This window comes from Vitis riparia, chromosome 10, assembly GCF_004353265.1.
Source record: "Vitis riparia cultivar Riparia Gloire de Montpellier isolate 1030 chromosome 10, EGFV_Vit.rip_1.0, whole genome shotgun sequence".
In the NCBI taxonomy this organism is placed as follows: Eukaryota; Viridiplantae; Streptophyta; class Magnoliopsida; order Vitales; family Vitaceae; genus Vitis; species Vitis riparia.
The window spans coordinates 13,960,702-14,032,790 of NC_048440.1; the positions used below are offsets into that span (position 1 = coordinate 13,960,702).

Here is a 72,089-nt window from a genome sequence, read left to right on the forward strand (position 1 = left end):
CTAGTTACTTCTTTAGGCCTTTATGGTCATGATCAAGATCAAGTGGATGAAACCTCAATCGAAATCGAATTGCATTAAAGAAGACAAACGAATGGGAATGCATTGAAAGACATTCAAATGATCTCCATGCGACGTTGGAACATCCTCAGTATTTGAAGAGTGCCCCGAGCGACATTCAAATGCTCCACCAACATTCAAATGCTCGATAATTTTTTAATATTTAAATTTCTTTTTTTTTAATTTTAGTAATTTTACACTTTCTGAACCTACTTTGAATATTGAATAAAACTAGGAATGGCAACATGACGGGTTCAGGACAGGTCGCCCCCATCCCAACCCTGTCTCGTTTATTAAAAACAATTCTCATCCTCGTCCCATTTAACTTTTTTTTTTTTTCTAATTTTTTTTACATTTACTTTTAAATTTTTTAATTACATTAAAATAAATATATTTTATAAATAATAAAATTATTATATTTTTATAACTTATTTTATTAAAAAAATTATTATTATTTATATATTAAAAATAGTAAAATTAAATTTTATATTAAATTAATTTTAAAATTTAAATTTAATTTAATTTTAAAATTAATTTTATATATAATCGGAGCGGGGCAGGATGGGGCAATACCCGAATCCACCCCGGGTTTAAAAAAAATCTCATACCCGTCCCAAACCCTTTTATTAAATTTAAACCTCGTCCCATTAGAGGCGGGACGGGTACAAAAAAAAACCCGCCTCGTTACCATCCCTAAATAAAACCTAGCTATTGCTATGTCTGTAAGTAACTCTAAACTCTCAAAAACTTTTTAAGAACTAGTGTTAATGGTTGTTTGGTAAATTACCTTTTAAAATTATTGAGTAAATTAAATATGTTTAGTAAAATAACTTAATGATATGTCATAAAATAATAAACTAACTTTAAGTGATAAGTAAAAATAATTAACTTTTTTCAAGTTTATATCTTTATTTTACCTTTTTATCTTCATTTACTCTAATTATTTTCACGGTTTATTTTGTTATTTCATAAACTTCATTATTATTCAACCTCCTCTGTCCTAATTATAATTTATGAGAATAGACACGTCAATTTGATGATTTTAAATAAATTTTAAGTTAATTTCATCAAACAACCTTATACTTAAAATAAGAATTAAGCAATAAGTTTTAAATGAATAACTTAAATATAATTTAATTTAAAGTTAACTTAAGTAATTAAGTAATAAGTATTAAGTTTTATCAAATACATTCTTAGAAAACCTTTAGACGAAAGAACAAACAATGCATTAATCTAAAATCCTCACTTAAGGTGTTCCTGTGAGGAACGTGAGGTGCTACATCCAAAACATAAAAAAAGTTTATTAGTGCTAACCGATATAAGATTTTTAGACGTAAATGCATTTAGATAAAGTAAAATTATGTACCTTCTTTTCAAAATTAGTGAATTTTTATCTATGATCATTTAACTTGTGTTTTTTTCACATTTGTAGAGTTTTAATTGAGACTTTATAGCTAACTTCTCCACATACATCTTGTGTTCACCATCTATTGTGAATTAAATTTCTTTATATTCCTTATATTTCTTAGATTGACAATCTGATCTTGAATAAGTTGAAATACAAAAGTAGTGAATTTTAAAATTGACATTAAAAAGTTGGAATTACCTATGCATATTCACTCCATTCCCTCCACTCCAAAGTGCAGGAATAAAAAACATACTTTCACTAGGTATTAGAACAAATTAAATTTTAAAAATTAAAATTTTTTACCCTGTTTCTTAAATTCTTGATTGATGGAATCTCAAAGAGTTGGTTTAGCCATTAATTGTCCTTTGTTTTAATTGGAACAATTACCCTTACTAAAAAAGTTAGAATGGATTCTTCATCTAAAAATGAAAAGAGAATTATATTTGAAACTCAATGGAGTTTGAATGGTTAGCTCATGTTCTATTGTGAAAATTTGGAAGATCAATTGGTGAAATTAAATCTATGCAAAAATGAGATAAAATTAATATAAAGATTATATTTTGGATGTTACTCATAAAAATGTTAAGATTAAAACACCATAATCCTATTTTCCAAAAGCAACAAATGAACAAATACAAAAAAAAAATGAAGTATAAGAATATACGATATTTATAGTAGTTTACTCTCAATGTGAGAGTTACCATCCACTTGTAGCATTTTCACTGTGATGAAATGGAAATTACAAGAAAATCACAAATACCTCACACTTTACATTTTCCTCTCTACGTTTATTTTTCTCTCTCAATTGCACCAATCTCTATAAGTTGGCAACCCTAAACATTACATGATTTGGGTAACCAAATTAATGTATAAAATCCTCAAAATACCTCAACTTAAAATACCTTTAGAAAATTTCATGTAATTTGTGTGTTGTCTCTGCGTAGGGTCAATTGCATCAAGGCGAATGCTGTTAGGATAATAATTAGGCTTCATACATATTAACAGATGAAACTTTTTCTATTAAGTTGTCCAAACTTTAAATGTTAACTATCAAATTTGAAAACATTAGAATATAAGAGGATAAATCTTTTTTTTTTAACACTGAATTGAGTGATATTATTCTTATTTCAATCTTAGTAAAAAGATTCTTGAATCTGAGGTATAGTTAGAAGATTCTTAAGATATCTACATGAAAGATTTAAACCTACAGTTATTGTTGAAGAAGAAAGTAAGAATTTAGACATTGTAAAATCACATAAGCTAATATGATCTTTACAAACTTATGAAATATCTTTTCACCCATTAAAGAAGTCTAAAAAGTCACTCCTGAAAGCTCCTTCGAAAGAAAAAGTAGCATTTGAGGATAAAAGTGAACAAAGTTTTCACTTAATCTAAAACATTTGTGTCTCTTAGAAAATGTAAGACTTATATAAAGCTTCAAAAGAAGAAGCTTCAAAAGAAGGCAAACAATAAAGAACGGAGTTATTTATTGGACTAATTTTAGTCAATGAATTTTTATAGTGATTGAGATTTTTTTGAGTTCCAAATTATTTTTTTCAAATAATAGATACATTATGACAGCCAACAAATTAACTATTGCTTTATTTGGAGGCTATTTATCTAATGAGAAAAGTTGAACGATTGTAATTCCACACTGGGATGGCTTTAACATAATTTTTGTCCATACATTTTTTTTTTTACATCAATTAGATCAAAATATTTGAATTTGAAATTGTTTTAAAAAATTACTAGATTTGGTAATGAATTTAGCCTATTAAGTCAGTCTTGCTTAATTTGGAATTTTTTGTTTGGGGAAGAAATTAGAAAAATATGATTATATGTTAAAAAGAATCTAATAAAGTCATTCAAAATAAGTTTTGATTTTTTATTTTTTAATATTAAATGGATCCTTTTTTTTTTTAGTTCTAAAATTTTCTAGTATTAATTAGATCCATTTTTTAGTATCAAATTATTTTCAAAAATTAATAAATCCTAAGTATAAGTGTTAAAAAAAATTAGAAAAACTAATGTAATTCAAAAGGAGATTAGATATTTGAAGAAATATATGTGTAATTCAAAGAGAGATTAAATATTTAAAGATTTTTTTTGTATTGATTGGTGAAGTGAAAATGGAAAATGAAAGAGATTGTGTTCTAATTTATTTACTTTTTTGTTTTAAAAATTTTTTTTTCTATTTTTTTTATATTTAAAAATAAGTAAAAATAATTTCTATTTATTCTTTTAAAAATATTTTCTATTTCACTCTGTTTTTTAAAAAATTACTTCCAAAATACAACTGCCAAACAAACCCATATGGAATTTTTTTTTTGAAATTTATTTCAAAAAAAAAATGTTAAGTTAATGAACAAAAAAAATCATTTTTAGCATTTTTTAAAAATAATGGTGTTTGATAAGTTAGTTTTAAAAACAATTTTCAAGAAATAAAAATGACCGATTTAATGACAAAAGGTCACAAACTCTCATATGCAAAAGTGTACGGATCTAATAGCAGAACTCTAATGGAAAGGTGTATGGATGCAACAGCAAAACCCATATACAAAACGGGGACATTACCATCAGCTAAGGAAAACAGAAAAGATGGCTTGATGTATATGAGATGGTGGACAATGGAGCAAGTAGGGAATGTCTGATTTTCTATTTATGTAATTTGATTCAGAGGGCTGGGGGACTTTTATATGTAGAGTCCTAACAAGACTCTACAGTAAAAGTTGAATATCCAAACCTAATTTATTTAAATAACACGTTCTAGTTACCCATTCTACTCCATTGACACATTCTCAAGACTTGGTTCAAGACTACAATATTCTCAAGACATGGTTTAAGACTCTAACTATGTAAGACCCATTAGAATGGACTTAGGCCTCATGGGCATGCGAGAGGCTCCCACTTCGCTCTCTACAAGACCAAGAGGCTTTATAAGTATGCATGACGTACAAGAGGTTCTCACTTCCCTCTCTACAAGTCTAAGAGACTTCAAAAATAGAGATTACAATAGGTTTCATGACAGATCACCCCATCCCAATCTCCCCTCCCAATTAAAAAAAATTAAATAGGGTACGATGAGTATGTGAATTTCTCATACCCGTCCCACCATATTCTATTTAATTTTTTAAAAAAAAATTGTAACTTTTTTAAAAAAATTGTTTTAAAATTTTTAATTATATTAAAATAAATATATGTTATAAATAATTAAAATACTACCATTTTTTTATAATTGATTTTATTGAAAAGTTATTATTATTATTAAATAGGAAAATAAAAATTAAATTAATTTTATATAGTTAGGGTAGGGTGGAATAGGACAAGGCAATACCCAAACATACATCGAACCCATCCTACAATGTAAAACAATCTCAAACCCGCTCCTAATCCGTTTATTTAAATTTTAAACTTGTCTCATTAAGGATAAGTACTCGAAAAGACCCACCCTATTGTCATCCTTATTAGGAAGTGGTCCACAATATAAAGCACCTGAAGTGCTCAATCCTTTTATGGCACGAGATTGTCTTCTTAAGCTTGTGCAGTCCAACATAGACATCAACATGAACTTTTCCAACAATTCCCCCCACAAAGTGCATGAAAGAAAAAAAAAAAAAAAATATATATATATATATATATATATATATATATATATATATATATATATATATAACTTGAGGAAAACTAGAATCCAATGCATAAGTATTGGTGTTTATAAACTATGAACCAACCTTAAGATAAATAAGTTTTAAGTTATAGAGACCTGATGAAGATAAACTTCTAAAAACCATGCATAGTTTCTTTATGTAATTTAAGGGATTTGTTATTTGCATCGGTTTATCAACTTCAAGTTGTAAAGGTTGGCACAAATAAGTCACGCACCCTACTTGGATACTCATAAGAGTTATAGAGAACCTGTCTTAGTTCTTATAAGAAGTAGCCCCACCTCTACTTTCAAATATGTGAACCCATTAAGTGTATCCTACAACTAAACACATCAATCATATGGAATATGATATTTATTAAGAGAGTAATATTCATCCTCAATCATTGTAGAATGCGTTTTACATGTATAATAGAGCATCTTACAATCAACAATGATTTGTTAATACTCATATGAACCTACTTCATGGGATCCCCATTCTAATGGGTTGGGTTACCATAACTCTTAACTTTTGTGTTAAGCGCTAGCATAAGTTTTATTTGTCTCAATGTTCCTTCTACTAATTTCACATTTAATGGTTTGGTTAGAGAAACTGTCAAATTCAACTCAGACTAAATATGTAGCATATATGCATGTTCTTCCATTAAATATCTTACTTTTAGCATTAGCTCACTATAACAAATGTGAGATTTAGTAACAATTTTTTTTGTCTACAACTAAATTTCGTCACTAATTATAAATTTTACACAAAAGAGAGATTTTGTAATAGGATATTTTATCATTAAGTTTTTCTTTACAAAGCTATTTTTTGTCACTAGAAAATTAGTACCAAAAATTGTCACTCCCTTTTAGAAATATTTTTAATGATGAAATACTTATATTTGTAATGAAAATATTTGTCACTAATTTTAATTTTTAATGAAAAATAATTTTTATTATCAATGACAAAATACACATATTTGTGATTAAATTATTTGTCACTATTTTTTAATTTTTATGAATAGTCATGAGTAGGCCACTCCTCTTAAAATGATGCTACGGTCCTCTCACCCATTTTCTTCTTATTTTACTTGGGGCAACCATTGGAACAGACTAGGAGTCTTGGAATTTGTAAATTAGTGTATGTTTATATTTCATGGTTCTTTCCTTTCATAAGCATCATCCTAATTTATTGTTTTGGTTTTTAGGAAGCTCTTTGGAGGGAGGAAGTAACATATTTTGGATTGTCACTCCCATCGAATTTTATTTTGTTAAAATTACTCTATGGAAGGACTTTAGTTTCTTTTATGATTTTTTTTAAAGAAATTTGTAATTAGTAAATGTAAAAATGGCTTGATTTATGAATGACTATTTTGTAATTATATTTTAATAATTTATTCTATTATTTTAATAAAGCAATTTGAGAATTTCAATAAAAAATTATTTACAAAAAATACATTTATAGCTAGGGCCAAAACTTGTATATATGTAATTATATTATTTTTTTCAACTTTTGGTGGCAAGGAGATGTTGGAATTTTTATGTGTGGACTTACATAATCAATTTGATAATATCATAAATTAGTGTTAATTTAATTTTTGCATTGTGGTCCATAATGTGACTGGACACATATTGTTACTTTATTTTTTATGGACTCACCCTAATTCACTTGATTGGTCATATATATATATATATATATATATATATGTGTGTGTGTGTGCGCGCGCGCATTTGGAGAGTCTCCTCTTTTCTTCTCTTGGAGAGCACTACACGCACACACACTTGCACTTTGGACTGAATTTCTGGGAGGCAAGGGAAGAGCTCATTGATCCCTAATTCTCACACCATCACGCACCTGGAGCAGCTTATTGGATATCAAAGGAGGAAAAAAATGGCTTCCCATGGCATAAACCAAGGTAACCGATTAAATTTTTGCTATTAAATGCATGTTTAAATGTTAACATGTGATCCTATGCTATTTCAATTCTCTTAAGGAGAATCTACCCAACTAATTAAAGACCTTTTATAAGTAGCAACCACTTACCCACCCTCAACCATTAGACTCTTTTAGTTGTGGAATAAATGTGGTTACAACTATAGCCTTTAGAAATATTGGTCACACTTTCTCTTGTGGCCGCAACTATAGGATTTATTTGCACCATCAATAATGACGCTTTGCCACATTCTTTTATATCCACTTTCACATCTTATAGTCATGCTTTTTTGGTCTTTAGCTACGGCCAAAGGCAACGGCTATAAACTTGTTGTCTTGTAGTGACCCCTATAGTTTGAGCACTCAAGAATATGTTTGTTTAAATTATGAATTCTTTAATATTTAATTACTCTTTTTTGGTAATTGTACATTTCTCAAACCTATTTTAAATAAGTTTATTCTAAGATTTCTCTATAAAAACCTAGTTTATGGACTTACAGCTAATGAGACACCCCAAGGATTCTACCCTTCAACTCCAAACTCTCTAAACCTTTTATAAACTTGTCTTAAAAATCTCTTCAATAAAAGGGCAAGCTAATACATCAATCTAGAAGCCTCGATATGGGGCTAAAAAGATCCATTAATGACCTTAAGGTACTACACCAAAGACTTGAACAAAGTGCATAGGTGCTGACCCTTAAGAAGTTCTTTGGCTTATGGTTTTTCTAATTCTATAGAGATTTTGTTGAAATTCTAGGTGGTTTTTCCACGTATATCTCGAGTTCATCATTCTAAATTAATTTTCTCTATATTCCTAATTATTCTTGGTTGACAAATTTTAAATTGTTAAGTAGATAAATTTTAATTGGATAAATTAATTGGAATAAAAAGGAAATCGGATAAATTTAAAATCGGATGTTAAAAAGTTTGGACTAGTTGCATGAATCAACAACACACTTTCAAAATTCGTTAATCATACAATTTTTTTTACCTCCATTTAATAATCCACTCTTCAAGGAATATATAAAGTTTCATACATCTTTAAATTCTTTGCTATCTACATCAAAATGAAATAACCATTAAAAAATGAAAAAAAAAATCATTGAAGTTAAATTTATTTTTATTTTCACATGTTTTATTTTCTTTTTCCCTTATTTTCTGACTTTCTATTATCCAAATGTAAATATTATTCATGTTCTTACTTAATTCTTTAGCTTGGGAGAGTCAACTAATTGCAAGGCTCGATTCAAGGTTCCAAACTTACCCAGAATCTAACTCAACCTAATCCTCCATGGCCATTCTCAATGCTGCATGAAAAAATTGCCTACATAGCTGATAATTCTAACTCCAGTACTAAGATTGCGTTGTGAAGCGATTCTACAAAGCATTTATAGCATTTTTAACACTTGAATGATAAAAAATTTCATGTATTAGAAATATTAAAAGCATTTCTTAAAATCACTACCAAACGGTCGGCTCTAAGTTACTTCTTTAGAAAAATTAAGTCATTGAAAATGTTGATCAATCAGTAATAAATAATAAACTAATGACAGTATCTCATTAGGATAATATTACAATACGTAGCTGATGATGAAGACATGCAGTACACTTAAACTGGCTATTGCAACTACATTTCACCACTAATTGATGGGCTCAATTGTTTTAGTAATCACAATAAAAGAGGAAGACCCAGTGTTTCTTTGACAATAATTGTGAGATTTGAACTTCTAAAATTTCACTTAACAGAGCTAGTAAGATATTTTTACAATAATCTAAAGGAAAAAATGCAAATCATATTCGTACCCATGTTACAAAATCAATCAGATACATCGATATGGTTATGGGTTTAGATGTGCTAATTGATTTAGAAGACAAAAAATGGCCCTCTAACATGGAATGACCCTCAAATAATGGTGCCAACTCCTGAGGAGCAATGAAAATTAAGCAAATGGAGTGTATTATAGAGGAGAGAGAGGTAGAATCTTATACTACAACTATGTATAAATCAGCAAAATAATGTGTCGATATGTGTGTAAAACCTAAAAAGAACTTCGTGGGGAGAGCCAATGCAATGCATGCATGGAGTGTACGCTACGAAAATCTGCAGAACCCATGAAACAAGGACCCACGAACTATGCAAATTCACATGCACTCTTCCTACTTTGCTGCTAAAAGTCCCAAGTAACAATTAATATTGACCTCCAAGTTGGGAATCGTTCCATTTCTAGAATCAAAACAGCAGACATCTCACTAACAATATTTGCCTTGGAACCCAGACCACTCACTGCGTGCCTATTCAAATCTGAACAAAAGCTCAAAGACTAAGATGGGGTGACTTCATACTAGTTTGTGGATCTCCCAACGCAACCTATCATATTAAATCTCAATTTAGATCATGGGTTTCATGATTCTTCTGACTGTATTAGTATTAAGGTTAAGAAATGGAAACAAAAAAAAAGAAAAAAGAAAAATAACTTGGAGATCAATCCATATGATGTTCTAAATACCGATTTAAAAAATAAGGAAATTATTCAATTATTAGAGTAATTATGAATGCACTTAGCCAAAATTACATGTTCCCTTTTATAGCTTTTCAACATAACAACTCTTGTGGGAGGGATCCACTCTGCTGGTTTGATTTTTATGACAACACTGATATGTACAATGACTTGAAGAACTAATTCAAAACAAAATCTTTCTTTTGAAAGGTAACTGGACGTAGAAGAAAAATCTGTCTGTGATATTAATTTCTTGGAAAATGAAACACTATTACAAAGATCAACAAAACTGTACCTTGTTTACAAATTCAGAGCCACTTTTTTTATCAGTAGCTTCAAAGAAGATAAGAAAGATAGCAAGAAAAATCATCAAGAATGACTCAAAGAAAGCGCAGAGGGGGGTAATGAAAAACCAATGTCAGAATCCATCTTCATGATCTGCGTTGTAGGCATGGTTGTCTAGGGTTTCTGGGAGGAGAGGTCGCAGTAGAAGGCGATGGAGTTGGGGTAATCGTTGTGGCACGGAGACGAGCCAGAAGGAGGGACAAAACCCTTGGGGAGCATGGCTGAGAAAGGCCTTGTTCTGAAGCTCTTGGTTGTCTTCTTCCTCCTCCTCCTCTTCTTCTTCTTCTTGTCATTGATTTCTTCGTTCAAGGAAAATGGTGGGGTGTTCTTGATGTAGAACAGTTGGTAGCTTGTGGGCACATTTGAAGGAGTACTGGCTTGGATTTCGTGGGGTGAGGTGGAATTTGCATCAGAGAAGGGGAAGAAGGAGAAGAGCAAGACCAGAAAGACAAGGGTGCAGAAGTACTTCAAGGTTTGATTCAAACCCATGAGACTAGAGAGTTTGGGCTTTGATGCATTTGTGTTGTGATGAAGCCAAAAATGAAAGAGAGTATAGGCTTTATGAAGAGAAGAGGCTATTTATAATCCTCTTCACAAAAACATGCCACCAAAAAATATAAGTAAATTTTTTTTAGATTTTTAAAAAAATAATAATAATAATAATAATAAAAGAATATTTTAAAAGAACTAAGAAGTGGCAAGAAGTCTAACTAGAAAATTTTTAATTAATAATTTAGTAATTTTTGTATCTAAAAAAAATCCAAAAAATTTAAAGAATTTAATAACTCCTCTGATAAAATTTGGGATTTTTTTAGATAATAAAGTATAAAATCAATTAAAAGTGACAAAGTTTTTTATTTAAAAATTATCTATTCTATAGTAACTTAAGAGTCACACAATTACTAAACCATTGCAAATCATTTATACTTAACAAAATTTATCATTCAACTCTTTTGAGCTCAAAATCAAGGTATGTATTCTCATTCCAAATTTTGGATTCTAATTCCCATATGATTTTGAGCTATGACCTCTAATATTCCTTCTCATACTTGTTTGTTGTCCAACTTTCTTCATAACTTTCATTTCTCATCTCTCATTCTATATATTAGTCCATTTTCCTTTGGTTAAGCTCCCATCATGCTTCACAACTGTTAGAGCTCCCTTCAAGCATATTTAGCCCCTTACTCTACAATGATTGAAACAACTATAATTTGTATCTTTTTCATTCTTTAAACTTGAGATTTAAATAAAAATATATGTTAAATCCATTACTAGGGTTTTAATAACCATTTGAGTTCATTTGAATTAATTATTTTATGTTGTAGATTTTAAAGTACAAAAAAGTTCAAACGTGAAATTGCATTTAGAAAATGCGGTTTTGGTTCAAAAGTGAAACCGCATTTGACAAATATGGTTTCAGCTCAAAAATGAAACCGCATTTGCCAAACCCGGTTTCATCCTATTTTTTTTTTTTAAAAAAAAAAGAAAATAAGTTCAGAATCTATGTCAAAACAAGGGTCATTCTAACTAAACATTAGTTTGGAAATGAGGTTTAATGGATTTATTTTCTCCACTACTGGGCTATTTTGGCCCAAAACTCGGCGAAAGGCATTAAAATTGGATCCAGGCAGCAGAGGAAGATTTTTACTCCTGGAAGGTGCAGATGCTGAAAGCTGACGTGCCCAGAAATGGAGAAATGGTTATTAGGTCTGTGTCCCCCAACACACTCTGCATACGCCCTAATTCGCTCGTTGACTTCAAAACCACGCCTAGCCAAACACACATTTTCTTTCAATTTCTCTCCCTCTCCCTCTCCCTCTCCCTCTCCGAATCCAAACCCTAGCCGCTGATTCCATCCAGCATGTCGAAATCTCTGCCCTACTCTATGAAAGATGTTCACTATGACAACGCCAAGTTCCGCCACCGATCATGCTTCAAGGTCTCTGCCTCTCTCTCTCTCTCTCTCTCTCTCTCTCTCTCTCTCTATTTTTCAATTTGGATTTTATCTGAATTTGAATTGCATTAATCTGATTCTCTTTTGGTTGATGGTAGGGAGTGATCTTGTGATCTGTGGGTTTGTTGGTTTTTGAATTGATCTTATTAGTGAAGTGTGAATCTTTGATCGGAACTGAATACTAAACCCTGTGAAACTTCGTTTGCTTGATTTCTAGGTATATAATTGAGATTGATTTTATGAATTTTCAAATTTAACTTGAGCTTGTTTCAATACGATCCAATAGTTGACTTTTAGGTTCCTTTTGGATTGTTGAAGCACCTATTCGCAATTTACATTAAGATTCATACTATAATATTTTGCGTTTTCTAGATTTGATTGTTGTGAATGGAGGATTAGCCAATTTAAGGATTAGGTAGGAGTTGTGTACAGCATATGGTTTATTTTCTGAATCTCTTTACAATTGCTGCCGTTTTTAGGAATTACAGAGAAATTCCTTTCCTGATAGGGGAGGACTGAGGAGAATATAAAAATGTTCATGCCTCAAGGGTGCCATGGGTTCCAAAATTGGGGGCTGGAAAAGGTGCTTTAAGGAATTTGTGCTAGAAAGTCAAGTTGGGTTTAAGGTTGCATGTTCTCTATCACCAAGCAAATGTAGGGTGTTCATGCACAGGGTGAGACTTGACTTCTTGCCTATGGTAAAAAGTTGTGTTGCTGACTAACTTACCAAGCATCATAAAGTTTTAGTGAGATCTGTTTTAGGAGCACCCATTCTTCCAGTATCAGTGTTTCACCTTCCTTGCTTATTGTCAAACTTAGCACTAGGCTCAATACTCATCTTGACTGGTCCAGTAACCAGCATATTGTCTTTCCTAATAAATTATGACATGCTTCCACAATATAAATAAAAAGCATTACATGATCCGGTTGCATCTACAAACTGATCTAGATCTTTCATATGAAAGTGCCAAGATGAGTCACGAATGTTCAAGTCATCAGTACTAAGCCCTCTTTTGGGATAACTTCCCCATTTTGGCTTTATCAGAAAGCTGAAATTGAAACCCAAGGTACAATTTTTAAAGGACAATATTGATATTGTAAAAGTTTTATTAAACAGGAAAGAACTTCCTGCATGAGCTAAAATAGAGCTTAAAAAAACAACATTTTTATTGTTTTTGTATTTGAGTTTTTTTTTAAAAAAAAAATCCATAAGTTCTTTGAATAAAATTAGTTAAACAAATATAAAAGCTTTTATTAAGCTTAAAATTGAGCTTTTGGGTTCTTAAAAGTTGATCCAAACAGAATCTAAGCAGCCACTTCTTGAAACAATAATATTGTTAAGATACGCCAAAGAAAAAATAAAAATGAAACAGAAAATAATGATCATGCCACTTTGCTGATATCCAAATATGTGTATCAAGTCATGCATTGGGAGAGTACTTTAGCCCATAAATTTCTTTTTCTTTTATATTTACTTGATCAGCTCTGTTGAAGAAAGTATTTAAAGAAAAGCATTCTTAGTATTGATTTGGTGAGAAGCAGCACCAACCCCATGCATTCCTAAACAACACACACCTAGCTTGATATAGTTACAACTCACAAAATAGAGCCACGCAAATAGAATTAACTTGGGTTCAACTTCTAGAGAGGTTTCAAAGAAGTCAATTTCAAACATTTGGGTGTACCCAATGCAATGAACCCTCTACTATTTTAATTGGTGCTACTAAAATGATGGTATAGTACTTTATAGCATCTACTTAACAGCTTCCGAATGCATGTTTATTTGGTGGGTAATTTGTTGATTTCCTTTATCATTTTGAATAACGGGTTACCATCCTCAAATCCTTTGTTCATTTCCATCAGGAGGAAGATAATACATGTTGATAAGGCTTTGGTGGTGAAATTGGAAATTGTGTGGGGTGAAATGGCACTAAGAAGTAGATAGATAAAGTTTAGATCATAAAATTGATTATTGGATGCTAAGTAGCTAAGTACAAGAACCTTATATAGAGCAATCTAAAAGCCAATTGGTATTTCATATGTATCTTTTGTGCTTTGAAGTGGCTTCAAGTCTTAGAGTTAAACTAGAGAACAATGAACTTATTCATGTATGCTTTCTAGAGCAGGTGGAGGTTTAATGCTTGTTTCTTGATTTCAGAGTAGACTAGTTCTCATTCATCTAGTTAAGGATCCTGCAAGGTGCTTTTGTTTTTTTAAAGCAGTATGGATTGGATCTATGAAGGGTGGAACATTCAAAAAGGCTTGTCTTCTGGAAAATGGTAGTATCTTTGTAAGGGAAGAAGAGTCACAATTATCAAGAATACCCTTTCTAGATTGCCTATATACTTTGTCTTTTTTATTCCTACGTTATTTTGCATTAGGTGAGAGAGGTTTTTGAAAGGAAATGACATCTGATCAGCTAGTATTTAGCTGAAGATAAGGGTATTACGAGTTCAATGCTTTTAAACAAGGTTTTGTTGGCTACATGCCTTTTTAGGTTTACCATTGATAGAAATAGATTCTAGAGGAAAATCATAGTGGGCAAGTTTGGCACCCTAGGTTAGGTGAGGCTTTCCCTATGCTACTCTCAATAGCTTCCTTCAAAGGTGCATGGGTAGCTGAGCTGTGGGAGCAAATTGGGGAGAGTGGGTGTTGGAACCCTAGGTTTTTGAGACAAATCCATGTCTAGGAACTAGATAAGGTGGTGCAAGCCTTTTTCAAGAAACTACAGGCGTTGTTGATTTGCAGTTGTATAGAGGATAAGATGGTTTATGTTAAGTCTCTCTACTCCTCTATTGAAAATTCTGAGGCATTCCCCACAAGCTTGGTTTGGAATTTATGGGTCCCGGTGAGGGTGAGTTTCTTCACATGGGAACTACTTTGGGGGAGGATTTTGACATTAGAACAACTCAAAAGGAGGTGATGGAGAATTCCATATAGATGCTATATGTGCCAAGGCGATGAAGAAACAGCTAATCATAGCCTCCTTCACTATTGAAAGCAGTCATGTTATGGTTTCTTATTTATTCTCCTTTTAAGGATAGGATGGGTGATGCACTTTTTTGTGAGAGAGCTCCTTTTAAGTTGGAATGATTCTTGTGTCAAGAAGAAGAGGATGAAGGCTTAGAGACTTGCCCCCTTGTGCTTCTTTTGGATAATCTGGAAAGAAAGAAATCAGAAAACTTTTGAAAACATTGAAAAAGGGAATCGGGTAATCAAGTGTACTTTTATGTATATTTTTTTGGAGTGGGTTAGATTGTGCATAGATGATAGCTCTTTGTCCACAATGGACTTCATTGATTGGCTAAGCTCTAAGTGAGGCAGGGGGAGTTGTTTTTTATTTTCCCTTAGCTTTTTTAGCCATTGGGTGCCTTTGTATACACCATGTATACCTTTTCCCGCCTTTTATTAAGCACTTTAATATATCCTTTCTTTACCTATCAAAAATAAAAAATAAAAATAGTGAGAGAGTTTGGCAATAACTATGGAGGTTGGTGTTCCAAGTGGGGGAGGGTAGGGTTGGGTCCAGGAGTTTTTCAAACATTGGGCTGTGGGTTTGGCAGGAACAGGTAATATGAAGAAACGAATCTATAAAATATATAATTCTGTTGTATATTCAAATTATATAACAAAATCTAAGAATTGAGTACTCAACTTGCAACTCCTTGATTGCTTAGAGAATTACATCGAACCGATTTTAAAAAAGATATGTATAAAAATATTCCCCTAAAAAATATAATAATGATAAGTATCTTCATCATACATTTAGCAAAATATGATCTAGTTATGTATGGTGAACAAAAGAATGACAAAAAAAAAAAAAGGAATGACCAAATATCGTGTATCAATGTTCTGCTTGATGATCTTTCAAATAATAAATATTGTCTAGGAGTGATTCTGAACTCAAACTGTCAGAAATTTCTCTTTCAATGGAAACAACCAAGTTATTTGCAATAAACTCACCCTCTGGCTTGTTCTTGTCTTTGGTGCATAGGTGTTACCTCTTTTATACTCCCTGTTTACATAAGGTGCTCCCTTTTTTCAATTGGTGCCTTCCAATGTATCTTTGTGTTTGCCTGTTAAAAAAGAAAAGGAAAAAAAAAAAGGGAAAAGAAAAAGAAACTCATTCTCCACCTTGTTCCAAGGCATGGTTTTAACAAATTTCAAGAAAAAAGAAAAAGTCAAATTCAAGGACATAACACGATATATCAAGTAAAATAAGCAACTAAATAGTGATAGTGCTAGACAACATATATCTATGGTTCCATTTCCCAACAACAAAAAACATCCAGGCATGAAAAAAAGTTAGGAGACTCTAAAATTTCAATCTTTTATTCAAAATTACTGAAAATTCATGCTTCTTTCTAAAATTGATTTTTATAACCATATCATTTTGGGTGTTTGTGAGCCATGCAAGGATTTCTTGGTTCATCATGCTTTGTACTCGGGAAAGGAGAACACAATCTTTTACTTGTTGGGGTTTGTTTTGTTTCTTGGTTAAATCCACACTTATTTGAAGTATGCAGTAATCACATTACTATTCACTGCTGCTCCTATAAATCTCTGTTAGACATGGTGCACTAATCAACTGAGGGAAGGAATTCAACTCTGATCATTGCTAAGGATGAAACCATTCTGATAAGACCATTAGGAAGATGAGTGTTTCTCTCTACCTGGATCCATAGTAATGATTTGGAGCATCCATCGATATTTTTGCTAGTTTATGTTGGGAAATCAACTCTGAATTTTCTCACAGTGATAAGCTCAAGCATGAAGCCAAGGCAAGTTAATACAAAAATAGGAACAAAAGGAAATAGCTTGTATCACTAAATTCACCAAACAATTAGGATGACCTTTCAATATTCCTTTTTTCCTTCTGTAATCTTATCTTTTCATTCTTCTTTTAACTTGTAAGCCATATTTTTTGCTCTCCTCTAGGATTTGATATGCTGCTTTGAATTAACTTTCATTTATCATTTCTTTCTACAGATGATTACTCAGACCGTGCTCACCAGTAACCTGAAACGTGATTGTATAAGTTGTAGTACAGGAAAATTTCTAGTGTTATTGATGATTGGTGGTTTAGCATATTTGATGCTAACAAATACAAGTTCTGGCCATTCAGATTCTAATGGACTTGCAAAAGGTGTTATTTTTAAGGAAGGAGGCATTAAGGAAGGAGATAAGTCCATCATGGATGGTGGCAACAGATTTCGAAGATTTTGGAGAAAACCACCAAGGCTTCCTCCTCGATTATCGCCTGATGAGACAGGTAGTAATAATAGTTTTATCCATGATCCTGTGAAGTTAAATGAAGACTCTAAATGGATAGCTAGGCAACAAAATGTTAAAAAGGCATTTATCCATGCATGGTCTGGCTATAAGAAATATGCAATGGGTTTTGATGAACTTATGCCTCTTAGCCATAGGGGAGTTGATGGCTTAGGAGGTCTAGGTGCTACTATTGTGGATGCACTGGATACTGCCATGATCATGGGTGCTGATGAAGTTGTCACTGAAGCAGGTTCATGGATTGAAACACATCTTTCACATAGGATTAAAGAGAAAGGCCAAGTCAATTTATTTGAAACTACCATACGTGTTTTGGGTGGTCTTCTAAGTGCTTATCATTTAAGTGGTGGAGAACAAGGAATGAACTCAACCCATATGGGGCCTAAATCAATTGTTTATCTAGAAACTGCTAAGCAGCTGGCTGATCTTTTGCTCTCTGCTTTTACTTCCAGTCCAACTCCTATTCCCTTCAGCGATGTTGTTCTACGAGATCACTCAGCACATCCAGCTCCTGGTGGACAGAGTAGTACCTCAGAAGTTTCCACTCTACAGCTTGAATTCAATTACCTGAGCACTGTTTCTGGTGATCCAAAGTATGGTATGGAAGCCATGAAGGTTTTAGAACATTTAAAGACTCTTCCAAAGGTGGAGGGACTGGTTCCAATCTATATAAGGTATTGGCATTTCTTTGTTTATTCTGTAGAAGTGCTAGACTGTTTACCTGTTACATAACTGGATCACATTGCTCATTAAAAATTTTCATAGTCAGCGCTTTAATTGTTATCATCTTTTGGTGATGGTGGGGTTTGGCAAGGACCTGTTCTAGGTGTGAGTTAAGGCCATGGTTGCTGCCGATACTCTTTACTCCCATAACTGTGCAATCTTGCGTAGAACTGCTTGTCACACTGTATGCAACTCAATGAAATAGCTTATGCCTTTGATTATACAATCAAATGCATTAATTTTATCAATAATATGCCAACTTTAGTAGTTGAAGGATATCTTCAAATGATAAAAGAAAGCTTTCAGCCTTTTGTATGTCACTTGGCCTCTGCTTGATGTTTTAAGCTCTTGGGGATTTGTTTGGTTCACAGGTCTCTGAGCTAGATAATGGTTATCTTATTTCAAAGTATAAGATTACCATGTTCAAGGTACACATCTTTGGAAGTTTTACATGACAACCCTATTTTCCAATAGTATTTATAGAAATTGGATTTATTAATAAATAAAGAAATTGCCTATCAAAGATCTAACCTTAACCAAATATCAGAGTGATCTCATGTATATTACATTCTGGGATTTATTTTTATCAATATGATTCCATTCCTAAGTTTAGATGTCAGTGAATATCACATTTTCAAGTATGAGATTACCCTGTTTGATGGGCGCATAACTTTTGGAAATGTTGATTTCCTTGGATATGAGATTTCCACAAAGTTGAGAGGATGCCTTACCTTTGTAAGGATGTGGAAAATCAAATTCTAAAGATTCGGCCTAGATTTCCTTTCCGACGTGAAGCTGAAGCTCCAGCAACTTGAAATTAAAAAGATTCTTAACATTTGTATTTATAAATTTACCTTTTGAGGCTGATTGGCAAATAGACTCTTGAAGAAAGCGATCCCCCGCAGTTGCTGTATCAACAGCTTCACGCTTTCTTTCCTTTGAATCCAAAAAAATCAAGTAGAGCCTTAAGTTCAATTATTTTATTTGTGTCAAACAAGTAGTTATTTTATCAGAATTAAAGTCAAAATCAGAAAAATGGAGTTTTCTTTAGTGACATAAGATCGAATTGTAGAAAGAATCAAAGGTTGTGAATAGTTCTTTTTTATTTTCAATATCAAAATATATGAAATAACTGACCCCATTCCTATCCCTAACTAAAAAAGTGTCATCAGAGATGAAATTCCGAATGTCCCTGATGCCGAATAAATGATCAACATTACTATAACTAGAACTCTTAATTTGACTTTTTTTTCCTCCATTCATAGGATATGAAAATAAAAGAAAATTGGACTGTCCTTTTTTATTCTCTTTTTTACTTATAAGTTTAGTATTAAATTTGCATTAATTGCCAAATAGTTCTAAGATAATGAAATTCTAACATGGGAAAAATTGACGGAAATCTCAAATTCTGGAGTTTAACCAAACATTTGAATAGGAGTTTAAATGCCAGTGGACCAAACACATCCTAATTATATGACTATACTTTTGTACATTTAGGAAAGTATTTTTCAGAATGTGAATTTGCAATATATAAGTCCTCATATTTCAGTATAGAATGTTTTATATTCTTTATTCTGTTGCTAAGCATGGAGCTGGTACATTGTTGTTATTCATATATATGTTTTTATACATTTTTCTCTTGGAAATGTTCTTTTGTAGATTAATGTAATTTATGATCTATCTGGGGATAGTAGGGGTATTAGTGTTTTGATATCATCTTTCTATTAATGCAGCCCTCACTCTGGTGAATTTATTGGAGAAAATATCCGTTTGGGATCACGTGGTGACAGCTACTATGAGTACTTAATTAAAGTGTGGCTTCAGCAGGGAGCTGAACGAGATGGAAATTTCAAGTATTTATATGATATGTATGAGGAAGCAACGAAGGGCATTAGGCACCTTCTTGTTCAGAAATCTATCCCAAAGGGATTGGTTTTTGTTGGGGAATTACCTTCTGGATCTAAAGGTGCTTTTAGTCCAAAAATGGATCACCTGGTATGTGGTTCCTTTTAACTACTTTAAGTTAATCTGTTCAAAGATCAATCTAGGTTATGGCTACTTAATTTGTTTTTGAGATCAGGAGATTAAGAAACAGTTGGCTAACTGGAGATAATTACTGTTTCTACAGTTGGTTGATGTGAACTTTTTTTTGGATCAGAAACAAACAAATGTATTAATAGAAAAAAACATAAGAAGGATGAGAGGTCCTCCTCATGAAGTACAAACCTGATCAAAAGTAACTAAGTAAACCTCCACAAAACAAGGAAGGCTATACAATTGGTTGATGTGATATAACTGCTCCAATTTTTTAATCAAATCAACAAGTTCCTGGAAGTATTGATTAAGATGTAGTTACATGGGACAATTGCATTGGGATTTTAAGAGGAATAAGATGCATGAGTTATTGGCTCATTTTTTGTGACCAAATATTCTATCACCGGCAACTTAAATGACTGTATGTTAGTACAGGAATGCTCTTGCTAGATTTTAGTAAGCTTTTCGTTTTTGTAAAAATTTGTCCTCGTCATGCTATAGAAAGTTTCAGATCATTTGTAACCTAAGCTGCTGCAATTTTGTTCTAGATGTCTAAGACCTAGGTTTCATGCTCTATCTTTCTTTTTCTTTTTCTTTTTTTCCCTTTTATTTATTTATTTATTTTGAAAAGGTAAAATAAAAGAAAAAATAGCTTTTTATACTCTGGAGCATGATTTTTGATACTTATCTTGTTCTGCCTGGTGAGTCCTTTTCTAAACCCTCTTTCCTATATGAGTCAATACCAGTGTACTGCTACTATATCAAGTGAAATAAGCATTTGATCTCCTTAACTCCTGCTTTATAAATTTTTTAAAATTTATGTCCTTTCTTATTCACCTGCACTCATTCCTGAAAATAACCACCCCACTTACTCTTTCTTCTCTTATTTGAGACAAAATTCTGCACCTGTAGCATGTCTTACCCCCCCCCCCCCCCCCCCCCCCCCCCCTAAGTTTTATCTGATGATTTACTAGGTGATACATGAGCATCTCGCTGCCGGGTAGTTTTTTTAATTAATGAAATTAAAGGGAAAGAGAAATTCAGTTTGAGAAAGGAATGGGGTTCTTTCCTCTGTAAATGCTTTGGGTAACAAATCATTGAGCAAAATAGTTACCAGAGTTGTACCATATCCATTGATCTGACTCCAAAGAGATTGGAGCTCGCTTTTGAGGACTATGAAATGAGTGGTTCCATCTATCCTTACCTTATAACTGCATAAATTTACATCTGTCCAACTACATAATAGAGCTCTCTTAGTAAAAATAAATCCCACTCTTTTACCTCAAAGTCCCTTTATTTTTGTGTGATTTTCTTGAAACTATAAGATCAATGAATTAAAGTAGCATTTCAGTTGGTGTAGCGTCTGTGTGTGCATGTGTGTGTGTGTGTGTGTGTGTGTGTTTTCTGTTTTTGTTTTCCCTTTTTTAAGTATACTGCATGTATGGAGTTCCAACTGTTTAATACTATTGCACAAAATGCTTGATGGGATTATGTTCATTGGAATGTTACGATGGTAAAAGAAATCATGTCTCATTGGAAAGAATGCCACCATGCTTAATCATAACCTTCTTTTTGCATCCTGTTCTAATAGTGTATAACTGCCCTGTTTAGGTCTGTTTCCTGCCTGGTACTCTTGCACTTGGTGCCACTAAAGGTATTACAAAGGAAAAAGCTATGAAAGACAATTTGCTTACCTTTGAAGACCTGGAAAATTTGAAGCTTGCAGAAGATTTAGCTAAGACATGCTTTGAGATGTATTCAGTGACTTCTACTGGGCTTGCTCCAGAAATTGCTTACTTCCACACAGAGGTTGGTTGGACATATCAAAACACTATTACATTATTACATACAGTAAACATATGAATGGTGCTGAAATGGATCATTATATACCATTTTATTTTGCTGCCACTAAAAACTGTTAAAGAGATTTGACATCTGGTTCCAATTGACGCAGGATTATTTTGAACAAGGTCTTGATGGTGGGAACAAGAGTTCAGAATACATGAATGACATAATCATCAAATATGCTGATCGTCACAATCTTCTTCGCCCTGAAACTGTTGAATCTTTATTTGTCCTTTATCGTATAACAGAAAACCCAAAGTATGTTTTTAAGGTTTTGCAGGCATTACATTGTTTTCTTATACAATCTTCATTGTCCATATTATACATAGTTTTTCTGCATTTTTTTGTACTTCTTTAGTTCTATGACCAACTATTATTGTCTATTTGTGCAGATATCGTGAATGGGGCTGGCAGATCTTTGAAGCATTTGAAAAACACACAAAGGTTGATTCTGGAGGATACAGTTCTCTGGATGATGTCACCAGGCTTCCTCCTCAAAGGAGAGACAAAATGGAAACCTTCTTCTTAGGAGAGACACTGAAGTACTTATACTTGCTGTTTGCGGACAGCACTGTTCTTCCATTGGATAAGTTTGTCTTTAATACAGAAGCTCATCCTTTTCCAATTAAAGGCATGAGTAAGAGTGAATGATGCATTGCAATTGAACGAAAGCATGAAGGAACTCCAAATCAATTTGTAGAGCACACAGGTACAACGGGTCTCTTTGCACCAACTGTTGTATCAATTGCATTGGTTTTTCATTTTATCCGGCACCACAGAGAGTTAATGGGCAAGCTATCAAGATTAGAGGTGGACCAATTGTTTCCCATCTTATGATGCATAATTGATGTCGCAATCAGAAAACCTACCAAAAGGAATCCTTGGGCTTCTCTCTCTGTTTGGCCCTCTAGATTATGACAATTTTGTAATATGTATTTGCTTTAATGGTGGCTTTGAACGATGCATACGGATGGAGTGATGAGATAAGTTAAACAGCCTGTAATTGACTTCCCAGTTTTGTAGTATTATTGCTGGTCTTGGTGGGCAATTTGATAAAACTGATGTAGTGACTTTTCACTACTACCTCATTATACAATGCTATGCCTATAAGTTACAAGCTAATATTTGTCTCTACATTATAGTGTTTCAGTAACCATTAGGTAACATTGTAATTGTAGTTTCATTCTCATTTTGAAGTAGAAACAGATGATCCCCATCTCGGATGACGCTTATGTCATCTATTTCTGCATTCCCTGCACTAACGACTTTGGTGGGATTGTAGCCTCCAAACTTTTGACCTGCAGTTCCACAACGTGTTGGGATGACAAGTGGATAAAGCATAAGAAAGAAAGATGCTTTTCTCTAAAATAGTTTTTCTGGTCCCATTCAAGGTTTGAATCTCCTATTCCAAGTTCGCTTTCATTTTCTTTTGCACTTGCATCTATCTAAATTGCCTAGTTAGAATAATAATTATGATTAAGAAAATTCAGGTCTATCTTGAAGAATTTTTTCGAGGTCAAACAAAGCTTACCAGCAATTTGCAGTAGCTCTTCTATTGAATCAGGTAGAATAATCAACTTCCCAAGCTGCCCCTGTGGTGTACTTGCATTTTGAAACTGTCTGTGGATAGTGACTCTCCTCTTGGTCGATGTCATAACATCTTTGTTGCTGGGATGGCTAGGACTGCCTGAATTGGAATTTGTGGATACCTTTTTAAATTGAGAGTTGTGAAAATTGGGCCCCCCCGTTCTTGTTTGTAGACCTTGACTAGTACAACAGTCAGCTGCGTCTGACCCAATAAAATGAATTTTGTGTTCATCTAATAACCTTCTATTTTCATAACTTAGTAAGAGGTCATATATGCTTTTTTTTCCTTCTTGTTCCGCTAAAGCTTTTGGGGTCCACCCTCTAGCATCCTTTTTGTTCACATTTGCTCCTCTTTCTAGCAGAATTCTAACCATTTCAAGATGCCCGTTGCAGACAGCAACATGAAGAGCTGTTTGGCCATCCACAGCTGCTGAATTTGCATCGATCCCGCATCCAGTCGACTCATGAGCTTTGTCTGCTTTACTCTTCTTTGTAGCTTCTGATCCCAGTAAATCTATGTCCCTTGCTTCTTGTATTGATGGATCTCCATGTGGTGATTGATCATGACATCCAGCATGGGAAAGGCTTCCTCCTGCTGGTACTCCATCAATCCATTCTCTGAGGATGGACTCTGGGTCCATATGTGGGTCTGTAAAGCCTGAGCTTTCTAGCCCTTTCAGTTTCTGTAAAAAAAAATACGGCAGAAAGTGAGCTCAAAATAGGGATAAAACTAATAAAAGCACTTTCCTGCTCTATAGACTGTTATTATTTATCATCTACCTTGAAAAGATTGTTCATAATAATATGTCCATCTTCCATATTTGCTTGGATTGCGTTCATCAGTGAAGTTCTGCTTAATCTTAGTATCTGAGAAAGCTCAGAGGTCCGGACTGTTAACGATTGTGGCCTATAACATAAAACCCCAATCTCTCCAAACACATCCCCTGCAACAGCCTTTCCGAGAATCTGTATGGTGAAAGTGGGCAGTCAAGTTAGGATCTTCTTTGTCTTCTTTGTTTAGTCTGTAGTTGCAAATTTTAAGAGTCACATACCTGATCATCTCCGTCAATGTATGCTATCAAATCCTGCAATTAAATCAGATTGATATTAGAAGTATGTATATTTTATTATTATTATTATTATTATAAGCAGATATTGCATGAAAAGAAAATGAGCCCGCTCACCACCGCTCCCGAGACAAGAATATATATATCTGTTGGAGCCTCCTTCTGTAGAATCACATCTTCTCTAGGTGGGAAATACTCAGCCTCCACTTCAGAAACCTTTTTTAAGAGATTGATTGCATTAGTATCCTTCGAAATTTCAGGAAATTATTTATGGGCCATTGCTTTTTAGCCTATCTTCAACCGTTAGATACATTCTGGCTTATGAACCGGAAAGCGGAAAAGAGAAAAAAGGTGAAGGAGGAAGTTCCAATGAGCCAAGAGCCATACCAGTTGGAAAAGGAAGTCCTGAGAAACACCCTGGAAAAGATAGACATTTTGAGCGATAGGGAAGAAGAGGTAGTGTGCAATGCTGGAGCGAATGGCTCTTGGCAGGCCATTCAAAGTGTCTTGTTGTTTCAATCCTTCTGTTTTGAACTTGAGACATATGTGCGACAGCATCTGATCCTGAATGCGTGGGGGCAATTGATTCCTTGTTGCAAACTCTGAAGCAGACCTGACTGTATCCCTCTGCACCACCCAATACAAAGTTCTCAGCATTACCACTAGCAGACTAAAGAGTTGTCCATTACTTGGAAAACAAAAGGAAAAATATTCTAAGATCTGAGGCACTAGTATTACTAGAAAGTCGCAATGCACAAGGTAACTTCTATGGAAAAATAACCTTAAATGTTGTTCTCTTGATATTTAATATTGAGTTGGTAAGGTGTTCCATATAGAAATGTCAAATATAGGAAAGATGGGGGTGCCTTAAGGAACAATTTGGTAGCTTTGTCTCAAGCCTTGTCGACTTTTTACTAGTAACTGTTGATTGAGACTTGAGGCTTATTCTGGTTAATTCAGAGTCTATGGAATTTTGCAGGTGAAAAAATCAGTAAGGAGCAGTGGGAGGTTACAAGTGAAAGAGAACTTACAAAATTTCTGGTCCGGCTGGTCCAGTGAACAACAAGATTGGTCATGTTCCCAATGAGGTAAGATGTTAATCCCAAGTTGAATAGCATGTAAAAAATATCAAACAGCATCTCTCTTGGGTTCTCAGCATGCAAGTCTCCATAACCAGTAGTAGTTAGTGTAGTAATAGACCAGTAAATTGAAGTTACATATCTGTCCCAGAGGTTCTCTTCTTTGAAATTTGGATAGACTGCACCAATCCAGGTTCGTTCTGGATCCGGGTATCTATCTGCAATCAGATAGTTAAAGCATCCTGCACAGTGTACTGCAAACAGAGTTACCTGAAATCAAGCAGTAAGGAAAGCAACCCAAATTTTAATGGCTAAGTTGTAAGTTGACCCAGGTATCATCTCTAGGAAAGAGGGAGAAAGAAGTCCTGAATGGCTTACAGAAGTGAGCTTTATGCATCGAATCCAGAAGTAGTTGAACCGGATGTCCTTCTCTAGTCTGAATGAAAGCAAACCGGCATAGTGAGTATTGTGGCTCTCCCATAACAATTTGAAATTTTGAAGATAACCTAAGACATAGGTTTGAATTTGGTGATGAACCTTGCAAACAGGGAGCTGACTCGTCTCAATCGCCAGAGCCTGAGCATGTTGAGTGCTTTATAGCCGAGTCCACTGTTATGCTTTGTGAACAGGAGGCTGAAAGCTTCAAATGGCGCTGTCGAACAGACATCGAAGATAAACCAGGTAGATATGTACCTGTGAGTGGCCTTGGGTTATATTCACAAAACTGAATGATTGTTCTGAATTGGTTACTGTCAGCAGCTGAAATGAAGGGTGTGATTCAAGGGCTGCACACTGACCTGATAGCAATTTTCTTGGCATCATCAACAAGAAGGTAAGTTTCTGTGTCGAGATATGCTACAAAGAAAGTGAGAACGATATCAATGGCGAAGAAGCCATTGACAATGTTGTCGAAGATGAAAAGCGCGTCTTGCTTGTAGGGCAGAAATCCAAACTCAAATGGGCAGATCCAGGCAGAGTAGATGACCAGAATAATCAGCAACATTTCCCAAGCCCTGAAATGATGAACATGAAACGTGAGAGAAGCCGTAAATGTGGAAGGCAATCCAGCAACAAACCAAGACAAGGATCATAACCTGTAACGGGGACTGAAAGGAGAAATTATGTGTTTTTGAAGCTTTGTTGCCTGGTTGATTCTGGCCCCAAGAGATGGGAGGAGATGACTAGAGAAGACGGAACCTAGGCTAGTTCTCTCCATTTGGAACTCTTCAACACAAAACCGTTGGAAGAAGGCTTTTGCACAAGAAAACGACATCTTTTTGTATTTGAATTCCTCAAAGGCTACAGTAGAGGCTGTTAAACTTCACAGGGTTATAAATAGGGAAACCGGTGCGTGCTGACACAGGCACTTTGTATTTTCTCCTCTCTCCTCTTCTCTTCTCTGTTCTGCTTTTATACATAATCCTTGTGACTATGCAGTTAGTGGGTCATCAAGGATAAAGGAGAAAGAAGATGTAGAAAAAGGAAAAAGGTGAAAAAGAGAATCTAGTGTTCTGTTTCAAGGAGCAGGGTAAACGGGAAATGAAACAGTAGAGACAAAGGCCAAGGAGTCGAGCTAGAAATAGAACATAACATTGGAGGGGGGAGGCAATGGAAGTGGCAGACATCAGGCTTCCTGTAATGCAGTTGCAGAGGAGGAGACAGAGAGAGAGAGAGAGAGAGAGAGTGAAAGAGGGGAGAAGGGTGCATAAGATGTAATGGGAAATGGGATTATGGTATAATGGTGGTGGTAGTAGTGGTGGGAGCTCCATCATCAATAAATGTGGAGACTTATGCAGGACAGATTGGAGTATATTTTATTGTGTTTTCACTTCATAATCCAGATATGGACCAGACAGCCGTAGTAGATTTGAAGAGAAGCTCCCAGTTACAGACGACACGTGGACCAATGGAAGCTCCTTTTAGAGGCACGTCATCTTACAAAACCATCTCAACAAACTCAAGCTTAACTCATGTTTCTTTCTTGGTAGGACTAAGGAGCCGAGGTTGTTTCTTTATGCAACCAACCAGAACCATAAGTGTGAAATGGATTCCCTCCATATATCCAACCACCTCTCTCTCATAGACCCACTTCCAATCAGCCGACGCCCTATGCTTATCAGTTTTCACCGACCACTGGCCCATCATCTGATCTTCATACTGCTTATGCTTACTCATGATTTCTCACCTTTTTTGGTTCCACCTATCTCTTACAGAAAGTCGGATGCTTTGGATTACTCATGATATTTTGTTTAACAGTAGTTAAAGAAATAATTTATTAAACAAAAATAGTGAATATTCCTTCTGGGACATAATGGGCGTTGTTATCTGCAGCGGGTTGTAGATGGAACAAAACTTCATAAAAGCTCTCTCATTGAGAAGAAAAAAAGGCCCAATGAGGCCCCAGAGGATTTCCTTGAAGATTTCATCCAGAGGGATCTATGATTCCCAAATTTTAGCCCACTTGCATCTTTCCGATATTTACTTTGTCCACCCATCTCAACCCATTTAATTCTTCTAACGTGTCGTGTTCCTTCTTCTACATATCAACCAAAAATATTAGGGGTTGCAGCCTTGCAGGTCTAACCCTCATTATCAGAGACTCCAGATCATATACCGGTTACGGATAAGTGGCAGATGTAAATTAATAAACAAAAACAAAAATTAAATTTAAAAGAAAAAAAAAACCATAACCCTAAGATCAATATGGTTTTTCTTTAATGGTGGGTGTTGCAGGAAGAGAAAGAGAGTTGAGAAGCGAGGTAGCAGCCCAGAAAAGCACATGGATCACATGGGTCTTGGGGGTGCTGCCTGCTGAGGTTGGGTCAGGGACTCAGGGTTAGGTGGGGTGAACCCTCTCCAATCATTCCAGGGAAGTAGGTCAACATTAGAGGTCTAAGAAGTGGGCATGCAAGTTCAAAAGGCAGGTCTACTCATGAGGCCCGTGAGACAGTCCTACATTTTGGGAGAGATGAGTGACGTGGACAATGCGACGCTCCTAGTTTAGTTAAAAGTAATGGTTAAGAAGAGGCTTCGTTAGTGTGCCATCTAGAAGCCACACGGGTGAAGGCCTGGCAGTGTATGATGAAAGGCGTGAAGTTCAAAAAGGCGCACACTTGGGGAGGTGACTGAAAGTGAACCTGAACCACCCCCCACCTCCCCCACCACCTTTTATGAATATTCAAGAAAGTTATATATAAAAAAATACTGAAAGAATTACAGTTAAACCGTCGGTTAGGACAGTTGTGGGGGCCCCTACTTTTCCCTAACAGGTGTGTTTGTTACAGAGAAGTGGAATGTTTTTATGACTTTGAACTCTAAGGCTATGTTTGGTTCTCGAAAAATTTGAGGGAAAATGTGAGGGAAAGAAAATACAAAGGAAAAGTAGAAGGAAAGAAAAAGCGAAGGAAAATAAAAAAATAGATTAAAAGTTGATAAATTATTTTTTTTGTTACTTCAAACTCATTTTATTTATTTTAACTCATCAATATAAAGATTAAATAATTTAAAAATACATAAGTTTTTAATTAGTTTTAATTATATTTGATTTTCTTTTATATTTTTCATAAAACAACCAAACATAAGAAAATAATTTTCCTTAACATTTTTTTTCTTTCCTTTGTACTTTCCGGAACCAAACATAGCCTAAATTTCAGTATTACATCTTCTTGGGAGATTAAGGTCATTGATCAGGAGTTATTCTTTCACTCACTAAAACAAAAAGAAAAGAACAAATATTCTGTATGGCGTGGGGGCAATCTAGCATATGATACGGTGATGGGAGGGAAGAGCAGGAGAACCACGAATGCAGGGTGCAGGAGGGGGTGGTCCTATAATATGGTGGTCCAAAATGAAACCTTCCTGCCTTCGCCTACTGCTTTCAAATTTCATCATCTTGGTGGGGTGAGCCTGAAGCGCATTTACCAAATGTAGGTGCCTTACAGCGGTGGATCTAAACAACTTCTTCTGGGGGGCTACCCAGGATGCCATCTAGAGCATCTTCACATGGCTTATACGTTGTGTGTTCCCTTCATTTTCATTTTAATTATTATTCAGCAGCTGCCTCATTGCTTCTCTATCTACATATATATTTAATATTTAATAGTTAATAGAAGTTGGGGATCAAGTAAATTTTTTGAATCTAGTGGTTTACGTACTTGTGTATGTGCCCCCACATGACATGCACGTGATTTGTAAAACTGGCTTTTGACTCTCGGAAGAGGCCCCTAACATTGGTCAAGTTGCAAAGAGAACCAAGGGATCGAAAAAAGGAAGCCTGTATAATTGTTGGGGGGTACATAGGCTTAGCGGGTGGGTCATGCTCTGCCACACTCAAATCAGAAGCTCAAGATTTGTGTTATTTTTGTGGTGTTTTGTGGTGTACCAGCTCATACACTTGGGTTTCAGTTGCAGCCCCAACCAGTCCCACTTTTCCTTTCTTCCCCACCATCATCAGCTCCTCTCTCGTACATGCATTATCGGTAGGGATATATTTCAAATTTTGTCAAAATTTTGAATTGATTTCCAGCCTATCTCGCTTCAGCTCTCCATCGTGAGTTGGTTGAGTTGTTTTCGGGTGTGATCAATGTGGCATCACCCTTTATTATTCACTCACTCATACGTGAATGGAATTAATAATGACTGTTTAGTGGGGATATTTGAAACTTAATCTATATATGGTATGGTTTTAGGACTGGAGTATCTTGATTTTCAAGGATCCGCCCCCCATTGATGAATCCAAAGAGAAAATTCCCATGTGAGAAAATTTTTTCTTCTTGGATCAAATCTAGAGTCACCTTCAATAGATTAAAGGGGGCCTCTTTTGGTACCCATATTCTCGTCTCTAGGCGTGCCCATTTAGGGCTACCTATGCAAATCATTTTCCCCGTTGTGCTTGGTTTACCCTATTAGCTCATATAAATATATATTGCTCTAAATCATTAAAATAACTTATACTAATTGGGAAAGTTGAGTAAAACCCGTCACCATTGATATTCATTCACTATTTTCATCATTACTATAACTTATAATTTGTTATTATACTCTTAAATTTGTTTCTTTTACAAACTTTGACGCAAAACAAAAGTTGAACAGAAACCCGTCACTATGTATATCCATCTTATATATTTTCTTTTTCAATCATTATCATAATCCTAATTAAGTTTCTTTCTTTCGGGGACTTTGATTAAAAACAAAGGTTGAATAGCATATGCAGAAGTTCTTAAGATATAAGATTGTCCCTTGAAGGTAATTTAATTTAGAGGTGTGGTGGAATTAGTTTTCAGCCATCCAACAACAACATACGCACATGTAACTTCATTTTTTTTTTTTCAAATAAAATAATAAAATAGACAACCTCAAAAAAATAAAATCGTGAAAAACGTTACTAGGAAATTGGCACAACCCCATCTATAATTTGGGACGACATGGACTGTGACATAACGTAACCATACCGCGTGAACGTTCCAAATATCTCATGGGCATTATTATTGAATGCAGGAAGAGCAAGAAAGAGCCAATTTTGGCAAGTTGTTGGGAAATCATTGTTGATCAAATAGTGGCCGGGGTTAAGAGTTGGATACTTGAATCTCTCTCAAAAGAATAGAAGAGATAAATGCATGGGGGTGGGGTGGACTGAGGAGGGCGAGATGTTCATATGCCCACCTTTGAAGTGATTGGCCAGCGAAGATCCAATAAGTGTAGGAGGAACACCGGGGACCAAGTTTACTCTCCATTGCCGTGAAGAAGGGGTCATCTGCCCACGTTTTACCATTTAGTGTGGCCTTTTTTCAGTCATTTCATGTGATGAGGCCTTTCATGGTCCACACTTTTATTTAGTGGCTGCCACTCGCACTTATCCTCTTCCTCAGATAAGATACATCAAACCCCAACATATTGCCCTAATGTCCTCACCTTATTCTTGTTTTTCTTCCTTCTTTTTCTTGTTTTTTTCCAAAGCTTCTAGGGTTGATCATAGCCAATTGGGTGCTGCCAAATGGACATGGTTAGTGACATGGGGTGATGTGATTCGTCTTTGATGAGGTTTTGGTAAATTCAGCCGTCCCCTGCTAATTACTTAGGGGAAATGGCATGCGGGCAGGTGAGATAAAGAGGTGGGAACTGCCTTTTTGACCTTGAGAAATATGAATGCATTTGGTGTAACGAAGATGGAGTTTTGCTTTGAATTTAAAATAGCTTGTCATCTTTTTCGTATCTGAGATTGGCCGAACTGAGATGAGACAAAATAATTCATGCCATAGGCCTCCTCCGATCTTTGGTTATGGACTTTGGAGAGTCGTGTAGTCCTTCTCAGCATTCTGTGGTCCTTTTCTTCCACTCTTGATGGTTTTCAATAACATGACTCAAAAGGTTTAAACTGCGAGAAATAATAAATTAATCAACGACGGAAAATGAATCTTTTTATATTATTTTAAATGCTATTCTAAACAAATAAGCTTTAAAGCATCCAAATATTATTGATCATGATAGAAATCTTCTACTATTTATGATTGAAAGCTCAACTTTAATGACTCGATACCAATTAACCAAACATAGATAATTTCATCATGTTTCATATATTGCTATGAAGATCAAGAAATTTAATTTATAGTACAAGGGGATCTCACAAAGATAAATGTCTAGTGATCATGTCGATAATCACGACGATAATTATGTGAAGACTGTCGTATATGAATTGATTGCCACTAAAATGACCTATAGAAGATGCTAATCATTTATCTATCAAGCTTAATAAGAATATGGAGTTGGTGGTGCCCATTTTCCCATGCGTCCAATCCAAACACACCCCAATGATTGCAACCCTTAAAAGAAAAAATATTCAAGGATTAATTTTGGGAGGAGCTAAGGCATTGAGGTGTGTCAATGGGCAATTGGTGGAGAAAGAAAAGGTAAAAGTAGTGTTCTATTTGGCCTAGACTTTCCCTTTTTGAACCAACTTTGGACAAGTTAAAAAGCTAATAGGAGACTTGAGCTTTGAGTTTATAAATTACTCACTTTTTTAATAGATGGGTATCATAAAGTGTGTATGAGAAAGTAAGAAAGTGTAGTGCGTGGTCATCATGAAGTTGGAAGTAATAATCGAGTATGTGTAAGGTTACTTCAACATTTTGCCTTATAATACCCAAATAATATCTTTTAGTTGTATACTTCATCAACAATTACACATCTTTATCATGCATGCTAAAATTTTGAGCTACTTTTCTTATATGTAAAATAAGTGATAAAAAAACCCGAGAAATAATTCAAATTTTATAAACTTTTAAGATAAAATTATAACTCATTTAAGTTAAAATGGGTATTTATATCATTATAACGTAATATCAGATACTGTCTTTATTTAAAGGTGTATAAAACAACAAATATTTTGAAATAAGATGATATAATTTAAGATAAAATAAAAAAATAAAAAAAAAGATGGATTTTCAATTTATATATCTTTTCAAATACATAAGAATACGAAAAGACTCATTTTTTCTTTAAAAAATGATCATATAAATTTGTAATCAGCAATATGTGAATATTTTAATGATTAAAAGAGATACCATTAAATAAAATTAAAACAAAATTGGGCTATTTGACTACAAAAAATAGTATTATATATGTGTAAATTTAATGGAGATTCCCATGATTCCACCTGAGAAATTTGCAGTTGCTGACATGGAAGTGCCACTCATATTGATGATATATATTACTGAAATCAACACTTCCAGAATTTAGAAAGGATACTTGGATGGTTCCACTTTGAGAATTGAGATTGCCCCACCACAAGGGGCAAATATGTTGGACCAAAAGTATATCCTCTCTAAAGTCTGGACAAGGCAATAGGAAATATGGTAGGACTAGTATTGATGAGTCCCATGACTTTGAACCAAAAGTAATATCTCCATGTGCTTCCACTTGGGTTTTAATTCAATGTCAAGCAACCATTCCCCTTAGTTGAAGATTTTGTGGAAAACATTCATGTGAAGTGTTTTTACTAATAATTCATTTTAAGTTGACTCTATCCTTTTAATAATTCTTAAGTCATGACTCATCAAGAAGTACTCCTCTCACTATTAATGGGCATGAAGGCTTGTGTTAAATACTATAAAATTCATTAATTTTTTTTTTTTTTTAGAAGCAAAAGAAATAATATTTGACAACTAATGGGAATTACTGGGGGAACATGAATCATCTTTTGATTTTTCTTGTCAACTAGGAAAAAATCGTCAGCAATAAAAAGTACTAAAATGATAGTGATGTTTTTTATTTTATCTTAAATCTAAATTAATTTTAATTTAACTTGAAGTCTAAATAATATTAAGTATTAAATGATTTATTTTTATATATGTATTCTTACTTAATTTTTTAAAGCAATCATTTAACTTATCACTCATTTTAAGACAATCTTGTCTTAATGAAAAAAACAAAATTTAATTATTTTTATTTTATATCTTAAAGTAACTTGCTTGAAGAATTTAAAACAAAAAACAAAAACATTATTTTAGAGATGTTTTTTATCAATCATGAAAATTGGAATGAATTAATAGCAATTGAATTTACTAAAAATGTATTTGACAAAATAATGAGTGAGAGTATGGACAACTGAAAAGAAAGATGTGGAATCAAGCGTATGGTTTTCAAATTCATTCATCATGTCGTCATTCAACCAATATGAGGATTATACAATGAATGTAGGAGTAAATGCAATACAACCACACACATACATTCTATTTATTTATCTATTCGTGTGTGTGTATATAGACTCAATAATGGTTGATCATGAAATATCAAATTTAATAAATAAATAAAAATTCAATAAAGGCTCCGATCATGGAATATCAAATTTAACTAAAAAAGAAAAGAAAGAAAATCGATAAAAATGATAAATGAATTTAGCTTAGAAAAATTGTGGATTGGTCTATGTAATGTTATGAGTATAAGGGACAAACTTCACATCTCACATTGTAGATGATTCCAAAAGATATACTGGGAGTGGAAATTGGAAAAGAAGTAGGCACTTGGTAATGATGGTTGGGGTTCAAACTTCTCATGAACTATATCATACCATGCGCAATACTGGAAGAATAATTACTTCATGGTTGTACGACATGTAATTTCCTCAATCATTCCCCTTTGTGGTGACAATTCCCTATCAAGATTTTCCACCAATGGTGGTGGTGGTGGCGACTGGTGCAGAACACACTTTGGGTAGGCAGCGACTCAAATGGGTACGAATGAAGTATATCCTATCCTATGTTCTATTTATTACCTAGATCTATCAATCACCTATAATGGAGGGGCCAATGAAACTAGGGATTTTTTTTGTTTTTTGTTTTTTTTTTGGGTTTTCTTCTTGTTAAATTTGATTTTTATAATAATAATGAGACGTATGGAATAAGGTAAAACCGAAAGAAATCAATCAAGATTTGTTATCAAACATTCTCAATTTAAGATTTTATGCCCACTTTGAGATGACATGAATCTTAGATAGATGTTCAAAACTTTTAATGCTCATCTACACAAGAACAATACATGTGTAAAATTATATTCTTGAGATGATTAAATTTTATATATTTTACATTATAATTGGACTCGTTGTCATTTTATTGTGACAAGATCTCTCATGTAGATATTCTCAGCTTTTTTTTGTGATTATTTGTTTTGTATACATATCATTATATTTTACATATTTTATATTAGAATTTGACTCATTGTCATTTTATTGTAACAAAATCTCCCATATAGATATTCTCAACTTTAATATATATATATATTGTGATTATTTGGTTTATATACGGATAATTAAATTTTACATATTTTATGTTATAAATGGGCACGTTGTCGTTTTACTGTGACAAGATCTCTCATGTAAATATTCTCAGCTTTATAATATTATTATTTTTTGTGAATATTTGCTTTGTATACAAATATTTAAATTTTGCATATTTTATATTAGAAATAGACTCATTTTTATTTTGTTGTAAGACATTCTCCCATGTAGATATTCGCAACTTTTTAATATTTTTTTGTGTAATTATTTGCTTTGAGTATAGAACAAATAATTTTTTACATGAAAAAATACGTGTCTTTACACACTCAACTATTTAGTTGTATTATTGAAACATCCATGTTAACCATTTAAGATCTAATCAATATAATTAACATAATTGAAACTTGAAAGACTACAACTTTATCAACTAAGGGAAGGGCTCAAATTTTAGCATATAGTTTAAAAAAAAAAACAAAAAAACAAAAAACCTAGGTTATGTTTGACTCCCAAAAAAATAGAAAAAGATAAAAAATTAAGAAAAATATATATTTTTTTTCATATCTAGTATTACTAAAAATATATATATATATATATAAAATAAATATAATTAAAATTATTAAAAATTTTATATATTTTAAATTATTTAATCTTTATATGGAAGAGTTAAATAAGTAAAAATAAATTAAATAATTTATTAACTTCAAGTTTATTTTTTATTTTTCTTCAATTTTTTTTTAACTTTTTATTTCAATTTTTTTTTTTTTCTTTCAAATTTTGTGGAAGCCAACATACCAAAATATCCATCTTTAGAACAATTACCCAAAAAAGAAAAAAAAAAAGCCCACAAAGTATAAAATTATAAATATGGTTTTATTTGGTTTACGTTATTAGCCTTACCCTTACATGTCGGAAAAACAAAGCGACAAGGTACTCAAACGTGCAACGAAATTTGTAATTGTAGAATAAGATGGCCACGATGTGTGTAGGTTGAGTAAGCTACATTCCAAAATCCTAACCACAATTTCCGGTAGACATTTTAAGAGAAATTAAGAAAACAAGAAGGAGAAAAAGAAAGGAAAATTTTGGAGGAGCATGCAAGATGTTCCATTAAGTGAGGACACACCAGAGTGCGGTACCCCATTAGATTCATTCATCCTCTCCAAAACCAAAAGAGTGCATGACTCCACCTCTCCAACTGAACATGTCAACCAAGGAGAAGGAGACTAATACAAAATCTACTGGCTAGCTAGCTTCTCCAATGGTGATCAGGTGGCATGTTTTCTTCTTCCGTAATCATGATCATCCTATGAGCTTTCTAGTGCCATTTGTAATTGTACCCCCCTTTTTTTCTTGTCTCTTAATTCCTTATATTCGCCGGACACTAGGGCTCTTCATGTGCCCACCTAGGTGGCCGTTACGCGCTAGTGAAGTCTGCCGTGTAATTACATACAATCCGTAGGAACCGCGTGCTCTAATACGCCCAGTGGTGGCCGCAGCGCTAGCCTTCTTCTACACCTTACAAAGATCCCCATGCTTCTGCTAATGCCTAATGGGATTCATCATAGAATTTCTCCCAAGCCTTTTTTTTTTTTTTTTTCTCTCTCTCTCTAATGATATCTACCCAATATTAAAAATTTAGACTATTAATATTATATTATATTATATTATATTATTGGCCGTGTCTATCCCAAAAAAAATACACTTTAATACTGTAATTGGATCCTCTTTTATATATTCTTATAGATATAAATATTGAAAGGAGTGACTTGTGGCTTCTACTTGCCATTTTTTGGGGCATGAAAATTGGAAAGTATTTTAATAAAAATTTTTTTCTTCATATTCTCATTAGAACTAGTAAATTAGCTCCTATACGGGCTATACAGGGGTTGGGCAGATGCATGAAAGGAAAAAATAGCATCAGATGGGTGGGGGTGGTTTATGAGTGGGAAGGTAATGAAATTATTTTCAAAAAGATTTTGAGATGAGAATGATGGTGGTGGGCTGATATGAGACCACGTGAAGAATATGTGGGGTTAAACTGAGAAAGAATATGTGGGGTTCCTACTTTCACTCAGTGTCTTTGTGCTTGGAGCATTTTTTTAATGATGCAACCCCTCTCCAACTTCGTCCATCCACTCCTCCTCCTCCTCCTCCTCTCTATTTTTAATTTCAATCTCCTTCTCTTCTGTCTCCACCAAAAATGAAAAAGGTGGGGCGCAAAACCGGGCACTTCTTTTGTTTGTTTCTATTTTTTTTTTTCCTTATAAAATTTCCTTTGACTTTATACCATGGAATATGCCATGCCCACACAACCCAAAAACTCAATTTTTGTCATAGCTATCCTTGATTCTACGAAAAAACTAGGAAGGAGAAATAAAATTAAAAAATAGAAAATAAAATCAATAAAGTATTTTATTTATTATTTTAAAATTATTTCATTTATTTTTTATAATTTTTTATTTAAAAACTAAATAATTAAAAAATACATAAAGTTTTAATTTATTTTAAATATCTTATTTTTTATTTTTATGATAATTATAATAAGAAAAAAAATTAAATTTTTTTATATTATTTTCCTGCAACTGAATATCAGGCTGATCTACGGACACTAGTTGATAGGTCCTTATCTAGGGAGTAGGGCCTTGGATTTGTGATGTCTTTTCCATCAGGTTATAGATTCAGTGGGGTACGGATATGATAAGGATGCCCAAGTTATTCTATGCACTCAAAAAAAAAAAAGCAAAAATGGACAACATGAATCTTATGAATTTAATATTTATTTTCTTTTTATCACTATATAGATGCCTAAGTCGGAAAGGAAATCCGAAATCGGAAATCTAATGATCATGCAAATAGTTAAAAAGAAAATGATAAAAAAGAGAGAGCAGGGGCAGCATTCTGTTGGTGTAGGCTCCTAAAGAAGAGCTTGAGATCTGAGTTCAAAATTCCTATTCTGGATGCTGTGATTTAGTGGGGACTTCAAAGGCCGATTCACAGAGCAAAGGGTATTATCAAAGTAAAAAGGGTGGTCCAGCTAAATGCCCAAGTGTTTTAAATGCCTACCAGTAGTACCCACAATATCATAATATTGAATGTTGACCATATTCCCTAATACACACCTGCTAGAACTATCAACATAAAATGAAATGATACTTTTGATAGACTTAGAATACTAGTGTATTAAATTATTAATCAATGCTAGTGCCAGTTTTGAGTTGATTGACTCCCACTATTTCATGCCAATATCAACAGTGTGTCTTCAGAGGAAGTACAAATTGTACTGGCAAAGCGTGTTGTGTCCAAGTTTTCTATTTTGGTGCCGACTGGCATGTTAGAAAACCCACCGCAGGTTACTGTTGTTGTGGTGTTAATTTCCCTATTTGGATAAATCAATTATTAATGGGTATATTCTATTAGTGTCCCATCCAAATCATCAGTTTTGGGCTCACAGAAAGTAAGCTCAAAGGCCTGCTAAGGCAAAAGAAGAAAGATTGAGGAGGCTCATTCAGTTTCAATTTTGGGCTCAAGAAAACTCATCCCAACCAAGCTCAACTAATTTTTACCAGTTAGGTTCTCACCTCAGGTCTCCATTTATAACCTTCCCTTCAGCTTCAGATTCAATGGCAGCTCATGTTTTTCTAATGACTATGAATATAAAAACCCAAAATTAATAAAAAGTAAAAAACCCTTGGCATCATAGGTTCATTGATCAGTTTAATAAACCTGTCTGTATTAAGTAAAGTTGTGGCCAGATACAAACAAAAAAAAAAAAAAAAAAAAAAAGGAGACCATATTTTTCATAAAAAAAACAGCCCACAAAAGCAGAGTGACAACAGCCAGGATTTGTAATGTGCACTACAGTTTCAACTAGAGACAAGCAGGAGAGAAGCTAAATATTCAAACATCTAAAAGATAAAAAAATGACTGCCCTTAAAATGTGCACATAATGGATATTATGCTTTGGCTTTTCCAGGCTGTAGAGCTTGAATCTTTTGTTGTAATTTAAAAACCTGCAAAATTAAACCAACAGAAGCAATAAATGCAACCGTACGAGATAATAGTAGATATGATTCCAATGCAAGCAATATGACTAAGGGAGTCTCTATTTCCAAGCAAAACAGAAAGTGCATAAAAATGATTCAACTGTGAATCATTGTCTTATCATCCTCAATGTTCAACAAAATTGTACCAAAGGATATATGCCACAAAACAAAGGGTATCAAATTAAGACTCCAAGTGGCCATTTCTTAGCCACCAAGTATTTGCTACAGATTAAATACCAACTCAGGGACAGGGTTCTGCCTCTGCCCCTCCCAATAAGACAATACAAAAAAAGAAAAAATTAGAGCATGACAAAAAGGGAAAGACACTAAAACTAGAAGGGATGAAAATCAGCCGAGTTAGCAAACAATAGATTATGCAAAACAAGTCATCACCCTCTGAGTTGATGCATCGGAGGACAGCCAATCTAGTCAGAACACAGAATTCCAGGATAGAAAAGTAAAAGGAATATATTTCAGCAAAGTTGCAAGCAACAGATAATGCGGAACATGTCATCATCATCTTTCAAATTGATCACTTGGAGTAGCCCAAGTGTAGTCGGCATTCCATAATTAGCAAGATACAACCATTAAAGTTAACCCAACCACCATCCACCATAGAACCAGACAACCCCACACAACCAAGGAAAGATGGAGAGGAGGAGCACCTAAAAACTAAATTAAGCAGAGAAGCACAGGCTGCCTTAGTACAAGTGATCCCAAAGATTATCTGGATACCCAAGGCAATGCCTAGGGAACAACCCACTCTGGCAGAGACTAGAACAAACTCTACATGAGCATCAGAAGGCATAAACCTCAATCATTTATCTTATGAAAATGAATAAATAATTCATTAAAGCACCAGACGAAGCGCAAATTGGATGAAGCAATTATGAAACTAAAATCTATTATTATCTTTTAAGTGGAGAAACATTCAGAATAGGGGATCCATAAAATTAGCTTTTAAGTGTTGCAGATTTACTAAGCATTGTGACCAAAACCCAAGAGTTGTGTCCTAGTAAACTTAGCTTATTTTGAGTAAAGGAATTCCTACTTTGATGAGTAATATATTTCATGGATCCTGTTCTCTAAATTTTGGCTCAAGCTGCATTATCTAGGATAAGATAGCAAGTATTGCCTTAACTTCTATCAAACTAGCTAGGCCGAAATGGAAAAGAAAGGAGTTCATGGCTAAGATACACCTGAAACTATGAAAAATGGCAGAACAACTGTTCTTCTTTGCCCTATATGATTAACCAGTTCCCGGCTGAGTCCTAGTCCTTTGTGTAGTGAAATGTCCAAGAGGGTAAGGGTGGTCTTTGTTAATTCTGAGTCCTTTGAGTTTCACTCTAGATGGGTAAAGGGGTGAGTGAGGTACACCAGAAAGAGGCAAAGGCTATAAGAGATGGACCAAGTTGAGCAGAGGAATGCTGGCATGGCTCCTAGAGACCCTTGACCATTGTTGTAAACGGAAGGGGGAAAGTTGTTCAAGGGAGAAATGGACCATGGTAGATGGTTCAAGATAGAAATGCATCAAAAGGAATTGGAAGATACATTTGATCTTCTTTTTTATCTTTTTCTTTTTTTTTCCTTTTATAGGTAAAAATGCAATTATATTAAAAATTTATGGAAGAGGCACACCAAAGTACGCACAAAGTATACACATAGCATCGAAAGGTAAGCAAAAGGAAAGAGCAACAAACCACCACCCAAACAAAACCGAAGCCTTAAAGACCTAGGAACCCAACATGCTCTTAGCCAATCTTGCCTTCATTGTTCCCATATACTAGATCTTCCCCTTGAACCTTTGGAGAAGAATTTATCAAACAGATTAAGCTGGAACCCCCACTGCTCCTCCCCTACACTAATCTAATATAGGGCAACTTTTGAAATTAACCAAGTATTCTAGATTTCGAATCCCCCTCTCGAAACGAGATGTCTAGTTTGCTTTCTCTTCCCCCTTTAAGTGGAAACATTATGCCCTCTCCTCACCTCCATCTTCCTCAAAAGGAGATAATCTCCTTTTCAAAACCCACAACTAGCATCCCCACGAAATTATTGAAACTTGTCAGCTTATGACAGATCCTGTCACTAAGATGCTCCTCCCCCATCAAACAACTAGAATTCTCCCCAGAAGACTCGAGATCCTCTAACCTATCCATAGTTTCCTTAAACTCGGGTCCTTTCAAAGCCTTCTCCTAGAATTCCAACAACAAGCCATTTTGAAGCACCATACTAGGCAGCCCATTTCTAACTGCCACAGGACCCAATAGAAAGACCCATCTTCGGTTGTGACCCATCTTCGGTTGTGACCCATTCTCTCCACCTGGATAAGAATCCTTGGGCTGATACAATAGTGCACTGCCGTCACCAAACAACCCAACTGTAGAAACAGAAAGATTAGAGAGAGGAGAAAAGCCTACCCTAAGGTGGAGGAGGAGCAATAGAAAAACACCTACCTTTGAAACATGTTACTTTTGCCAAAAGAGTATTGACTCCTGATCTCCTCACCTCTAAACCCTAGGTCATCACCAACACAAGAGGGTTGATGAAGGATTCTAAGTTGCTCATTTGCTTTCTATCAAAAGAAGATATCTAGAAGCCCTCTTGAGCCTTCTTCTTCTTACTTATTACCCCACTATCACTAACTATCTTGAAGTCTATGGGTGGGCTACTAGGAATAACCACATGCCAACCCTTGACAGGCCCACCAAAGCACCCTTCCTCCGACTTGCTTTTCTTTGCCATGAACTAGCCCAATTGAGACTTGCTAAGGAGAAGATAGAACATGCTTCATTACTATTCTTGAGGGGTTCAACCTTCTAGGATGGGTTATCATGGGTCGTAGGTTAAAAGAGTTGGGTATGGTTTTGACAATAAGAATGGATAAGAGGGCAAGTATAAGGTCCAAAGAAGTTCGAAGAAGACCTCCTTAGTAATGGAAGGAGTTAGCCATGTGAAAGTTGCTAAAAAAAAAAACCCTGAGAAGAGTAGGAGAAGCAAAGTGGCTCCAAGTTCCTGATGCTATGTAATTTTCAAAGATGGAAGCCCTTAGATTTTGTTTGGTAGATAAGTAAGAAATTATCTATCACCACGTTCCAAGTTTCAAGAAGTGAAAAAAGGGGCTAACATTTAGTAGAAGCTCCATGGTCTAGTGAAAGTGGCTCTATAGAATGATGCTTTGGATTGGTGGGTGCCAATAGTAGGTTGCTCTCATTTGGACGTTTAGAGGGATGTATCTTGGGTTATATTGCCAAGTTTACCTCTACAATTATGGGGCATGGAATTCTCTAAGAGGGTATAGGATGCTTATAAGGGCTTCATAACAATCGATGAAGAGACCAAACAGCTTCACAAGCTAAAATGGGCAAGAATCTTGGTAAAAAACAACAGAAAGGAAGTGCCAAGAAAATTAAAGGTGGTTGTAGGCTTTACTTCTTTTTCAATCCCACTATGGTGGGAAACTCAATTTATGACTTAGCTTTGCAAGTTGCAACTACGGTTAGATCCCCAACCAAAGATTCAAAAGTGAACAACAAGAGCCTCATGCAAGAAGAAGAAATGGTGTCAAAGTCACGTGCTTTGGTGCTCATAGGCAAGGGGAAACGGAGGTAGGGAGGATTTGGGAGCTGTCAAAATGGATTTGTTTAATAGAGGAGGGGTGGTGCTAGCAGCCTCCCATGGGCCTGAGATGGATGATAGAAACCTTCGCTCTCTCAACGTGCTCCCTTTTAAAAATGGTGCAAAAGAAAAGCAAAAAGGCAATCAAACATCTTTTAAGGGCTTCAATAAGGCTGCTAGGGGAATTGTCGAATGCATATATATCGCTTGTGAAGCTACCGGACTGAATCTTGGGGAATCTAGTGGGGATTTTAGGGCTATAGGCTTTGAGCCAAATGGGCGAAGTAGAAAGGAGCTTAGGGATGAGTTTGATGAGGTCAAGTTAAATTCACAAAGACTAGGCTCAAAGGGAGGGGTATATCATTTGAGATGGGCTAAGAGTTAGTTGGCAGGCCTTTTAATGAGAGGTCCAAAGAGCATGGGCTAGTCACAAAGAAAGGGCAAGAGTGGGGCACCAATTTCCACATAAGAGTCCTAACAATGGTTTAAAGGAGGCTCAGAAGACCCATTCACACAATTAAAATCTCTTTGTCAATCAGAAGAGGATCATTGGGAAGAAGCAGTGGCCCAAGTCCCGATTTCAAAGAGCCTCATGAGAAAATGTTGCAGAAGTATCCTTGATGAGAATCAACATCTAATCCAAGATCTATTCAATAAATGGATGAAATTATTTAAATAAATAAAAAATCTTAAATTACTTAATGAAAGTTATTTAGGTAATTTTGCAATTTTTTAGGTGCCATTCTTCAATAGTAATTGGTATTTGAGTTTTATTTAGAAATTAGGAAGTTTTTTAATTCTCTTTAAAAGAACTTTTAAACTTTCTATTTTCTAAAATAAAATTTTTATTTTGAAGTCTATATTTTGAATCCTTAGAATCTAAAGGTTTTTTTTATTAAAAACTTTATAAAGTAAGCTTCTAATTCTAAAAAGAGAGTTTTTTTTTTATTTCTTTTAAACTTTTTAGAAGATTTAATAGCTTTAGGAAAGTAATAGGAGTCCTACCTAGTTACCATATAGGTTAGATTTATTTTTTTATAGTTTTATTCAAATTCTAGTACTTTCGAAAATCTATAAATAAGGTTTATTGATGTAAAACATGATTTAAGTATTGATGATCAATAATATTAAGTTTTTCTTTGCATACCTTGCAATTTTCAAATGTGAGACTCCATTAATTATCTTCCAAGTGAAACTTATAGAAAAGCCTTAGTGAGATTTTAATGTTCTTTCTCATCTTCTTTATCTTTCTAATAGCATTCTAGATCTACTTGGTATCCCAAAACATGATTAGAACTTACATTTATCTCCATACATTTAATTGGCTTTGAGATGAGAGGAGGTAAGAGTTGGTTTGCCATGGAGGTGAAATCCTTTGAGATCTCTATTGAGGAGGCTACAAGTAAGCTAAGAGGAGTTCTTCTAGAGAGGGGAAGAGGTTGCTCCAACTGGATTAGGTTTGGGGAAGTGAGTTTAAGTTGCTTGCTTGAAGGCGTAGAGGGTTGTCGCAAGGAGGAGGGAGGAGGGGTCAAAGGTTTGCAACAAAGTGTGGAAGCTTAAAAGGGTGCAAAATGGGGTGGGAAGGTTCATTCTCTGCTCAATATGTAATATGGAGGCTAAAAGGTTTACTTTGATCTTCCCTAAAGGTATAGGGTTTTGCAGGCGGTTGGTCCACTCTAGCCAATAAGCTTCATCTCTTGGGGATGACTTCATCGCCTCACTAAGATTAAGTATTGGTAATCAATAATATTAATTTTTTTCTTTGCAGCATACACACCTCTAGGTGGTGATAGTTTCACTTGGTATGGTGAGCATGAAGGTTCCTTCAAAAGTCGGTTGGGTAGTAGCTTTCTTTTTTCCTAAGACTAGGAGGAGCATTTCTTAGGCATTCTCCAAGAATTGCTTCCAAGGTTAATGTTTGACCACTCTCCTATTTTTCAAGACCGTGGAAGGGAGAGGAAAGGCAAAGCTCCATTTAGATTTAAAAATATGTGGCTAACAATGAAAGATTTTTAGGGATCTTATCAAAGAGTGATGGCAAATGTATCAAGGGTTGTCCAAGTTTTGTACCCGTTAAGAAGCTACAAGTACTGAAAAAAAAATATTGAAGAAATGAAATAAAGAGGTGATCAATAATGTATCAATCAAGAAGGAAGTTGCATTAGAGATGATAAGTTATTGGATTAATTGATTAAAAAGGATGAAAACATCCTGAATTTGTAAAACTAACCTTCCCCATTTTTGAACTTGAAGAGTAACCCATTTTTGACATAAATACCCTTCAACATTTTCATCATTTACATGTGTGTTTTAAAATAAAGGGTTGCTTTTGCAAGAAAAAAATGAGGGCATTTTTGTCAAAAATAGGTATTTTTTAGGTTGAAAAAAGGTGAAGGATTAGTTTTCCAAAGTGGGGAAGATTTCATCCCTTTTAATAGGTCATCCCTAACTTATTGCAACAACATAGAAAGGGTAAGACCTCTCCTAGAGGAGGACAAGAGATATCAGAAGTTAGCAAAAGATAAGTATAGTCATTTAGCCGTATTAGACTTATGGAGATAGAAATCAAGGACTCTTTGGTTAAAGAAGGTGATAACAACACAAAAAAATTTCAGCACATAGTTGATGCAAGGCGAAATGGTAATTTCATCAGTAGTCTCAAAATCAATGGATTTGGTTGGAAGAGGAGGAGCATAATGTCACGGACTTAGTCGTTTCCTAAGCTTGTGCGGCACTTAGACAAGTCAAGGTGCTTGATCTTACTAAGTCAGCCTTACTCCCAACGCTTAGCTTGCTAGGCTAAGATGCTCATGACTCGGAAGCTTGGGAAGGCGTAGTAGGCAACTCTTAAAGAATGGAAGCTCTTATTACTCAAGGAAGCCTTTACAAGTGCTTGGAAGCTCACTTGCTTGGTGCCTTGGCCAAATGAGGCCCTCACCTATTTATAGGCACCAATGGAACTTTCTGGAACCCTGGAGGGTTCCTTACAACTCAAGTATATTCTAAAATGTCCTACATCATTCTAGGTACAAGCCTATGTACAAGGATATACAAGAGACTTCTGGAATTCTCTAGAAAGCCCCGGACTCCTCTCATGCCTTCCACCATAGTGTAGAATTGTGTGGATTCCTCCAGGCTTCTCTAGAACCTTCAACACTCTTCTCACTCTAAGAGTCTCTAGAAGCTTCCTGGCTCTATATAAGCCCATGGGGAGGCTCATTTGAATCAGCTTGTGACAATAAGGTGGCATTCTATTTTCCTTCAAGTCTGTGCTTGAAAATCCCCAAATAAGGAGATCTGACATGGTAGTAGAGCTCTTTAAATGCATTGAAACATCAAATAGAGAAAGTTTATAGAGAGCCCTTTCTTGGAGAAAGAGGTGCTATCAACTCTTTTAGAGTTAGGGGGACACAAAGCACCACATCCCAACACTTCTCAATTGGGTTTTAGAAGTTTTGTCAGCCTATAGTGGGAAGGGAGGTGATGCAATAAGGGTAAAATACATTAAGGGTTATAGGTCAATTAGTCTTGTGGACAATGTATAAACTTCAAGCAAAAGTTCTAGCTAATAGACTAAAAAGAACGGTGGGAAAGGTGGTGTCAAATAACCAGACTATTTTTATACGCAATAGACAAATTCTTGATGCAACTTTGATTGCAAATGAGGTCATTGATTCGAGAATGAGAAGCTCATGCAAGTCTAGTTTGCAAATTGCATATAGAAAAAGCATACAATCATGTGAATTGGAAGTTTCTCTTGTCTATTTGGAAAAAGGTGGGTTTTGGTCATAAATGGAGAGAGTAGATTCACCTTTGCATTTCCTTTATGAGAATGTTGGTCCCCTTCCAGACTTTTGGAGGCTTGCAACAAAGGGACCCTCTTTCACTTTATCATTTTGTGTTAGCCATGCTAATAGATGTTTCCTTTGTCTTGTCGAAGAAGAGCATGTAGACCACATTCTAATTCATTACTCTAAGGCTAAGGTTTTATGGAAGTTAATTTTTGCACTCTTTAGTGTGACATGGGTCCTTGTCAGTTAGAGAGACCCTCCCTGCTTGGCATGGTTCCTTTGTGGCAAGAAGCATCAAAAGGTTTGGAAGGCAGCTTCCTTATGTCTCTTTTGGACGGTTTGGAAGGAAAGAAATAGGATTGTATTTGAAAATGAGGAGATTTCAATTCAAATGATGAAAAATTCTTTTGTTTGTAGTTATTGGTATTGGACTAAGTTGTTTATAGACGAAGGACCTTTATCTTTAATCAACTTTTTTGATTAGTTGGGTCCTAGATGAGGGTGGGTGAGATTTTTCGAATCCCCTCTTCTTTTTTGTTTTTGTCTTTACGTGCATGTTGTATACTCTATATGATTTGGGTTGACCTTTGGGCGCCCTTTTTTTCTTTATATATGATATACTTTTGCGTTTTACCTACCAAATATATATATATATATATATATCTAAGGTTGAGTAGGGAGGATTCATTAGTGGCTTCAAGGTTGAGGGTAGAAGGGAAGAAGGAATACATGTTTCTCACCTATTGTTTGCAAATGATACTTTCTCTTGTATGTGGTCAACACAGATCAACCGAGATACTAGAAATGGATCCTAACATGTTTTGAGGCTATATCAAGTTTAAAAGTAAGCATGCAAAAAAGTGAAATTATTCTAGTAGGGGAGGTGGACAAAGTAGCTTCTTTATTTGGATACAAGATGGGGACATTTCCTACTTATATTGGTTTGCCTCTTGAAGTGTTTCATAACTCTTGTGTTGTGTGGGATGTAGTTGAGGAGAGGTTCAAAAGGAGATTGGCTTATTGGAAGAAGTAATACTTGTCTAAAGGCAGAAGACTGGTTCTTATAAAGAGTACTCTCTCAAGCCTCCCAATCTCTATTGTCCCTTTTTTTCAATCCTCATAAAGGTAAGGATCATAGTTTAGAGAAAATTTACCTATCAAAAAAAATATTTTAGAGAAAATTCAAATACTTTTGTGAGAAGATATTGGCGAAAGAAAAAAGATGTATCTTGTGAGCTAATCAAATTTGTGCAATGATTAGAAGCATAGAGGGTTGGAAATTAGAAGATTGGAAGTTCTTAATCAGGCCTTATTAAACAAATGGTTGTGAACATTTGCTCTTGAGCATACAAGCTTGTGGAGGAAGATCATCCTTGGAAAGTTTAGGGAAATGGAATTGGAAGGGGGGTGGAGTACTTGAGAGGTAAGGGAACTTTTGGCATGAGCTTGTGGAAAGACATTAGAAAAAGATGGGAGGATCATAGTCTCAAGTAAGCTATCCAAATCAAAAATGGTGGATGAACGATATTATGGTGGATGGATGGGTGGGGGAGAACTAGTTGATAGAGGCTTTCATTTTGCACTTCATACAAGATTCTAGCAAGAACATTACAATTGCAGATTTATGGGAGGGGGGAGGAAGAAAAGGTCATCATTAGATGGTGCATTTCAAGAGGCCCTTCCAAGATTGGAAGTTAGAGGGGGTAACCCACTTTTTGGATCTTATTTACTCTATGAGAGTGCAAGAAGGAGAGAACACTTTACTATGGAGAGAGGATAGGAAGGGCAATTTCAGTGTAAAGTTGCACTACAATTATTTATGTGTAAGGCTAAAGCAGTATTCTCAACCAAAGAAATTTGGGGGTCTTGAGCTTCTATGAAAACGTGTTTTTTTTGCTTAGGAAGCAATTTGGTACAAGATCTTAATTGTAAATGTTTTAATGAAGAGGAGGTAGATGATGGTCAACAGACGTAGTCTTTGTAAAGATTGTGAAGAATCAATTGATCACATTTTGATTCATTGCAATAGGACAAGAGTGCTATGCACATTTCTTCTAGCGATCTTTGGCCTAAAAAGGGAGCTTCCAAGTTCAGTGAGAAATCTCTTCCTTGAGTGGAAACTTAAAGGGTTGGATAGGAAGAGCATAATTGTTTGGTGTATAACTCCCCTTTGTTTGTTCTAGTGTATGTGGAAAGAGCATAACTGAAGGATTTTCCATGAAGAACTCTCAGATTAAAGGTTGAAGGGGTTCATTAAATCCCTACTGGAGTGGCCCCATGCTTCGATGGAAATGTAGAGCTCCTCAATGATGGATTTCTTAGATAGCCTTACTTGTGGATGGTTCGGTTTTTTCTCCTGTAGGCTGTTTTTGTATATGGCTTACAGTGTTCAGCTGTGATGTTTTGAATATGCTACTTGTATACATAGAGTGCACCCCATTTCTTTGGCCCTCATTAATAGATGCTCAATTTGTTCATCCAAAAAAAAAAAAAATCTGCCCGGGCTAGTAAAGTTTCTTCTCAAGTAACCTTTCTGCAGTAACAAAAATGAGTGAAATTATAAGGCATTTAAGGGGACTCCCCTTAATGTGATTCAACTAGATTGGATAGCGGCGTGTTCTCCTTAAGGATTGGTCCTTAGTGGGAGTTCGTTTGTTTATGTGTATTTTCCTGTAATTTAGTTGCCTTTGGTGGGAGGATTTCTCATCCTTCTTATTGTACTTCTTTTTGCTATCAATATATCTTTGCGTCGTTTCCAATCAAAAAAAAAAAAAAAATGAGTGAAATTATGAATTCAAGACTTCCTACATTTCTACATCTACATTTTCTGTGGAGCAGCAATGGCCACAAGGAAATTCTTTGCAGGCAGTTCATGACTATTATAAACATTTTGCTGTATCAATTTTTTCAATCCATGGTGTCATTCATCAACTACCAATACAAAAAAAATGCATGGGTATTAACCAGACTGACTTCCAATCCAAGGTTAATCCAGTAGCATATTATGTTCTTTTTCTGAAACAGAAATACAAAGCACTTATGGAAGACATTACTGCAAATGTTGAATTTGAGAGACAAAACTAGAGAATAATTCAAAGAATAAAAATGGGGAACATAAACTTTCCCTAATAATTTCACATTTTCTGCTCAGTGATTACTAATCATGGTCTAAAATCAGCTCCACCAAAAATGCACATTCTCTAAAAATTCTTTTGAGGAACGAGCAGAACATTGAACACCAAAATATTACTAACAGTTCTCATCAACAAAGAACAATTAACATTGAGTTACTAATATTTTAATGGTACTTTTCAACTCTAATTAGCAGGGAACAAAGATCATATTGCTACTTTCATTTTTTGGAAGGGTAAGTTGAGGACTGGAAAAGCTGTCACCAAAACTTCTTAAAATAAAACAAACAATTATTAGCAAAATTTATTTCCCGCAACAATTTATCCGTGCTAATGTATGTCAATTAAGATTAGAAGCAGGAAGTTAAATTTTAAAATGTTGTTTTCACATAAATAAAAAGAATTATTACAACCACTCTATCAAAGGGGAAAAAAATATTACAACCCAGCTGCATGAGTTGTAGACTCCCTTTTTTTTTTGATAAGCAATCAAAAGATATATTAACAACAATTTTTGAAAGGGCATGAGTCATAGACTTAAAAAATTACATACTAACAAGGAGGTGCACACCACAGAAAATTGAGACTAACATTAACCATTTCAGATAAAACCATACAGTAGTTGAATGGGGAGTAGCAATCGAATGCCCAGGAACACCGAACAAAGTGAGCGAGACCTGCTGGATCCATTAGCAGGGCAGTCTTGGTGAAAGTTCTTAGCTGGATTATAGGGACCCAATGACTAAAGGCTAAAATCAGGGGCTAAGAATATTCATTAGGATGAGCAATCCCAGCTCAACTGGCTTCAACACCAAATTCAGCAAGGCCAAGGAAAGGAAATTTAAAGCCTGCCCCATGTTAAAGTTGGGGATACCAGGCTGACAGTGGACTGGTCTAGAAGCAATATTGATTTAGAAAAACACTAAGCACAAACTTCTTCCTTGCTTTGTCACCTCAATCAATATTGACAAATGCACCCTCAAGCATTAATGTGAATCAGGATAACCTCTCTACTCTTGCCTTTTTTATAGGTCGTGCAAAGAGTTAATGGCCAATGTCCTAGCTAAGGTTTCCTCTAGGGGGAATCCAAGAGGACCTGATCTTCAGGAGTTGGTGCATATGGTTGCACTCAAACTTTTCTAACAATTGGATTGAATCACCCTAGTTCAATTTTTTTTAGCACATATCTCCACTAACTACCTCTCCATACTTAAAATTCTAATTAGTGTTGTTCTAGGGATTGAGAGAATCCAGTATAATTTTTATGGCCATGCATTAGGGAGGCAAGAAGATATCACCTTATAAACTAGAACAGGGTTCATGAGTCGAAGCGTGAAGGGTATTTGGAGCTAGGAAATAATGTACTCTTGGATCTAGGTTTTCAAGATTTCCTGGGGAGATTCATTTGCCATGCCATAACGTTACTAGAAGTATTTATTGGTTACTTGCAAAAAATGGTATACAAACATTGTGCTTGAGTGCTCATATTGATGCCCCCTGGAAATTTATCTCCAAAGTTTCCTCAGACTTTAATTCACATGGCCATTTTTTCAATGAGAGATGTTTGAAACTTTATTCCTAGTAGGATTTCTAGAGGGGGATCCACTTTGCTGCCTTCTCTGTCCTAACTTTTATCATGTTTCAAAGGTTAGGGATCTTAACATATCACATAAATTATATCAGCCTCAACTTTGCCCTTCTTGGAGTTTCAATCTTCGGCCACTCTATCAAACCAGGAATTTGCTAATCTATCTTATTTACTGCTCTCTCTGAATCTACTTTACCTTTTTCCATCATTTCATGTCAATAGGCTCAGGACCTTGGTTCCATTAGGTATATTTTAGGGCCAATTCTTCTTAATGCATTTTCCAAAGGTGTATCCCCAATTGCATTTCTGCAGGCTTATTCATCTGAAAATTCTAGAGTTCCCCAGAGTCATAATCAGATTATCATATCACGGTTAGTTCCACTAATAAGGTGAACACCATTGCTCAGCTATAAATAAGGAACCTCTTCAAAGCTCTTAATCCTCAGCGTTGGACTCTCCACTTAGATAGTGGTGTGACAGTGCATAATATCTTTCTCCGTTGTGCCATGACTAGGAATTTATGGAACACATATCTCAAGAGACAGGGTTGGCTTGGATTTCCATTATAAGGGTTGCAGACATGATGTTTATGCTTTTAGATTTTGGGAGAAGTTACAAAGGTAAAATGCCGTGCTTGCTACTCTTTGGTTATTTGACTAGATAGGAGTAAATGAATTTTTTACAAAGGATGGAAGCCCCTTGAGCATTGTAGATGCTTTATATTACCTCTCTTTTTTTGTGGTGGTCCATTTCTAAAGTTCTTTGGTGTCCCAGTTGGTAGTGTTCTGCTCATAGAGGAATGCATGCAGCAGAGGAGTGGTACCAGTGGTATCAACACTCAGATTGGGGTGGGTAGAATTCAGGAACCCTTACATTTAGGTTGGCTCATATTTAACACCAATGGGTGTTGAAAGAAAACATTGGACAATTGGGGATTGGTTGAATCTTCAAGATCACTGTGGCAATGCAGCTTAAGACTTTCTTGAAGTCGGTAAGGGTCGGGCTGGCAATATAGACTAATATTGTAGAATTACTCAAATGTTGAAACAGGAAAAGCCTATGGGGATTAGTAATTTCCTCATGGAAGAGAGAGCAATTGTCAGTAGCTTCCAAATTTCTCACAAAAAATGAGCATAGAAATAGGAAATGTAGTCCCAGAAGATTTTAGAACTTTCAAGAAGGTTGGGATCCTCTTTCACAAAGAAGCCTAGATCCAGCAAACAGGTAACAGATTGTTTGGCCAAAAGAGGAGCTCCAATGCTAGAGGCATTTGTAGGGAGGTTTCTTCAACACTGAACTTTAACATGGATATGTGGTTTCTCTTTAGGTATTTATGAAGCAGGCTCAAATTTTCATGGGTTGCTTTAGATTCTTAGCTAGTAAATTTTCTTTTTGATGTCCTTTTTCAAGGACGGCTCGTCCCCCCTAGATTTCTTAATTCTTTCTATCATTAAATGAAATATTCGTTTTCCTACATAATTAGAAAATAATATTTCTGAAATTTTCCAAAGAGTCCTGCCTTTTTCTTTTTTTCGCCCTTTGGAAAAGCAATATCTATATCTATAACCATAAAAGTGGCAGCACATAGTGTTTTATTGTGACTCTTGTATGCCCTCATTTCATGAAATATTTATAACAATATCACTCACTATAATTATAACAATGTCACTCACTATATTTACAACAATGTCATGTCATTATATTTACAACAATACCGTTCACTATATTTACAATAACAAAGTCATCTCACTAAATTGAATTTGTGGCTCTACCATTATGTTTTTCATATTTCAAAGGTGTATAATTTATGAATTTGTTTCCACCCTTGATATCATTTCACTATAATAAAAATTCCTTTTTTTCTTTCGTGGGTAAATTTTTGTCCCCATTGGGACTTAAACCTAGAAACTCTTACAAACCCTCCCCAACCCTTTACCACTTAAGGTAGGCCTCAAGGGCCTAGAGTCAATAGATTCATTAGCAATAAGCACAACATGTAAGATTTGTGTACTAGTCTAAACCATCTTCCAGATGACTAATTTCAACTTATTTGCAAAAATCTTATCTAGAGCTTGTATAAACCTTCCACTAAGCTAATAGGCTTAAAATCTCCAAAATCCTCTATACCACTTTTCTTTGGTATTAACTTCTATAAGAAGAGCTTGAAGTATGAAACTCATTCAAAAAGCATAACCACCACCTCCTACTCTTCAAAAGCCCTTTGAGATGCAAAAAAATCCACCTCAATGACAAATCTAGAATTAATCCATGCAATACCAAGTTAATTCACCCTAGAAGTCTCTAGAATTAAAATAAAAAAAGAAAAAAGAAAACCTCCTACCTTAATTTCATAGGCTTCTAATAGCCATTCCCCATTAGCCATGATCTCAGTGAAATCATTCCCCACTTCTATGAGGCTTCATACCCAATATACATTTAAATATCAACAGTATATGTAGTCAGACCTGAATTATTGGAATTTAAGAAACTGCCTACTTGAAGTGAGTTATACAACCCAAGTTACATTTACAATCCAACTCACAAATTAGAGTAAGAAAGGGAAAAAAATTAGCCTTCAGCCAATACCAACTTATTCAAGATTGTTTATGAGATAAACAAACCAAGCCCAATCATAGCCGTACAGTCAGTTAATTCTTTTAGAAGCTCAAACAGCCTACTGCTCAGTTGTGCTCAACCTCATAGGCATTCTATGAAGACAAACTAAAGTACTCAATCTCATCTCTCTCAGAGCCTCCTTGAGATCATTCATAAGAAATGAACGAAGGTCAATCCTATTTTGGACCTCGTTAATTTTGTAAGCCAAGATCAAGCAGCTTTACCACTTAGCTCAACTCTTTTACAGCCCTAGCCACTACTAGCACACCTCAACCTGTGCTTTACCAGCATATTGCATGATGAAGCAATGCATAGAAATACTGCCATGGAGTTGTAACTATAATAGTAAGTTGATGTTACTGAAAACAAAAGAAATGATGATAAAAATTTTAGGCCAAGTGACAATCACTTTTCCAAACAGATCCATCATGAAATGGCATTAAGCTTGTTAAACAAATGACTCAAAAAGGAAACTTTTACTAATAAAAGGGAACATGATAATGATTCAATTATAATATGAAACTCGTATATTTCAATACTACCAACTTAAGCCTTATATTTTCTCTTTTACAAGTTGGAACTTTTACATGTTTTTTTTTTTTTTTGATAGGTAAAAAGATAATATATCAAAACCGCAAGAAAAGGCGTACTAGGTACACACAAAGCATATAAGGAATGCCAAAAGGCAGTAGAAAGAAGGAACTTTTCTACATTTGCCTTAAGAATTTCCCTAATATGACTTAACAGACATGTTTAAGGTGATGCATTGACATGAATAAGTTAAATATGAGTATAAAAAAAAAATATGTGATATACTTGACAAAAATAGGTGTCATTTGGTAGCACTTCTCAATTTCTACTTCTTGCTTCAAAGAGAAAAATAAATAACTAAATAACAGCATCTTCCTCCCAAAGGGAGAAAGTACTTCCATAAAACAGTCATCACTTTAAGACAATTTTCAGAAGTTCTAATTTGAAGTTAAACAACCACAAAGATATTATCATATTGCTCCAAAGTGGCAAGCCATGAAAATATCAGAGAAAGCAACTAAAATACATATTCAGGGGAAATATACTAACCGCCTCTTTCTTGCTATTTTGCTTCTCTTCTAGATCTTGAAGGGTAGCATCAAGACGCTTCCTGTTGGGTGGAAACCCAACAATTATAAAGAGAAAAGGAAGAATTCAGTGGCTTGTCACATAGAGTATAAATATACAAGTAAAATGAAAAAGAAGTAAGAACATTCACCAATGTGAGACAAGAATTACACCTTATCAGAATCTAAGTACAACTTAATAAGAAAAATAACTAAAGACATGCGTTCAAGTTCAAATGTAAGCAAATTTCACTGCATTTTCCTTCAGATGATTGGGTAGAATTTTTTTCATTGCATTCCACATTCATGATGTCCATCACTGCATTCATAGGCCATTGCATAAGAAGGGTCCAAGAAATGCCACTGAATTTCACTCAAAGTCGGCACCTTTTTTCCATCAGAGTAGATAGGAAACCATCCCACAACTACACTAGATATCCTAGAAGCTATTATACAAGGGACTATAATGCAATTTTACAGTGTAATGAGCCACATATTTTTCACTCACTGATGTGCTGCCAAGGACTAATGCCAATAAGTAAACATGACAACACAAGAAGCTACTAACTATCTAGGGAGGTGCAAAAGATAAGTCATGTGAAAAAGAATGTGAATAAAAAATTTCAAATAAAATGAAAACGGTAGTTATCAAGTAAAGTATTATAAACATACAATTCAGCAGAGATATAATCAATTCTCTTGCGCACATTTGCGTTTGCCTCGGCCAAATCCTGCTTCACAAGAACTGGACCAATCAATTTGAACACGTTGGCATCTTCCCTCAACAGATCCAACTCCTTTAAACACAAAACAAACAAAAACCACCAATTAATCACAAAAAACAAGATCCTCCACTCAACTGTATCAATTCGAGGTTTTCTCCATTGAAAACGATTTTCTTTTCTTTTCCACCCCTTTCTCAGCAACCAAACGATAGAGATAAGCATAGAGACCTTGAGGACGAGCTCGTTCTCGCCAAGTTGAATAGTGTACTTCTTTCTGACTTGGTGGTTCTTTGAAATGTCTGAAGAGGAACAAAAATGTTAGGGTTTTGCATTCAAATGAAATGCAAAAACAAGAGATAATGAAAATAACTAGAGGATTGTAGAGTTAGGGCTAGGATCAGGGCATGGGTTGAGAGTTTGCCTTTTTGGAGTTTGCTGAGATCGTTAGCTTTGGTCTCTAATTCCCGCTGTAATTCTCGCATAGCGGCTGATGATGATGATGACGACGCCATCTGTTGTCTTCTCTTCTTCTTCTCTTCTCCTCCTCCAAGAGACAATTTCAGTCTCCCACTATAACAATTAACCAGCAAAGTTCAAACCGAGCCCATTTCTACGGCCCAATCCAATCTTTTCTTTTCCTTTTATTTGATTAAAGGGATGAAATAATCCCGAAAATTTAACCCCCACCTTTTCAACTTAAAAAATAATCATCTTATAAAATATGAGAATTTATCAAAACTTGTGAATAATCATCCATATATATATATATATATATATCTTTGTGACTCCCTATAAAAAGGAGATACCTGTAATGAAATTTTATTCTATTCTTTTCCTACATTTTAATTTCTCTTTTTTGTTTTATTCTTCTCTCACTTTGTTTTACAACACATTATCAGTACAACTAATCTCTACAAAAGAAATAAAAAGATTTTTCTCTATTCAAAGAAATAGAAAGATGTTCTTATATTCAGAGAAATAGAAAGATGTTCTTCTTTTCAGATAAATAGAAAGACTCTTCTCTCTTTTTTCTTACAAAAACGTATGTGATAAACTTACATCATAATTTTCTATTTTATTACCGTTTGATCTCTATTTTCAATTATTTTATTTGAATACATAAATATGTATAATACCTATAACCAGAAGTTATGGGGTAAATTCATAACCAAAAGTTATGAAAAATATGTGGAATTCCTATAACCAAAAGTTATGGAGAAAAATTACAAAATTACAAATACATTATCAGAAGTTATATATATGATCCCTAATTATTTATTTTTAATCATACAGTATAACTGGATGTTATACCAAACAATATTATATAGCCAGAAGCTATAAAATAAATAAATAAATAAATGTTCACAGTATGAAGTTATGTACAAATTTACATAATGAAAGTTCATAGCTTAAAGCTATGCACAAATCTACCAAATGAATAGTTCATAGCTTGAAGTTATGCACATATTTATATAAAAAACAGTTCATAGCCTAAAGTTATGTACAAATTTAAATATTTTCTTGTTCTGACAAAATAATTATGGCCTGAAATTATGAAAGATATTAATTTTTAATTTCTTTAATTTCTTTTAACTACATTGTGTAACTCTAGAAGTTATACTTAAATAGTTCATAGCCTGAAATTATGTACAAATTTGAATATTTTTTTGTTTTGACAAAATAATCATAACTCAAAGTTATGAAAAATATTGGTTTTTAATTTTTATTTCATACTCACTTATTTTTCACAACAGGAATTATGAAAAGCAATTTTTATTAACAATTGTTCATAATCAGAAGCTATGCATACAATTTATAATTTTCTTGTATAACCAGAAGTAATACAAAACAAAATTGTCAATGAACAATCATATACCTAGAAGATACATAATTTTTTTAAATGTTGTTATATAACCATAAGTTACATAAATATTATTATTCATAACCAGAAGTTATGAAAATAAGAAAATTAATATTATTTGGGCTAATCAAAGGATATGCCAAAGTTGTTAATATGTACTTTCTTATAGTTAGAAGCTATAAAGAACAAAATTGTTAACTAACAATTTTGTACAACTTTATGAAATTTATATAACCAAAAGTTATAATGAAATATATTATAGCCTGAAGCTATGATAACAAGCATATAGATAATATTTACATATTATCAAATGATTAATATTTTGTATATCAACTTATACAAATAGATAAGTGTTTAATAGTTTTTATAAATTTCTATTATTAGAAGTTATACTATCATTAATAGAAAAATTTACATATAGATGTAGAATTTCGGATTGCATGGTATTTTTGTATTAAAGGTGATAGTTTGGAATAATTTTTTTATTCTAACTGTTTAATACACAATAATACTTTGATTTAGAAAATTGAGATTCTTTGGATACATGTGAAATATATAACTTGGTCATATGATTAATAAATTAATTTTGCATGTCAATTTTCTTTAAGATATGTTTTTATGATTCAAAAATTTTGAGTTATATAAAATAATATATATTATTGCATGTTGCCACATATAGTATTTTTATTAATGCAATAATTTCATTATCCAAAAATAATTTTGAAATTACAATAGGTTCAACTATTGTTCTCAATATATTATGTTATATCTTTACATATATGTTCAGATGGATTTATAGTATTTCAATTAAAGTTTTGAGACAATAAGATACTTTAAATCATGATATGTTCTCTTGAAATTTTGATTTATGAATTAATTTTTGCACATTGATTTAGATCATAATAATATTTTGAATAAAATTATTGATCTATCACTACAATTAGTTTGATTATTGAAGTATTTCCTAGTTATTTCATGTATAAATTGATCCACACTTACAAAATCAAATATGTGAGATATTTAAGAAATATATAACTTTAAATTATCTTTTCATATTTATTTTATTGTGTTATATATGCTCTCATTGCTTTTACACAACTTATTAAGTTAAGTCATTATTATCGATAACTAATATTTTTCCATTGATTTTAAATCTTTCTCTATGATAATATTTCTTCAACCCTATAAAGACGAGGTCTTTATGACAATGTTTTATGACTTGTTACTTTGATGAAACTCTTATCTCATTAATTGCACAACATTGATGACAAACAATGTTAATACTATATTAGGTAATAGAAACCTGATTAAAGGCTACAAAAGAGCTTATACTATGTCACTAGTAGTATTTGATTCCATATGAATGACACTTTATACGATGATAAATCCAGAAGAATCTTGTAAGACCAACTTGGTCCCTCGGGGTAAAAGATCGTATGGATGTACATTGGATGTACATTATAAAACCAGAAGTTTTTATTTAGTGACTAGTCTACCTATACACTTAAAAGGTAGAATGACATGTTGTGCAGATTATCATTTTAATGAGACAATTTTCTCGCTGTTAGGGGGAGAAGAGCTAGTTCCAGAAGAACGACGTGAAATTATTTAGAATGCATTGACTTTGACCCCTCGTACAAATCAATGTGAACTAGAAGTTCAAAAGATTATTCATTTGCAAAATCTTACAAATCAATTACCAGATGCATTCATTAATACAAGGAAAGTGACAAAGTCACATATCTTGGTTGCAAATACTCCAGCACGGATTGATGTTCCTGTAGGACAGTTAACAAATGAATCTAAGATACACTTGAAGTGTAGTAGACTTGTCGGCTCAAATAATGTAACTCCCCAGAAGAGGAGAACCCAAGAAAAAATTGGCACTCTAAAAGAGACCATCAAAATGACTGATCAGTTTAAAATTGATAAATCTATAGCCCCCAAAAGAGGCACAAATAATGTAAAAAGCCCTTAAAAAGGCACATATTGAACAAGAAACCCCTGAAGAGGCACAATTTGATCAAATACTGGTATCTAGAACTGATGAGATCTCAATGAGTCACACAGGAGAAACAAAGAACCGTAGCGACATTATCATAGATAATATATTCGCATTCCAAGTGGCGAACATCATGAGAAATGATGAATATCAAGAACCAAAAACTGTGAATGAATGTCAAAAAATGAATGATTGGCCAAAATGGAAAGAAGCAATCCAAACAGAGCTAAACTCGTTAACAAAATGAGAGGTATTCGGACTTGTAGTTCAAACACATGGAAATATAAAGTCTGTTGAATATAAATGGGTCTTTGTGAAAAAAAGAAATGAGAATGATGAAATCATAAGATATAAAGTGTGATTAGTAGCATAAGGTTTCCCGTAGAGACCTGGTATTGACTACGATGAAACATACTTTTCCGTCATGGACGCAATCACATTTCGTTTCTTAATTAATTTGGCAGTCCCAAAATGACTAGATATGTCTCTAATGAATGTTATTACAACATATTTATATGGATCAATGGATAATGATATATACATGAAAACCCTTAAAGGATTTAAATTGCCTGAAGCAAATTGTACAAAGCCTCGTAGTATATACTCAATCATGTTACAACGATCTTTGTATGGATTAAAGCAATTTAGGCGCATATGGTACAATCGCCTTAGCGAATACTTGCTAAAAGAAGGGTATGTGAATAACCCTATACACCCATGCATTTTCATTAAGAAATTAGAAATCGGATTTGCAATTATTGTAGTATATGTTGATGACTTAAATCTTATTGGAACTCTTGAAAAGCTCACAAAAATAACAAATTACTTGAAAAAGGAATTTGAGATGAAAGATCTTGGAAAAACAAATTTTTGTCTCTGCCTACAAATTAAGCATTTTCCAAATGGAGTTTTAGTACATCAATCAACATACATTAAGAAAGTTTTAAGTGTTTTTATATGGATAAAGCGCATACTTTAAGTTCTCTAATGGTTGTCAAACCACTTGATGTGAAAAATGACCCATTTCGTCCTTGTGAAAAATATGAAGAATTACTTTGTCTTGAAGTACCATATCTTAGTGTTATTGGTGCACTTATGTGTCTTGCCAATTGTACATGTTCAGACATTGTTTTTTATGTCAATTTATTAGCAAGATACAGTTCTTTTCCAACTTGAAGACATTGGAATGGTATCAAACATATATTGCGTTATCTTCGCGGAACTATTGATATGAGTCTATTTTACTCAAGGGAATCAAAACAACAATTGCTTGGATATGCAGATGCAGGATATCTTTCAAATCCACATAAAAGTAGGTCACAAACAGGGTATGTGTTTAATTACAATGGTACTGCTATTTCATGGAGATTTGTCAAACAAACAATAGTGGTCACATCATCAAATCATTCAAAAATATTAGCAATTCATAAAGCTAGTCGTGAATGTATATAGCTAAGATCTATGATCCAACATATTCAGGAATCATGTGGACTCTCCTCTATCAAAGGTGACCCGACAATATTATTTGAAGATAATGTTGCGTGCATTGCACATATTAAAGAATGATACATTCAGGGTGATAGAATTAAGCATATATTGTCCAAGTCTTTTACTTTCATTAACTCCAGAAGAGTGATGAAATTGCTATTCGACGAATAAGATCAAGTGACAATTTAGTAGATCTATTCACAAAGGTATTGTCAACTGCAATACTCAAGAAGCTTATTGGAATACGTGGACTCAAAGATATTCATGTTGTGCTACTAGAGAAAATATAATCATGTCAACATGAGGGGGAGCTAATTGATAAGAATATCATTACACCGCACTCTTTTTTCCTTCGTCCAAGTTTTGTCCCATTGGGTTTTATTGGCAAGGTTTTTAATGATGCAGTTGTAGTAATCCAAAATAATATTGTACTCTTTTTCCTTCACTAAGGTTTTTTCCCATAAGGTTTTTCCTAGTAAGGTTTTAATGAGGCATATTCTTATGATCATCCAATAGGGAGTGTTATAAAATATGATAATTTATCTAATTATGGGAACTTGTGGATGATCATCCATATTGATGTATATCTCTTTGTGACTTCCTATAAAAGGGAGATACCTCTAATGAAATTCTATTCTATTCTCTTCCTACATTCTAATTTCTCTTTTTTATTTTCTTCTTCTCTCACTTTGTTTTACAACAAACCCCATTTTTTTCTTATAAAAGTAATCTTAGAACCTCGTGGTATCAAATCAAATCTCGGAATGTTAACCATCCCACAACAACTGGCATGAGTAAATTTAGAGTATGATTGGTATAAGGATTTGAACAAAAAACTATATACCACTAACTGGATCAATCTTACACATAAGACGTATCTACCCTAACAAATTAGGCTATCTGACGATAAGGTAATCTCTTGTTTAAAAATTACTTATATACAAATAATCGAAATATTAAAAGACATTTATACTAACATGAGTTACTCTTCAAAATGAACATGGAAAAAATTTAGATTTACAAATTTAGAATCACATTTTTTATATTAAAAAATATAAAGAAAATTTATTGATTTTACTCTTTCTATATCCTATAAATAACCTTGGCAAATTTGAAAATTGAAAGAAACACAAACATTGAAATAAAATAAAAGACAACTTAAATAAAAACAAAGATGAAAGGGAAAAGTGGGTTTTTAATCACCAATTTGAATATATATATATTGATTTAAACATATTTTAAAATATATGCACATTTGTGTAAGTCACATAATTATTTCCTGAAATGACCCTTTACTTGATAATATTAAATAAAATTATCAAAAAATTAATTTATCATTTTAAGTTAATAAAAATATCTTACAAATAAATATATTATAAATTTTTATTATGTAATATGAGATACATTATGAAAAAATTGATCATCAAGTGATAAATAAAATATTTTATAATCATTTAGTTAATAATGATTTTATATTTTATATTATATAAATCTCATCATTTTTTTAATAAAACTTTTATTAGTTGACATCAAAAATAAAATAACAAACCTTTTTTTTCAAAAAAAAAAAAAAAACTAAAAGCTAATAATATAAAAAAAAAAAAAACAATTTAAATGTTCCCAGATTGTTTCCAATTTGATAAAGAAGTCGAATCCATAGAGAACACTATGGAGCTCATCTACCTAGTGTTCTTCCACCCAATTTCTTCTTCCATGGATGTTTGGCATTAGAGAAGCGTGAGTTTCTATTTCTCCCATTAGGGTGGCTAAGGTTCTTATTTTTCTAAAATTTTTTAAAAAATGAACTAGAAGAATAAAGTCCTAACCCCTAAAAAGGGCTTATATAAGTTTCCTTGTAAGCTATAGTGACTTGAGCCAAAATTCGGCTTAGGTCACCTAATTTAGTCCACTTGGGTCTTAATTAATTAATTCCAAAAAGTTAATTTGTAAGATCTAGTGCAACCTTACATTTTTACCAAAATACTCTTATGCACGCTCATGAATTACATACCCAAAATACCCTCAAAACGCATGTCATCATGAACTAGGAGCCCGAGCAAGGACCATTAGAACACATAAGAAAATATTAGCTCCTTATAATCTAATTCTAAAGTCCACTTAACACTTCACTAAAGAAAGTCAACTGCACTCTCGTATCATTTTAAATTAAAACAAGACAAAGTTTAAATCTATGACTTGGTTAGGATAGAGCCCTTAAAAGCATGACATGATGTAATAAATTTGGAATTCATTATTTATTTAATGATATTTTAGTTTCACTTTTATCTATCTTTATTTCATATATTATACTTTATGAGTATTTTTGCCTACATTTTTTACATTGTACGTGATTAAGGTGCATTAGGAGTTGCACAAAAGATCTAAGACATGGGTTCCTTGAAAATAAATTACTTGTTCACAATCGGTTAGTGGGTCTTGGCAACCCATTAGAGGTTGTAGTGCACTACCTCCTAATTGGAATGATGACTAGTCTTGGCTATCAAGATGGGTTTCTCATGGTGAGTGCACTAATGGGTATGGTTACACATTTGACAAGACCTACGGTGAGTTATGACTTAAAGCTATCTAGTAGTCATGACCTCACCTAGCCGCTTCATTGTGTTGTCTCTCAACCTTGAGAGATTATTGAATTTGTGTTAAATTTAACAATGACTTTGATCTACAGGTGAAATCGTAAACTGATCATACATTCCTTATGGATTTGACCATTTTTTATGGAAGTCAGTAGCAATAGGTATTCTCAATAAAGACACCATGATATCTTTTGAGATTGAGACAGTGTGTTCCATTGGGTGATCTTAAAGAGGTGTGTTCATGGAAACTATGGTCATAGGCTATTTGAGACCTAAGATATGTCAATTGAACACACGATAGGAGGATTTGTAACTCAAGGATGGTAGAAGTAGTCTTGAAAGATTGGTAGTTTTTACCTTGTTAGGCTACAGATACTAGTTCATAGGGAGACTGAATACAATGGATAATAGGTCACGAACCCGAGCACTTGGTGTGTCATTGTTATTTACATAGGATACTGAAGTTTAGTTGATTCTCTATAGTGGGATGTTGAATCAACTTTAGAATTGAATTATGAGGAAGCCAGTATTTCTATGGGTCCTAGTGGTCCCTGTTCTGAGCTCATTTACCTTGTTGGCATGGGTTATGAGGGTCTGATTGACACTAGGTTCACTTTTATGCATAAGGGTGTTTTGGTAATTGCGTAAAGTTGCATAGGGGTAAGTGAACAAGATCACTGGATTGGGCTAATTGATTAATTAGTATGCTCTATTAGGTTAATTAATCAATTAGAACTCATTTTGGGCTAAATTAAGTGACCCAAGCTTATGAGGGCTCAAGTCATTTAAACCCACTTAGGAACCCTATAAATACCCCATAGGAGTTAAGGTTTCCATAAATTTTGTCTTCCACCATCCAAAGAGATTGAGAGTTATAGCCTCCACCTTTTTTTCCTCTCCACTAGAAGTATGCCAAGATCAAGGTTCAAGTCATCGAGCGGAAGACTTTGGGTTTACGAGATTTCTACGATTTCGATACTCATCTTCACCATGTGGATTTGATTCGGGAACATTCGAATCCAATGTATGGTTTTCGTTAGCACTTTTTGAATCCTTTTAAAGTGTAAAAATGCTATTTTTTTCACTGTGCATAGGATTTAGAAAAAAAAAAAAAAACTAGGATAGTTATGCATGTTCTTAACCTGATCAGGACTTGGGAAACGGAGATATCTAGGTTTTTCCCTTCAGACCTACTGTCTATTGCATGCACACTCCCCATGAACTGGTGTTTGTAATCTAATAAGATAATGTTATCAACCCATTAAGAAAACATATTTAGTCATTGAGTTATAGATTCTCCTATTATATGATCAACTGACATATTCTAACTCCTAAAGAGTATATGTCAAATTATATTAAAGGAATTGTTATATTTGCAGTTATTTTTATCACATGTCCTTAGGTCACATAAAAAGACACATTATCTCAATCTCATGAGATATCATGATGTTTTTATTAAGAATACATGTTATTATTGGGATTGAGCCCTAAAAAACATAATATGATGTAATAAATTAAAATACATTTATAAATGTATTTATTTATTTATATTTATTGGTTCCCATTTATTATCCAATTATGCATTGATTGGATTCTTTGAGCACACACGTCTCACATTACTTCATTGTACATGACTTGAAGTACATTAAGAGTTGTATGGAAGATCCAAGTTATGGGTTCCTTGCAGAGTGATGGGTTGTACATAAATGGTTCATGGATTTGGGCAATTATATGAGATTGTAGTGCACTACCTCCTAATTGGAAAGATGACTTATCTTAATCGTTAGGATTGTTTTCTCATGGTGAGTGCTTTAATGTATATAATGCACACTAGACAAGACCTATGATGAATCATAACGTAAGACTATCAATTTTATAATTCACCAAGCTACTATATTGCATAGACTATCAACCTTAAGAGGATATTAAGTGTGTGTCAAATTCAACAAGAGGCTTTGACCTATAGTGAGACCCTAAAGTGGTCATATATCTCTATGGATTTGGTCATTATTGATGAAAACTAGTGACAATAAGTATTTTCAATAGAGGCGCTATGATATCTCATAAATTGAGATTGTGTGTCACCTTAGGTGATTCAAAGGACATGTGATTTAGAAAACTATGGTCATAGCATTTTCTTTAGTGAAAATTTGACATATGCAACTTGGAGCTATAGTACATCAATTGATCATATAATAAGTGGGATCTGTAACTCAAGTATTGGAAAGGTAATCTTGATAGGTGATAGCACTACCTTATTAGATTACGGACACCAATTTATGAGAAGTTTGCATATAGTGGATAGATAGTAGGTCACAGATTCGAGCTTCATCTAATTTTTATTTACATAAGATACTAGAGTGTAGTTGATTCTTTTTAGTGGAATGTTAAATCAACTTTAGAATTTGATTCTAAGAGCAAGTAGTCCTATGGGTCCTAATGGTCCTCACTTTGAGCTCATATACTATGATAACATGGTTTATGAGAGTTGAATTGGCTCTTAATTCACTCTCGTGCATAAAGGGCATTTTAGTAATTATGGAATGTTACACAGGGAATAGTGAACAAGGTTTAAATTGAGCTAATTGATTAATTAGATGATCATATGTGGTTAATTAATCAACTAAGACCCGTTTTTTGGTTAGATTAAGTGACCCAAGCCTTGGTGGGCTTAAGTCACTTAAGCCCAATAGGGGATATAAATACCCTCTTAGAAGCTAGGGTTTTCATCACTTTTGAGACACAACTATCTTCTAGCTCTAGAGAGAGAGAGAACCTAAGATTCCTCCATTCCAAAGCCCACACCTTGAAGTGCCAAGATCATGGTTTAAGTCATTGGGCGAAAGATCTTGAGTGTACGAGACTTTCAGACTCTTCAAGCTTCATTTTCACCAAGCGAAATTGATTTAGAAACATTCAAATCAAAGGTAAAAATTTCTAATCCCTTATCTCTGGATCCTAGAATGTTAAAATTTTGATTTTTGCTTATGTTGCATAGGATCTAGAGGCCTAGGGTAGTTTGCATACACCTATATGATCCACGATATGAGAACGAGAGATCCAAGGTTCCTAACAGTTGTCTCAAACTTTCATCAATAGTGTGACTTAATCCCTAAGGAATATGTGACCACTTTAGGGTCTTACCCATAGGTTAAAGCATCATGATAACTTCAACATAGACTCAATATCCTTTTGAAGTTGAGAGTTCATGCGGTATAATAGTTTGGTGAATCATAACAACCTAATAGTTAATGTCACAATTCATTGTAGGTCTTATCCAATATGTAACCATAGACATTAGTACACTCACCATAGGAAAAGTCATCACAATGATCAAGACAAGTCATCCCTCTAATTAGGAGGTAGTGCATTACAATCTTTATCGAATTGCCTAAATTCATGAATCAATTGTAAGACACTTATCACATTTTAAGAAACTCATGACTTAGATCTTCTATACAACTTCTAATGCATCAAAGTCATGTGCAATACAAGTAATATGAGTGTAAATGCTCAAATAACCAATCGATGCATACGAGATAATAAAAGAAAAACGAGATCATAAATATTATACGTCATGTCACACTTTCTAAGGGTCTATCCCAACAACTTGAGTATGTGCTTAATTGATGTTCAATATTTTAGTTTTTTATTAGATTGATATTTACTCATCATTTCTACAACAAAGCAAATATTTGATATAAAACATAGCATCACATACATAAGACCACCCATTACAAAAACATAGAGTACTATCTTCATGCCATTTTTTATGAAACTTCGTTGTTGAAAAACAAAAAATCATTCTCATTGTTCATCATCACATGCTTATCATAATTAAGAACAAAAATGGAGTGTTAAATTGTCAACCATGTGTTCCATACTGAATGGAAAAACCTAGATCTCTCTATTTCCCAAGTCCGAATCAGGTTAGGAACATGTATAATTATCCCATGTTTTTTTCTAAATCCTATGCTCAATGGAAAAATAGCATTTTTATACCTTAAAATGATTCAGAAAGTGCTAATGAAAATCATACCTCAAATTTGGATGTTCTCGAATCAAATCCACATTGTGGAGATGAAGATCGAAATCGTAGAAGTCTCGTAAACCCAAAGTCTTCGGCCTGATGACTCGAACCTTGATCTTGGCACACTTTCAGAGGGGAATGAAAGATGGTGGAGGTTGTGACTCTCAATCTCTCTGGATGGTGGAAGACAAAATCTATGGAAACACTAACCTTTATGGGGTATTTATATGGTTCCTAAGTGGGCTTAAGTGACTTGAGCCCACATGGGCTTAGGTCACTTAATCTAGCCCAAAATGAGTTCTAATTGATTAATAAACCCAATAGGGTCTACTAATTAATCAGTTAGCCCAATCTAGAGACCTTGTTCACTTACCACTATGCAACCTTATGTAATTGCCAAAACGCCCTTATGCATAAAAGTAAACCTAGAGTCAATCTGACCCTTATAACCCATGCCAACAAGGTATATAAGCTCAAAGCGATGACCCATAGGAATATTGGCTCTCTCAGAATCCAATTCTAAAGTTAATTCAACATCCCACTACAGATAATCAACTAAACTCCAGTATCCTATGTAAATAACAACAAAACATCAAGTGCTCGGGTCCGTGACCTGCTATCCATTGTGTTCAGTCTTCCCATGAACTAGTGTCCGTAGTCTACCAAGGTAAAAGTTATCAGCCTTTCAAAACTACCTCTACCATCCTTGAGTCACAAATCCTCTTATTGTGTGTTCAATTGACATATCTTAACTCTCAAAGAGCCTATGTCAAGTTTCACTTAAGGAACTATTATGACTATAGTTTCCATAAACACACCTCCTTAGGATCACCCAAGAGGACACATTGTTTCAATCCCAAGAGCTATCATGGTGTCTCTATTGAGAATACCTATTGATATCGATTTCCATCAACAATGACCAAATCCATAAAGAATATATGATCAGCTAACGATCTCACCCGTAGGTCAAAGTCATTGCTAACTTCAACATAAACTTAATATTCTCTCAAGGTTGAGAAATAACACAATGAAGCAACTTGGTGAGGTCATGACTACTTGATAGCCTTAAGTCGTGACTCATTGTAGGTCATGTCCAATGTGTAACCATACACACTAGTGTATTTACCATGAGAAACTCATCTTGATAGTCAAGACCAATCATCTTTCCAATTAGAACGTGGTGCACTACAACATTTAATAAGTTGCCAAGACCCATGAACCGGTTGTGAACAAATCATCTATTTGTAAGGAACCATGACTTAGATCTTCTATGCACCTCTTAATGCATTTAAGTCGCGTACAATTCAAAAGATGCAGATAATAATGCTCATAAGTATAATACATAGAATAGGAATAGATAAAAGTGAAACTAAAACGTCATTAAATAAATAATTAATTTCAAATTTATTACATTATGTCATACTTTTAAATGACTTTATCCTAATACATACATGAGAAAATGTGTTTTAATATAATCAAGTAAAAAAATAAATAAAAAATGGGAACAAAAAAAATTTATGCACTCATATCATATAGATCTTAGGTGGTCAAAGATAACACTTACATCATTAAAAATTATTATCCGATGCTCAAAAATAGTATATTTGATTAAAAATTATACAAAATTCTAATAATTTTTAGATAAATATATTAAGTTTGAATTTTAAAATTTTAGATTCTCATTTTTTTTTATATGCCTACCAAAATGCACTTTGCTCCTAAATTTTAAATTTTACATGTACACTTTGACATTAATTGGCACTTAATTGGGAATTAAAAAAGAATAAAGAAAACTAAAGAATATAAGATTGGTAAGAGAAAAAAAAAACAAAAGGAAAATTGTGAGATATGATGAAAGATAGCCTCAAAAAGGAGACACCTATGTATGTCTAGGTTTAGATTCATAAATTAATGAAACCAAACAAGTGAAAAGACTAAAGAGCAAGAAAAATGAGAGACTTAGAGAGAGTGAGGAAAAGGTTGTACTGACTTTAAATTTCTTGATAGGAAGGTACGCTACAAGTTAAAAATATCAAACTAAATCGAGTACTCTTGAAAAATATCAAGATCGTACCAACTCTCTTTTGAATAAAACCACCTTCCATCTGGACACCACTTCGAAAATTTTGTCAGATTCATTGCAAATTGTACCACTTTTGGATTCTCTCCCAATATATTATATTATTCGGTTACTTTTTGCCCAAATATGTAAACTTATAGTTCATTGCATCTTTAAAATATACTTGTTGAAGAAAATTTAGGTTATATTTGGTTTAAGAAAAATAAATATTAAAAAAATAATTTTCTTATATTTGATTTTATAGTAAAAATCAAATATAATTTAATTTTCTTATATTTTATATTTGAAAATTTATTTTTTTTTTCTTCGTTTCTTTTTCTTTATTTTTTTACTATCATTTTTCTTCTAATTTTTCAAAATCAAACATAATTTTAAAAAAAATGTATTCCTCGATAATTTAATTTCATCACCCTCAACTTTTTCATAAATAATCATGTAAGATAAAAATTATATATTTTTTTCTTTTCTTTTTTCCCTTTATCTTTTCTTAGATTATGTTTGGTTATCTAAAAGTTTAAGAGATAATGATAGAAAAAAAAAATAGTGATAAAAAATAAATTTAAAATTAATAAATAATTTTTGTATTTTACTTAAAATTTATTTTACTTATTCAATTATTTTAAAAAATATATAATTAATTACTAAACACAAAAAAAAAGGAAAATTATTTTCTTTTAACATTTTTTTTTTCCTTTATAATAATTTCCGATGACCAAACATGATGTGAAACATTTTTGGTAACCAAGCATAGACTATAAAGTTGAGGCATAGATTAATTCATGGATTTGTATGGGCTACTTGAAAATCATAAAGAAGTAGGGATCCCCAAAAATGTCCCAAAGAGGTTGAAGAGAATAACTCTCATCTCATACTAAAATCTTCCAAAAGATATCAAACGATCATCATCAAGGGGGCCACTAGATTTATTTCAAGGGACCACCAAATTTATTTCTCGACTCTTACAATGATTGTAACTATTTAATTTGACAATTTGATAAATTAAACTAAAATGGAGTTCAAGCTATGTAATTATTTCTATTTAAAATCTTATGGCATATGGTCGCCCCTTTTATTTATTTACTTATCTAAGTAAAAAATGTCATGTCCAATTCTATCATTGATAACATGTTGCATTCCTACGTATTTTTGGTGTAGATTAAGTAATGCAATGGTCAAATTAGAGCTTAGATTCTTGCGTTTTACATTTTTCCCTGGGATATTTCCAATTTCAATAATAAAAAATAAAATATGTTCGTAATTCATATAAAACTAAATGGAGGGTATATAAATAATTTAAAACTTATTTGATAACTGTTTTCAATAACAATTTTTTGTTTTTCTAACTAGAAACTGTTTTCTATTTTCTTATCTTAAAAATAAAAAATAAAATATTTTTATATAATATTTTTTAATTATTTTATGTTGTTTTCACTTGTTTTATGAGGATTGTTTTAAAAAATAATTATACAAATATATAGAATGATTAAAAATAAAGCATTGAATATAAAAATATTAATAATAAGTTAAAAACATTTTAAATTCTCCAATAAATTTTTATTTTACAAAATATAGAGAACAATTTTTAAAAATCGTTCTCAAAAATTGATTTTTATATCCATTTTTTAGAACATGTACCAAATAAGGTCCTAGTTTTTTTTTCTATAATAACTTCAATTATTAAATTTATTAATTCACTTTCAATTCAAGAATTATAAGATATATAAAGAAAATAAAAATTAGTACTGAAAATTACCAATAGGTTAAGTTTGGTTTTTGAAAAACTGAGAAAAATAAATATTAAGGAAAATAATTTTTATCATTTTTTGTTATTTTATAAAAAAATATAAAATATAATTAAAATTAATTAAAAAATTATACATTTTAAATTTATTTAATCTTTATATTAAAGATTTAAAACAAATGAAATGAGCTGGAAGTAGTATAAAAAAAAATTTATTGATTTAAAATTTTTTTTTTCACTTTTTCTTTCTATTATCTTTCCATCACCCTCTTTTTTTTTTTTTTCTTTTTTCTTTTTTTTCAACCAAACATAACCATTAAGTTTGGACAAAACTTCTATGCGCCTAAAACCGGCGTAAAATCATGGATGTTACTAATGGAAGATCAAATCCATTAAATTAAAAATATAATTCACAAATTTAACTCCTAAGGGACTTATATTAATAAGTAG

General features: G+C 33.6%; 4 protein-coding genes and 1 long non-coding RNA gene across 5 annotated transcripts; 2 read left to right on the top strand and 3 right to left on the bottom strand.

Annotated features, from left to right (window-relative positions):
• Window positions 1–9,782: 9,782 nt before the first annotated feature.
• Window positions 9,783–10,412, bottom strand: LOC117924287. Its single transcript, XM_034842886.1, has one exon. It carries the CDS (start codon window positions 10,371–10,373, stop codon window positions 9,999–10,001), a length of 375 nt encoding a protein of 124 aa, XP_034698777.1. The 5' UTR covers window positions 10,374–10,412; the 3' UTR covers window positions 9,783–9,998.
• Window positions 10,413–11,513: 1,101 nt separating this feature from the next.
• On the top strand, window positions 11,514–22,854 carry LOC117923521 (mannosyl-oligosaccharide 1,2-alpha-mannosidase MNS3). Its single transcript, XM_034841849.1, has 6 exons — window positions 11,514–11,823; window positions 16,828–17,804; window positions 19,587–19,848; window positions 21,499–21,696; window positions 21,842–21,990; window positions 22,125–22,854. The coding sequence occupies exons 1-6, from the start codon at window positions 11,746–11,748 to the stop codon at window positions 22,381–22,383; spliced, it is 1,923 nt and encodes a 640-aa protein (XP_034697740.1). The 5' UTR covers window positions 11,514–11,745; the 3' UTR covers window positions 22,384–22,854.
• On the bottom strand, window positions 22,736–26,759 carry LOC117923520 (potassium channel KAT2-like). The gene is made up of 11 exons (XM_034841848.1): window positions 26,560–26,759; window positions 26,263–26,478; window positions 26,003–26,158; window positions 25,844–25,901; window positions 25,418–25,735; window positions 24,774–25,013; window positions 24,504–24,602; window positions 24,372–24,404; window positions 24,100–24,285; window positions 23,264–24,002; window positions 22,736–23,030 (listed from the first exon to the last, which is right to left on the bottom strand). Exons 1-11 carry the CDS (start codon window positions 26,736–26,738, stop codon window positions 22,879–22,881), a joined length of 2,376 nt encoding a protein of 791 aa, XP_034697739.1. The 5' UTR covers window positions 26,739–26,759; the 3' UTR covers window positions 22,736–22,878.
• On the top strand, window positions 26,063–26,843 carry LOC117923522. The gene is made up of 2 exons (XR_004652634.1): window positions 26,063–26,146; window positions 26,225–26,843. It is a non-coding gene; the product is annotated as an uncharacterized LOC117923522 (long non-coding RNA).
• Window positions 26,844–38,912: 12,069 nt separating this feature from the next.
• Window positions 38,913–56,417, bottom strand: LOC117922988 (prefoldin subunit 6). The gene is made up of 5 exons (XM_034841238.1): window positions 56,265–56,417; window positions 56,072–56,142; window positions 55,791–55,915; window positions 55,102–55,162; window positions 38,913–39,244 (listed from the first exon to the last, which is right to left on the bottom strand). Exons 1-5 carry the CDS (start codon window positions 56,353–56,355, stop codon window positions 39,188–39,190), a joined length of 405 nt encoding a protein of 134 aa, XP_034697129.1. The 5' UTR covers window positions 56,356–56,417; the 3' UTR covers window positions 38,913–39,187.
• Window positions 56,418–72,089: the final 15,672 nt, after the last annotated feature.

Excerpts from the sequence above, each read along its gene's own strand:
- LOC117924287 (XM_034842886.1), bottom strand. The coding sequence starts at position 10,373 with ATGGGTTTGAATCAAACCTTGAAGTACTTCTGCACCCTTGTCTTTCTG.
- LOC117923521 (XM_034841849.1), top strand. The coding sequence starts at position 11,746 with ATGTCGAAATCTCTGCCCTACTCTATGAAAGATGTTCACTATGACAAC. Across the intron at positions 11,824-16,827 it reads GCCACCGATCATGCTTCAAG|ATGATTACTCAGACCGTGCT; the intron begins GTCTCTGCCTCT and ends TTCTTTCTACAG. Across the intron at positions 17,805-19,586 it reads CTGGTTCCAATCTATATAAG|CCCTCACTCTGGTGAATTTA; the intron begins GTATTGGCATTT and ends CTATTAATGCAG.
- LOC117923520 (XM_034841848.1), bottom strand. The coding sequence starts at position 26,738 with ATGTCGTTTTCTTGTGCAAAAGCCTTCTTCCAACGGTTTTGTGTTGAA. Across the intron at positions 25,014-25,417 it reads CCAGCCGGACCAGAAATTTT|AGGGATACAGTCAGGTCTGC; the intron begins GTAAGTTCTCTT and ends TGGGTGGTGCAG. Across the intron at positions 24,603-24,773 it reads AGGACTTCCTTTTCCAACTG|GTTTCTGAAGTGGAGGCTGA; the intron begins GTATGGCTCTTG and ends CTCTTAAAAAAG.
- LOC117922988 (XM_034841238.1), bottom strand. The coding sequence starts at position 56,355 with ATGGCGTCGTCATCATCATCATCAGCCGCTATGCGAGAATTACAGCGG. Across the intron at positions 56,143-56,264 it reads TCTCAGCAAACTCCAAAAAG|ACATTTCAAAGAACCACCAA; the intron begins GCAAACTCTCAA and ends GTTCCTCTTCAG. Across the intron at positions 55,163-55,790 it reads GATTATATCTCTGCTGAATT|GAAGCGTCTTGATGCTACCC; the intron begins GTATGTTTATAA and ends TCCACCCAACAG.